Source organism: Cryptomeria japonica, chromosome 3, assembly GCF_030272615.1.
Source record: "Cryptomeria japonica chromosome 3, Sugi_1.0, whole genome shotgun sequence".
Lineage (NCBI taxonomy): Eukaryota > Viridiplantae > Streptophyta > Pinopsida > Cupressales > Cupressaceae > Cryptomeria > Cryptomeria japonica.
Window position 1 is genome coordinate 114460384 of NC_081407.1, and position 72089 is coordinate 114532472.

Below are 72089 nucleotides of genomic sequence, written 5' to 3' on the forward strand. Positions count from 1 at the left end.
ACAATCAATCAATTTTTGACATAGAAATTTGTCATAATTTGTCATAAATTATCAATCAATCAATTTTGCATAGAAAGTGCATAATTTGTCATAATTGACATAATTGATTTGCAATTTCCATTTGAATCTCTTCATGCTAATTTGATCATTTCTCCAATTTGTCTATAAATTGGATGAATTTCTTCAATCTTGGCTAATAATAATCACTTTGTCGAATCACTGTGTCGAATCACATTATCAATCTAATAATCACATTATTGAATAATCACTTGTTTGAATTACTTTGTTGAATCAATCATGCTTTGAGTATTCTTGTGCCAATGTCAATCTTGCTTTCACATTAGGTTTATGCACTTGAAGGTGAGATCCACAAACAAAAGGCTATTTGGAGAAGAAAGAAGGACAATGGAGCTGCATGAAGGAGACATTCGAATCTGCATCTGGTTTGCTTAGTTTTTAGTTTTGAATTTTTTATTTTCATGTCTTTATTGAGTGTGTTAGGATTGATCATTGCATTTGTGCTTTCGTGATTGAGCTATTATTAATACTACTTTCTTTGATGATTTCCGATTTCCTAGCTACAGGATGTGATGATGAATTTTTTAGCCACTAGAAGATGGAGGGTGAATCTTGCCCACAAGATCGATTCCTCATTGACAAAAGGGCCATGGAGTTGTGATCAACTAAAGTTCTTGTGTTGGTGCATGAATGAGGTCTCCATGAATCTGACACTGCTTGCACTTCTTGACAAATTGATATGAGTTTTTTTTCATTGCAGGCCAGTAATAACTAGTCCTCATAAGTTTCTTAGTAAAGGTTGGACCACTAGATTGCACACCACATATACCTTTGTGGACTTCACGTAACATAATTTGAGCCTTTTCACTCTCTAAATATCTAAGAAGAGTACCATATAGACCCCAAAAAGGTATTGACTTGTTGGTATTTTGATGATGTTTAGTTGTGATTGTCATTGATGGACACACACTTATTTAATGTATGAGTTATTCTCAACCGATAGTTGTTCAAACTGGTATTGTATGTCATTATATGTATAGTTTTTGTTTGTAGAAGACTATTGGTGTTTTGCAAAAGAAGCTTACCCGTCAAAGCATGACTGAAGACTTCAAAGTGGTATGAAGACTTCAAGTGGAACGAGGACCCCTAGTGGTAGTTAATCTTTTTGATTGGAACACTATGTTCCGGTTTTCCAATCTTTATTCATTAACTAGTAATCGGTATACTATGTTAAACCGGTATAATTGTAAAGTGTGATGAGTTATCATCCATCGACACTTTGGTGGTGTTTATGTGTCATGTTACCAAATGTGTCTAGATGCACTGTACCTAGTAAATTGTAGTCTAATCTCATTGGACGAACATGAAATCAGATTCCTATTTAAGGAAATCATGTCTAGGGTTTTGAGGTTGTTGATGTATGTGAGGTGTTAGAGAGAAGATTAGGTCTGTGTGAGAAAAGGTATATCACAACAGAGATTGAGAGTGAAAAAGGACAGAAGACTGAAGTAATACTGCAATGCATTAATAGAGAACTGTCAAGGATCTAATGAAGCATTTTGTGCTACCATCTAGATTATTCTCTTGTTGATTACTAATCTCTTCAATGAGTTTGAAACCCTTAACTGGGTAGGCCTAGCCAAGCCTATTGTAAATCCTCTAACAAGGTGGTTCACAGTTGTGGATCTAAAATCCTCTAATAGGGCATCTTTAACAAGACTTATCTCCTAATAGAGATCTAGATTCCTAACAGGATCTGTTGTGGTGAAGAACATTGTAAGGCCTTAACCAGTCTGACCTTAACTAGTTTGGTTACTATTCTGCAAATAGTTGACTTGTGAGTTTTACTCACCATGGTTTTTCCCATTTGGGTTTCCACATCAAAATATCTTGTGTTATGGTTATTGTGCTTATGTGGGTGAATTCTATGTTTGCCATTTCGCTTGTTTATGTTTTAACCAGTTTTTTGTTTAAACTACTACACTAGTCTGCAGTAAATTTGTTAAAGATTTTGGTTAAGTTTTTAGGCATACTAATTCACCCCCCCTCTTAGTAACATAATTTGAGCTTTTTCACTCTCTAAACATCTAAGAAGAGTACCATCTAGACCCCAAAAAGGTATTGGCTATGATGACATAATGAAAGGTTTGGAAAATGAAGGTATGAAGTTTATTGTTGGAAAGGTCAGGTGGAAGGGTATTGTCACAGAGGTAATTGAAAATATCATTGTAACAAGGGGGGTTAGGACCAAAATTAAATATCATTTTATATGGGGAGATCTCGTAGAAAAGGATCAAAAGATTATCCACTAAGAACTCATAGCGGGTCTCATTCACCATGGCATCTCGATCAAGGAAGCAATGGTAGCCATAGCATCCGTAACTCGATTATTATCTCTTGAAATTTGTTCAAAGACTATCTCAGTGAAGTAGTTCTTAAAATCATCCACCATTTTGTTATAGTGCATAAATTTCTTACCTTTAGTTTGATAATCATCATTTTCTTGATAGATTACGAGTTGAGAGTCACCAAAAATGAGAAGTTCTTGGATCTTCCATTGAACTGCAATCCAAAGTCCTGTTATTAATGCCTCACTCTTCAAATTGTTATTTGTAAAAGGGAATGATAACCAATAGGATTTAGGAATGGAATCCCCTTGTGGTGTGATACAAATTATTCTTTCTCTTTCTCCATGTTGTGTGTATGAACCATCAAAATATAGCTGTCATAGTCTTCATTTTTTTACTACTAGGATGGATTCATCCAGAAACTCTAAGACAATAGGAGTGTCATCTATCATTGGTGCATCTGCAAGTTTGTTTATAATGAATTTTACTTTAATATCTTTCTTTTCTACATATTCAATGTCAAACTCACTTGGCATGATGACCTATTTTGCCAATATTGCTATAAGAGTTGCTTTGCTAAGTAGGTATTTCAATGGATCAATTCCTACAATGAGATTTCATTTGAGTTAACATGTAATGACACAGCTTTTGGGAAGAAAAAATCATGACAAGACATTCCCACTCTATTGGATTTTAATTATCTCATATCCAACCAAAGTCTAACTGATGTAATATATGGCTCGCTCTTTACCTTCATGACCTTGTTGTGCCAAAAGTGCCCCTAGTGTCGTTGGTGTAGCTCATATGTAGGGCAACAATGGCTTACCCTAAATTGGTGGTATTAATACTTTTGGATTTAAGAGATAGTCCTTGAGCAACTAAAACCCTTGTTAACACTTATCATCCCACTTGAATTTGGTATTTTTGTGAAGCAGGTGTTGGAATGGATGACATTTATCTGTAAGTTGCAAAATAAACCTGTGGATTGATTGGAGCTTTCATTTAAGTGATATAAATTGAGTAATGTTCATAGAATGAGGTATCTCTAATATTGTTTGAACTTTATTTGGATCTACTTCAATACCTTATTGTGAGATAATGTATCCTAGAAGTTTCCCAGAGGTCACTACAAATACACACTTCTCAGGGTTTAGTCTGACTTTGTATTTCTCTAAGCAATCAAAGACTTCTAAAAGGACATCCAAAATTTTCTCTCTTGTTATTGACTTTTCCAACATATCATCTACATAATCTTCCATGGTAACATGCATGAGGTCATGAAATATAGTTGTTATTACTCTATGATAAGTAGAACCTGCATCCTTTAGACCAAAGGGCATAACATTCCAACAAATTTTACCCCAAGGACATGTAAGTGTTATTTTATGTTGATCTTCAGCTATTATTTTTATTTGATTATAAAAAAAGAATCCATCTATAAGTGATAACATTATAGATCTTGTTGTGAGATCAACTATCAAATCAATATTTGGAAATGGAAAGTCATCTTTGGGACAAGCCTTATTAATATCTCTGAAGTTGGTACATATTCTTATAGTTCCATAGGATTTTCCAAATGGTACAAGATTATAGATCCATTCAGAGCAATCAATTGGTCTTATGAAGCCAACATACAATAGCTTTTCTAGTTTAACTTGCACAAGTAATGCCACCTGTGGATGCTTCATTCTCAATTTTTGTTTTATTGTCTTGGAACCTAGAGTGACTATCAAGTGATGCATAACTAATTAAGTATCAAATCCAGGCATATTAGTATATGGCCATGCAAAATTTATATGTCTCTCTTTGAAGAACTTTGTGAATTTTGATCTCTCAATATTTGTTAATGATTATGCAAGAAACATGTTATGTGGCACTTCTTCTATCCCAATATTTGTCTTGAGTGTTTCTTTGACCAACATAGATGACTTTTCTTCATATGATTTCATGGAAAGAGTGTCAAACCTTCCATCCTCAGGTGCCTCATGGAGGTTTTTAGCATTGGATGTGTCCTTTCTTTTTACTTTGTTGGGGTCAGAAAGTACTACAGTGCAATTTCACCAAAAGACCCATTTTTTATTTTTATTTTTAGGTTTTTGTGACTAGAAGGTTGGCACCCTCTCAAAAATATGCCACACTTTTTATTTCAATAGTGAATCTTGTTTTATGGTCCCTAAGAGGGAGATAATCTCTTATGCCCAAGTAATCAATAGAAGCCTCATCATTTTATAATGTTAAGATTTGTCAAGGCCCTTATTGGTCCCAGTCATTGAGTTGTGGATGAACAAGGGGAAGGCTAGTGGTATGTTCAAAGTTATCAGGAGTAAGAGTGAAGATACATGTATCTTCAGGTATATTAATGAAGTCATTGAGGTCATTAATGGTACTATCCTTATCAGTCTCTATCATAAACAAATCTAAATTGATATTAGTAGATAAACACTTGACATTGGGAGTTATCACTTGTCATGGTTTTGACCAAGAGATTTGAGATGTAGAGGCTTTGGGATCCCAAAAGGTTTTTATACATGCTTCACCACTTTATTTTTCTCAGGTATGATTTTTGATGTCATCGTTTGACCAACCTTAAACAAGTCTCTGAATTTCTCTTCTTTTGTGGATTCACCAAGTTCTCTAAAAGTTTATATAAGTTCATAGTCACCAGATGACTTGTCTGAACCCCATTCCCTTTCATTTGTGTCTTTGGAATAGCATTTTTCTTGTTGTTGGTCATCAATTTAAGCAGGATGAGTGACTTTAAATTGTGAATCACAACCATGCAATCTCAATGGTGCAAAACCAAGTATTTTTGTGTGTTTTTTCTTAGGTATCAATTCAATTTGCAACTATTCCACAATACCTTTATTTTGTAGGCCAAGAGGGCCTTTTCCATCATATCCCATTTTTTGAAAAAATTGAAACCTTTACCATAATTCTCAGCTACTATTGTGATGTGGCCTTGATTGATTTCCTCTTCGAGTTCTCTATAAATCATCTTGTAGACATATTCCTCTTCCATCTCATCCCATTTCTTAAAGGTGGTGGGATCCCATTTTATAATGATCATTGATACTTGCCTCAAAGGATGTGGTCTACAATGTTCTTTTGGAGAATCCATTAGTTGTCTTAATTACATGGTTTGATTTAGATTGTATTCTCCCATGCCTTTGTCCTTGAATTTCCCTTTTGACTCCGCTTATTTGGAAGTGGAGGCTTCCAATGACTTTGGATCAATGTATGTTCAATATGGAATAACCTCTTGATTGATGGGAACTATTGTCACTGGTCTAGTTCAATGATTATTGCAATACATGTGGGTGAACTCATAATGTTGGTTCCAACTTTTTCGTACATCCTGATTTTTGCTGAAATCATACATTTTTTAGAAAATATAATGATTTAAGCTTTAAGAGGTCCCATTTGAAGTAATTAATTGAAGAGAGTTAGATCAAAGGCTCTTAGATCAAACTTTATTGGATAGAACCTCTCTACTTCTAGATCATACTTTCAATGGAGTCTCCTTTGCATCCATCAAATGTTGATAAAAAACCAACTTTAAATTATCTTTTAGGGGGTCAAATGAATTAATTTAGAAGTTTTGTTTTTGTTGTAAATCTACACTCTAATGAGAATAGTTGATGTTGTCATTGATGAAAACCAACTGGAAACCAACCGGCAACATGTTTCTACACATACACCGGCAGTCACCGGCACCGGCAAGAACTTTCACCGGCATCTAGATTACACCAGAAATGAAGTATACCGACACTCAGGATGACATGGGATAAAGTTTTGTTTATGTGAATTGTTTTGTAAATGTAATTAATTATTTGTAAGATGACTTGGTATATTGTAAAGACTCATATATGTATGAGATCTTATAGATCATTTTGATAGGAAATGAATAGGAGATTATTGTATAAGGTGATATAGTGTACATCAAAGGTTTTAGTTAAGGTATCAGACTGAGCTTAAACCAGTACTGAACCAGGCATTAGAGATTCTATTTTGAGCAGTACATTATATTGGATTTAATTATCCATATTGTAGTCAGTAAGACTCTTTTGAGCAGTGCACTCTAGGAAATTGGCCTTCCTGCATGTGCAGGCCCCTACTGTAAGTATTATTTATTCATATTGGCCAGTGAGTAAATATTGTGGGTCACAAATCCCACCAAGGTTTTTCCCACACCGGATTTCCTTGTTAAATATCTTATGTTATGGTGTGCACTTATGTTGTCTCTGTTATTTTTATTTACTGCACTATTTCTAGTTTATCGGTACATTATTTTGGGTTCCAAAGTTATAAATAAGTTCAAATATTTAACTAACTAGTTATACATTGATTCACCCCCCCCCCTCTCAGTGTCTTTGGGACTATCATTGAATAGAATAATTGGTATCAGAACCTGGTCCTCTATTTGCAAAAGTCTAATAGCTTGAGGAAGATTCTGAAACCGGTACAGATGGAGAATTTAAGAAAATGGTTGGAAGGAGCTCTTGAAGATTTTGATGTAGAAAATTTGAAGAATATCAAACTTGAAGATGATCTGAGGACTGCTAAGGAATTCATTAAAGGACTTTAGGAGAACCTGGTTAGAGCACAAAATAAGAGAAAATAACTTTATGAGCAAATGCAGAAACCTGATGATGAAAAGGAAACTCTTAGTGATATTGCAGACAAGTTGAGGCAATAGAACACTAACATGAGGAATGAAATGCATGAATTAACCATGAGACTATGTAAGGATCTTGAAGATAGAAAGAAGAATGAAGAATACTTGACTAGGAGACTTAATGATCGAGGTAATGAAAATCTAAGACTTTGTCATGAAATTGATATGCTAAAGACAAATCTGATTCACATGCACCATGATAAAGGGGAGCTTGTGAGACAAGTTGGAATTCTTGAAAATGAGTTGATCACTGCAAATGAACACAAAGATAAATTCAAGAAAAGTTCAGAAAGACTTGATGACATGCTGAACAGACAAAAACCTGATGGAGATACAATTGGACTTGGATTTGAACATGGAGAAAGTTCCAGCATTGCAAACAATCAAGATCACAGTAAACTGGTAAGACAACCTAATGCTTATAAATTTAATGGGAAATATTTCAATTGCAACAAATTTGGTCATAGAACAAATTAGTGCAGATTTAGAAATAATCAGAATACAAACTTACCCACTAGTCAATGTTCCAAATGCAACAAAGTTGGTCACAATTTAGAAAATTATAGAATGAATGTGAAATGCTATGCTTGTGGTAGATTTGAGCATTTATCTAATCAATGCAGAACACAAAATGGTCAAGGATATGGAAAAGATATTCAGAGGAATAATTTAACTTGTTATGCATGTAACAAGATTCAACATATTGCAAAATTTTGTAGAAGCAAGACTATACTGGCGAACAATAAAGGATCTAGTGTGAAGGGAAAAGAAAAGGTAATTGAAATAAAGAAAGAATTTTCAAAACAATGGATTAAGAAAGGAGATCACATAATTGATGAGTCTACCTCTGCACCAGTAGAATAGAGTAACCCTCCACTGGTAGGAGATTCTTCATCTAACTAAGGAATAATCCTTAGGGGGTATTGCGAAAAATTGAAAATCATTCATTCTACCCTCGGTTGATGGGAAGAAGACACATTTCTTCTTTACCGACAAGTATGTTAAGTTTTCACTTAACCGACGAGCACTTAATGCAGTTTTTGAAGAACTTTTTGGTTATATAACATTGGAAAACCCTCATTTTGACTCACCAAGAATTCAAGCATTCAGAGAGCCCAAAATTGAGCAAGGGCAATCTAAAGGCGAAGTAGCGAAGTGATTTTCAGGCATCCAAGGATTTCAGGCTAAGAGGTATTTATCTTTCGAAATGACATCTTCATCTTCTACACCTGAGTTTATTGAAAACCCTACTATCATAGAAAACATTAAGTACCTTAGGCCCATGTTTAAAATCATCCCTAAAATTGCCAAGCAAGATTATTCTATCAGAGCTTTTTCAAAAATTCTAAAGGGTGTCGCTTTGTTTGAAGACCCTAGAATTTACATTCACTGCAACATAGAAAATATTGGAACTGATGATTTGGAGAACATGTATAGTGGTGTCATTATTGATGAACAAGGTTTAATCAAACTAGAGCATAAGATAGTTGAAGACTTAGGATTCATTGAGATACTAAACATACCTGAATTTCCTAAGGAGGTAGTCTATTTAGTTCTGAGTAGAGTTCATGGAGAGGTCATGTGGCTTGAATCTATTTTTAAAATCTCTAAGGAAGCAATCAAGGCAGTTATTGGTTTACCCTCAATTGGTAGTAGGCCCGACAAAACTAAGAAGATACCTAACAAGGGAGTTATGGAATTAACTAGAGCTACATCCTGACAATAGATCTCTTAGGGTTAATGACATTACTAATCCTAATGTGACTTGGATACAAAGTAACTCATGCAAACAAATTGAATTCAATTTCCAACTTATGTATTCATAATTCATATGAGATGGTAAAGAACAATACTAAAATTGATGTTTGTGAATGGCTTAAAGATGAATTATTAGACAACTTGAAAAAGATTAAGGGTGACAAGAAAGGGACATTTCATTTTGGCAACCTACTTGTGTGTCTTATGCTTTACTTCACCAAAGAGATGCCCAGTATTGGTCATAAGGACTTTGGATATGACATCACGGTAGGCAAACGAATCAAGGAAGCTATCACCAGTATGGAATCTAACAATGACAACATTATAATAGATTACTTCAAAAACTTTTAGACTAAGATGAGAGCTAGAGAAAGGCTACCCCAGAGCATAGTAGACAAGTATGACAAGCAAATCTGCTTTGTAATTAAACATGATGAGACATGGATAGAAGCAGTTACCCCTAGAAATATTTGGGTTATTGAAATGGGTTATGAAGTTGATATAAACATTCTTGAAACATATGCTAAAAAATTACTTGAGGTACCTAGAGAACCCACTGAAGAAACCTTTGGAAATGTTGAGACCATTGAGAGTGATGTTTCAATGCAAAAATAGAGAAAAAGAAGAGAGAAGTTTATCAGAGATGCATCCAAGATGGCCAAGGAGGTCAAAGAAAATGTAATGAACATAAGTGGTATATCTACCAGTGATCTGGAAGGATTGAAATTGGAAGCTCATGTTTCATCGGTTGTTACTTCTTTAGATACAGACAGTGGGAAAGAATTCGAGTTTAAAAGAGTTGAAAGGAGGAAGAGAAAACCCTCACCGGTACCCTCTCCTTCTCCCAAAAGGACTAGAACACTAAGGAAGAAGCAGGAGGTAGTTAGGGAACCTAAAAAGAAACTAACACCAAAGAAGAAATAGACTAAGACACCAAATACCCTGACACCAGAGGAGCTAGTAAATGAGATAACATAGGATGGAAATATTTGCAATGTAAATAAATACTATCATTCTTACAAAGATTCAGACAAGGACACTATAGAGGCTAGTATAATTTTGCATTTAATTATCTATAAAAAGGTTTTGATTGAAGTTGTAGAGGATCTACCAAATGACTTATATTTAAGGCTAGAAGCTAAAAGAATGTCAGTGATGGAACTAGATAAAAGCTAAAAGTTGAAGCATTATTGGCAGTACACCCTGTATACTCTAGAGAGTAAATTGATGAGCTAATCTCTAAGGCAAACCAGTCAGTTTTTGTTAGTGGACATCAACAGGTGAGCCTAATGGATGGAAGAGCTAAGGATATTGCTGATGAGAGTGTGGAAAAATGGGATATCTTTTTTGTTGAAAAGAAAAATAAAGAGGAAAAGGAAAGACAGAAAATAGACAAATCTTTTGCTAAGGTGCACTGAAAGGACAAAGGAAAAGGCAAGATTGGAGGTGTACTTGCTATAAAGGTAACATATAACATCCCTCCATCAGCTCAGGACACCCCTCCATTAACTTCAACATCACTGGTACATACAAAAAATTGACTGGATAAGGTAACTGATGAAATAACTCATGATGATACTAACCCAGAGTCTGAAATACTTTTCACCATGAATGTGGATACACGGGATATAAAAATTGTTGTAGATAAAGAGACTGCAATGGTTAAGGTAGATGATATTAAGGACAGTAAGGTCTCTGAGGTACCAACACACACTATTGACTCTCAGAAGACTGAGATACCGGCACAAGCAAAGCAACCAGAGACTAAGAAACCAACAAAGGATAAGGTGACAAACACAAAGCAACCAGAATCTAAGAAACCTACAGTTGAAGAGGTACTTGTACAGACCAAAAAATCAAAAGCAGAGGTACAAACACAGACAGAGGAGCCAGTATAAAATGTAAGTAAAGTGGAAGCAACTAATGGAAACAAGGAGGAAATAGTGAAGGTAATTGGGCAAGCATTTGTTGAGAGGAAACCCATAGTAGAACCAAGCACATCTACAGGTGAATTTAGACCCACTAACATAATAGAGGTTCTATTTGATTCTATCAAGAGGATAACAAATTGCAATGCCTTAGCATTTAAGGCTATTGATAACACAATACCTATCTTGAAAATGATTGCACCTACCTGTAAGATAGACCACATTAATAATTTTTTAGGTAAACTAGATACATTGTCCAAATTCATTACTGAAAATGTCATAACTATAGATAAGGTGAATGAGGATACTATAAAAGAAAGAGTAGATAAAGAGAAATGAGAATTCTTTGAGAAAACCATCGAAAACTATAATGAGCATATGGATTCATTATTACTGGTACTCAACTCAACAATTTTGGAATATAAGGAGTTGTATAGAGAAGCATGTAAACCTCACCATCTGATAGGGGATATAGATGAGGAAATCTAGAAGACACAGAAAGAAATCTTTGATATTGCAGATAATTTGATAGGTTCCTCGAGACTTATCTTAATTTTTGTGCAGGAAATGGCAGTTTTGGAGGAGAAGTTAGAGAAACTTGAGAAAGAGAAAGCAAGGATAAGGTCAAAAGCCTGGGAACTCAAAAGTAAACTTGGTCCAAAATTGGACTGCCTCATTACTCAGCGGGTTGATCTATCAAAGGCAATAGTTCAAGGGGAACGATCATCGGAGCAGAAAATGCACTATCTAACCAACATTCTCTCTAACAACCACAAATTCATGCAGAGCCTAAATCTAGTTTTGGCAAATATTTTTCAAATTGTAACCAACCGGTTATAGGCAATGAGGTAGCATTTTGATTCTTTTTGACATCCTTTTCCATTGATGTCAAAGGGGGAGTAGTATTATGGAGAAAAATAAGGAATAGTATGGAGAAAATAAATGCACAGAGGAGATCAATTGCTCAAGGGGAGCACACTTCTTTTTGGATTTCTTTTTTTGGATAGTAGTTTTGGATTTTTTTCATGAGTGTTTCCATCAATGCCAAAGGGGGAGATTGTTGGCATTCTACACTCTATTGAGAATAGTTGATGTTGTCATTGATGGAAACCAACTAGAAACCAACCGGCAATAGGTTTCTACACATACATTGAAAGGAACTTTCACCAACATCATGATTACACCAAAAATGAAGTATACCGGCACTCAAGACGACATGGGATAAACTTTTGTTTATGTGAATTGTTTTGTAAATGTAATTAATTATTTGTAAGTCGACTTGGTATATTGTAAAGACTCATATATGTATGGGATCTTATAGATCATTTTGATAGGAAATGAAGAGGAGATTATTGTATGAGGTGATATAGTGGACATCAAATATTTTGGTTAAGGTATCTGACTAAGCTTAACCTAGCACTAAACCAGGCATTAGAGATGCTATTTTGAGTAGTACATTGTATTGGTTTTAATTATTCATATTGTAGTCAATGAGACTCTTTTGAGCAGTGCACTCTAGGTAGTTGGCCTTCCTACATGTACAAGCCCCTATTGTAAGTAGTATTTATTCATATTGGTCAGTGAGTAAATATTGTGGGTCACAAATCCCACCAAGGTTTTTCCCACACTGGGTTTCCTCATTAAATTATCTTGTGCTATAGTTTGCATTTATGTTGTCTTTATTACTTTTGTTTACTGCACTCTTTCTTGTTTACTGGTACATTGTTTTGGGTTGCAAAGTTATAAATAAGTTCAAATATTTAACTAATTGGTTAGACACTGATTGACCCCCCCCTCTTAGTGTCTTTGGTACTATCATTGAATCTAACAGTTTTATTAAGTATTTAGCCCTTATTATAAGCTTTCCAAATAGTATAATTTTTAATATATGTAGTTTCATTAAAATATTTTTATTTTATTTCTTATGAATGTAGGGTTTTCACCGAACATGAACTTCTTTGCTCAATGCTTATTGAAAAATAGTAAACATCACCCAAAAAATTCTGAAAAATATTTATACACTAGGTATTGAAGTCCTTTTTCCAACAACAACAAAAAAAAATTCGTTGTCATATACAACAAGTTATGTAATATCAAATCGACATATGTCAAAATTACAATTAACTTGACTTCAAATATTAATAAAATATGAAAATTTGAAGATAATGTTACAAAACCAATTGCAAACACTATATATGGATGGTACAAAACTATATTTGAAATAATCACGTTCATATCTATTATAGAAAAAAAATTATACCATACAGAGTGAGTATCACTCTTTAAAAATGTTATTTTTTGAAAAAACTATTTTTCAAGGGAGATAAAAAAATGGAAGAAAATTGATTCCAAAAATTATCAAAAAAATATTTTTAGAATCTACATATAAAATTACACAAATCACTAGTTAACATCATCTACAAATTCCTTATGGTTTAGAAGTAATAGGTGTTTGAATCTGAAGTTTATTCTGAAAATGAATATTGCAATGTCAAAGTTGGCAAAAAAGTGTAACCCACTATTGTGGGTTCACCCATATATGGATTTAGATCACCTTTGATTTTTACTTTGAATCCATAGTGTCGAAACTAGATAATTTGATAGTTAAGCAGAAGGTATTCCTCTCATTTCATGTATCCATGGTCATCCCAAAAGTATGTTGTATGTGAGATCAAAGGTAGAGTGACTTCTCCTTTAGATGAGAATTCTTGGTCATTATAGACCTTTATGGCGATCCTTTTTCTACAATCCACAACTTGTTTAGAATATCCCAAATGTAGAATAATTTTCAATGTGCAAATGTTGAGACTTGATCCTCTGACTATCAAGACTCATTTAATAAAACATTTATGGAGAAAGAATTCAATTTGAAGTGGTGCATTATGTGGTTGTTGTGGAGAGGCATCATCTACTTTTGTGAATGTAAGGCAATGTGGGGTAGAAAGATGTCCTACCATGGCTTGAAACTGGTCCATGTTTAGATCGGTAGGGATGGCTATAGATCTCAAAGTCTTGTCTAGAATAGACTTAAATGTGAAGGTGATATGCGCAAAAGCTCAAGAATAGAGATAATTAAGGGTGTCTTCCCTAACTGATCTACAAGGTCATACTCATGTTTAGCAGATGAAGAAGTTGTTGTTTTGGAAGGAACACCTTGTAAAGTGATCTTTTCCCTTTGGGTAGTAGCATTGCATTCAGATTCGGGGGTATTGTCTTTGATTTTAATGGAAGATACATGATTGTCCATTTTTGAAATATGGTTAACAGTATACTCATAGGACATTTTAGGATGATTAGCTTGGTTGTCTAATTAGGAGGCTTTCCCCTTATCATGTTTTGGGAATGGTTCCTTAAACATCACCTTTTCCTCATTGGAAGTGTGACCATCAACCTCTATCACACCATTGTCAATGAGATTTTGTATGTTCTTCAATATATGGCAATTACTAGTCTTATGCTCCTTACTCTTGTGATATTTGCAAAACTCGTCATCATTCCACCATGCAGGTTTTACCTTTGGTTGATATGGTAAATTATCTAGTATTGTTATGAGGTTATTAGAATCTAATTTCATCAATGATGTCTCAATTGGCTCTCCCAATGGAGTGTATTTTATTGGAGGTATTGATTGTCTTTGAGAATTCCCTTGATTGTTAGAATTAGAAGAACTTACAATAGGGAAAGTTAACTTTTATTTTACTATGTTGGCATCTACTATCCCATCATTGATGGTATTTTTTATTTTGTTCAAAAATTAGGGTTTGTCTTTCTAATTTGGATCATCTTTATTTTTTTTTAATAGTTTATTGGTGCCTTGATCAAGTAAGAATTTCTCAAGTGTCAAACCTTGTTTAATGAGCTCTTTGAAATTAGACAAGAAAGCCTTGTGAAGTTCATAATCAATGTCATTGATGCAGAGCCCTTCACACACCTAAGCATAGGTCCAAAAGTTTCAATTTTATCCTTTCCAAATGGCAACAAGGATCCTACAAGAAGGACTCCACACCTTAAGGGTTGAACTACTCACACTCCTCTAGAATGGCACCTACTCAAGATGAGTAAATAGCTTCCACATTTCCAACATGCCTCACCATGATTCTTGCTCTTAGGGTCCTTGGATTTGGTCCACTCATCAATACCCTATACCTCCTTTGGAAACCTACCCCCTAGGCTAGTAGCCCTATTGAGCAGGTATTTTGCCCTTATCTCCAAAATATTGCACACAAGCTAGAAAAATACTTACCATTCAAGACACCCTTTAAGAATTTACAATCATCCCCAAAATTGTTTGGCAAGATCTACACTCTAAAGGTTTGAACCCCTTAGGAGCCTAGAGACCTAATTAGGACGATTAGGCCTAATTTACAAAGCAACACCCATTTCTAGATTCCCAAATGCAAAACCAACTTCATGAGAATTTGGGTGATCATAAATAATCTCTATTTCTAGGGTTGTATGTCTAGAATCCACCACTACAACATTTTAGGGTGACTATCCTAATTTTGCTTAAGGTAGTCACATGGAGATGCCTACCTAGGTTTATCTGATTCTCCTCACAATCAAGCCTTCCCTACAAAAACCCATGAAAATCCTAGAATACATTGACCAATCCTGCACTCCACCAAAGGAAAAAACTTCTAGATGGAAGGAATGCAAGATATGGCCGTTTTTGGTCAAAACCCTAGCCAAACCCTTGCTTTCTGGGTTACAGTTAGCAAATTGAAGGGTTCTCCCTACTCAAAAAAGATCAAATCCTCAGAGCACTACCAAAGCAAATATTATTCAACCCTCCATCTTCTCCATGAGTGATTTTGTCAAATTCAATCCATACAAGGACATACAACCTCTGCAAACTCAGAATTTCTGGGAAAAACTCAATTTTCTATGTTTTATTGCCTTCAAATTTCAATCCACAGTCACTTTAACCTTGTGAATCATGTCCAAAAGTATTATATCCTTCCCCAATGGTTTCCAACCAAATTTTGAAGAGGTTAGCCATTGAGAGGCTTACAACAACCAAAAGTGGAAAAGTTGCACTTTTTGACAAAGTTGTCAATTCACACCAATTTGGGATCCGCACAACTTGGATCAACCAAAAATAACCTACACAACCTAAAATCCTATCAATCATCAAAACAAACATCAATCTACTCCTTATACACCAAATTTTCCAAATTGGCTTATCAAGTTGCCTAATTTGTGACAATGGTTTACATGGTGGGGTCCTTGTTGAATACATGAAAAGTTCACAAACAAAAGACATTCACAATGATCCTAAGATCCTAATATTCATCATTAGATCCATGATTGGCTTGTTGAGGAGGTGCTCCTGCACCATACTCCCCGGGAGAAGAGATCTCAAGCCCACTTGAGATTAGAGTTTGGAGGTCTGCACCATAGTTAGAAATTTGTTTGTTTGTCATCCAAACTAATTCAGAGTCTAGTTTGCCCTACCAAGCCACCAAATAATCTATGTACTCCTTGTTCTTTGTACTCCTTGTGCCTCTAGTGTCTAGAACCTTGCTCAAGTTTGGTGGATCATGCTTTGGATTATCATCATTTGCTACAACTTGCATTGGTTCTTCTTCTTCATTTCCATTGCCTTTGTAAGGTGTAAGATCACACACATTGAAAATGGGTGACAATCCAAGATCAGGAGGAAGTTGGATTTCATAAGTATTCTACACTCACTTCTTCAAAATCTGACATGGTTCAATCTTCCTCTGCATTAGCTTTGTGTTCTTTCCTTTTGGGAGTATCTCCTTCTTCAAATGTACCCATACTAAATGCTCAACACTAAATTGCACATCCCTCTTTTTCTTGTTAGCATGAGCCTTGTACTTCTCTGTAGATTGTTGGAGATGAGACTTTACTTGATCATGTACCTCCTTGATGGCTAATGCAAAAGCTTCACCATCTACACTAATGGATTCTTCTTTGGGAAACTTCCTCAAATATAACACACCTCTTGGGTGAATGTCATACACAATTTGAAAAGGATACTCCCCAATGCTTCTATTTATGGTGTCATTGTATGAAAACTTTGCTTGTGATAGTATGTTGTCCCATTTTTCTCCATGTTGTCTTGTCAAGCATCTTAATAGGTTCTGCAAGGACCTATTGATAACTTTAGTTTGTCCATCCATTTTGGGATGGTAGGTGGATGAGAAAGCTAGGTTGGTTCCCAACTTCTTCCATAGGGTCCTCCAAAAGTGTCCTATGAACTTCACATCCCTATTTGAAACTATTTTTAGAGGCAACCCATATATCATGACTATCTCTTTGAAAAACAAGTCTACAACATATGAGGCATCACAAGAGGTTTTGCATGGCAAGAAATGAGCCATTTTTCTAAATCTATCCACCACTACAAAGACATTGTCAAACCCTCTCCTTGTCCTAGGTAGACCCAACACAAAATCCATGCTTATGCTTTCCCAAGGCCTAGAAGGAATGGGTAAAGGTTGGTACAAACCTACATTGGTGGATTTCCCCTTGGATTTTTGATAGGTCACACATGTCTCTACAAACCTCCTAACATCTACTTGTAACTTAGGCTAGTAGTAGTGTCTTTTCACAAGGTCAGGGGTCTTGTCAAGACCAAAATGACCTGCCATTGCTCCATAATATTTCTCCCTAATAATATTCAGTATCATTGAACACTTAGGAATGCATAATTGTCCACCCTTGAATAACAATCCCTCTTGGATCAAAAAATAAGAAAATTCAACATGATACCTCTCACCAAAAGACTCACATACCTTGTAGATCTCTCCAAAATCTTCATCAGCATCATACATGTTCTTCAAGGAGTCAATGCCAACACTTTCCATCCTGATTTGGTTGATGGTTACGACCCTCTTGCTCAAGGTATCTGCAACTTTTTTCTTGACCCCCTTTTTGTGCTTGAGGTTGAAGGTGAAAGCTTGTAGGGTCTCTACCCACTTCATGTGCCTGTGGTTTAAGTTCTCTTGACTATTTATGAAACTGGGTACCTGATTATCAGTGAAAACTATAAAATCTTTAGGCAATAAATAGTGCCTCCACTTCTTCAATGACTGAACCAAATCATACATCTCCAAATGATAGGATGAGTATCTCATCTTGGCACCAGTTAGTTTTTCACTAAAAAAGGCAATTGGCCTTCCTTCCTAATTGACTACTATCCCAATAGCCATGTGGATTGCATCACATTCTACCTGAAATATCTTGTTGAAGTCTAGTAGGGAAAGGACTAGTTGTTCTACAACTTTCTTCTTCAAAGTTTCAAATGAGTCATCTACCTCCTTGGTCCAACTAAACCTACACTTTTTTCCTCCCTTTATGGTATCAATCATTGGTGCACAAACATGACTAAATCCCCTTATGAACTTCCTATTAAAAGTTGCTAAGCCATGGAAACTCTAAACATCATTCATAGTTTTAGGTGTTGGCCAGGAAAGTATAGCACTTACCTTCTCCTGGTCCATTTTCAACTCAACTTGTGACATTACAAAGCCCAAGTAGATGATCTCCTCCTGCATGAACAAACACTTATCTAAATTTATCATTAGCTTCTCTTCATGTAACCTTTTGAGGAGCATATCTATATTTTGAGGTTCTCTTCCTTTGAGTGGCTAAAGATCAAGATATCATCAAGGTATACTATCACAAACTTGCTTATGAACTCCACCAAGATCTCATTCATCAACCTCATAAAGGTACTAGGGGAATTGGACAACCCAAATGGCGTGACTTTCCACTCATATAACCCTTCAATGGTTTTAAAAGTTGTTTTCCATTCATCCCTTAGCCTTATTCTAATCTGATGGTATCCACTTTTTAGATCCATTTTGGTGAAATATTTTGCACTCTCCAAGAAATCAAGTAAATCCTCTATCCTAGGGATTGGGAACCTATACCTTATAGTTATCTTGTTGATGGCCCTTGAGTCTGTGCATATCCTCCAAGTGCCTTATTTCTTGGGTGCAAGGACATCAGGTACTGCACATGGGCTTAGACTTTTGCCAATTAGCCCCAATTCTAGAAACTCCTCAATTTGTCTTTCCATCTCTATGTTCTGATCTGGGGTAAGCTTGTATGCTACCTTATTTGGTAGGGTAGATCCAGGGATCAGATCTATGCAATGACTTATGTCTCTCACTAGTGGCAAGGATCTTGGCATTCCATTTGAGATGATGCCTTTGTACTTGTCAAGTAACTATCTGGCTATCGGGTCTATGTGCCTCTATCCTTCCTCTTTCCTCTCTACAAAATGCTCCTTCTTTGTCACCTTGGACTTGGGAATTAGGGCATAGCAAATTGCATTCTTCTTTGCAATCTCCTTCATGAACTTCTTTCCCTCTACCAACAACACTTTGGCATCCTTTCCCTTTTGTTCTATCTCATTCTCCATCAAGGGTAAAAGTTCTATCACCTTACCATCTTTGGTGATTGAGTAGGTGTTTCTAACCCCATCATGATAAGCCTTCAAATCAAACTGCCAGGGTCTCCTAAACAAGAGATGACATGCATCCATCTTGGCTATATATTAAATAGTAATCTATCCTTGTATGATCCAATCTGAAACTCTACCCAATACTTTTCTTCTACCACTGCTTGGTCACCTTGGGTGAGCCATAAGACCTTATAGGGGTAAGGATGTGGCAACCTTCTCAACTTAAGCTTGTCTACCATTTCAAGTGACACAAAATTTTCAGTAGACCTGGAGTCTATCAAGACCTTGCATACCTTTCCTCCTGCCTTGTAGGTAGTTTTGAAAAGAGACTTTCTTTGTGGGGGCTCCTTGTTAGGTACCTTCATGGTGGTTACTGCTCTTCTCATCATCAGAGCCTCTCCTCTTTCAGGGTAGCCATAGCTATCAGGAACATTGACACTTTGATAGGTGTTTGCACTTGCCACATTTTGGCAATCAGATTCTTGCACCAAATTTCTCCTCCTTTCTCCCATGTAGCTTGTAGCCTTCTCTGGACACCTATTGGCCATGTTCCCTTCTTGGTTGCAGTTGTAGCATCTAGGAGGTCCTCTGCCTTGGGATCTTCCTCCAGAGGATGGTCTTCTACCCCTAAAGTTCCCTTTGACTGTAGCCTCCTCCTTGGTTATAATTGCTCTCTCCTCTGGTGCCTTCTTGGCTAGACTCACCTTGGTATCCAAAACTATTTCCTCTACCTCTAAAAGGGACTCTTCCCCCTATTTGATGTCTCCCTTTGCCTCTACTATTTTTTTCTTGTCTCATCTTTAGCTTCTCCCCACCTTAAGTACCAACTAAACACATTTTGGACTATCTTCGGGGTGTGGAGGTTCAAATATTCTTGGATAGCAAATCTCAATCCATTGAGATATCTCACCACCTTCTCATCTTCACTCTCTTTTACCTTGGTCTTCACACACAACTTCATGAACTCCTCTATGTAGGTACTCACACCCATCTTCTTCTGCTTCAAGTTATGTCTTATGGAATTAGACATTATAGTCCACTAGTACATAGGCTTCCTTCACCAAAGCCATCATCTTCTTCCAAGTAGCCACTTTTCTCTTTCCCTCTTTCACCCTCTCATCTTGGATGAAATTCCACCAAGTCAGTGCATCCCCTTTCATTTTGGATTGGGCCATCTTCACCCTTTGGTGCTCTGATATGTCTTCACTCTCAAAGAAATTGTCCAAGGAGTCTATCCACTCCATCATTGTATCAGGCTCCATCTTGCTTGCAAACACTGGCAGATCCACTTCACATCCATTGTTCTTCTTTCCATGGACTTGAGGACACTCATCATGTTGGCACGGGGATTCATGACATGATTTAATAGCCTCTTGTTGATTCAATAAGTCTAGTGGTTGTATCAGGAATTGATAGGTCGATCTTTTGGTGCAACAAAAACCCTAGCTTGTAACAAGTGGTATTAGAGCTTGGTCACAGGTTTGAATCATGCAGGCCATGATGAGTGACGTTGGGAGAGGGATTGTTGGTAGTGGGCCAGTGTCCCTTGAGGGGATTCATGACATGGTTTAACAGCCTCCTGTGGATTTTATAAGTCTAGTGGTTGTATCGGGCATTGATAGGTTGATCTTTTGGTGCAATGACAACCCTAGCTTGTAACACATCAGGGGTCTCTAGTCTGCAGGAACCTCTAGTTCTTCCTGCCTAGGGATCTCCTCTTCATCCTCTTCCTCATCTCCTCCAGAGTCTCTCTCTCCCCTCTCCACTTTTCCCTTCAACTAGTCCATTTCATTTCTCAAGGCCTGATTCTCATCCTTGACTACTCTTCTCTCTTCCATCTACTTCTTCACCAAGATGACCAACTCAACATTGGTCGTCCTTGTTGGGATATCTTGGGATCCCTCTTCCTCTAACATCTTGTCTTCTTCTTTGGTCCAAAGTACACTCCTAAGCTCTGATACCACTTGATGAAAATCCCTTCACACACCTAAGGATAGGTCCAAAAGTTTCAATTTGATACCTTCCAAATGGTAACAAGGATCCTACAAGAAGGACTCCACACCTTAAGGGTTGAACTACTCACACTCCTCTATATTGGCACCTACTCAAGATGAGTAAATACCTTCCACATTTCCAACATTCCTGACCATGATTCTTTCTCTTATGGGACTTGGATTTGGTCCTGTAAAGCGGAAAATCGAACCCTAGTTGCTCTCCCCTCTCCAACTCCAAAGAGAGAGAAGGGAGGTCACTAGGATTGATGGTTTTCACTTAGGGGAGACTTTACATTCAAAAGAGGGGTTGAAACCCACAAGGTCCAATCCCACACAATGCAAGATTGGATTCTGAATGAGTTTCAAGGGTTAAGACAACAAGGCTACCCTCTTTTGTAAAGAATGTAGATAGAAGGATTAAGCTAGGAATGCATGAAAAGTGAGAAAGATTCACTTCTAAATAGAGATAGGAATATAGGATGAAGTTGCGGACCTGGAATTAGTAGTAAAATGTCAAGATGGCACAGTCCTACAAATTTGAGCGAAAGTTGACAGGACCATGGTGCTCGGAGTGCACACGGTCCTCCGAAAAATCCGCGAAACGAAGGGGGATCTGTTCGTCTCTGCACAAGGATTCCAGATCTTCAATTTCAGCCGCGTACTTGCAACCTACACACAGAAAAGTGAAGATGATTGGGGGGTTAGGGATTAGGGGTTTGCCCTTAGGTCAAACCCCAGTTTTGGAATTAACCAAGAAATGAGAAATGCTGTAAATGTAAATGTTTGTAATGTAAACAAGTACTTGATACCTTCTTGTAAGAATGTTTGTATTCTTACATGCGAAGGTGTAAATGTTGTATGTTGTATGTTGTATGTGGTATGTGATCTCCTATTCAATGGTTGAATCCTTGTCTTGAATGCAACACTTAGCCTTGAATGGAGACTTAGAATACTCAATTGCTTGAAGGAATGCTTGAATGCTTGAATGTTTGAATCTTTGAATGCTTGAGTATCGCTTCCGCGTCTTGTACACATATGTCCTTCCCTCCCAAAATGGGAGAGGAAATGTAGTTTATATACTTGTCAATTAGGGCTGATATACTGATTTTTATGACCTTAGGCCGACCAGGAAAGATTATTTTCCAATTTGCAAACATAAAGACCTGAGACCCAAAAGAGACCGGGCCCAAAAATAGGGCCAGGGACCAGGGCATTGGGTGCCATGGTCCTGGGGGACCAGGGTGCTGGGCGCCCTAGTCCTGAAGGACCAAGGCACTGAGTGCCATGGTCCCACCTCCAGGGACAGCAGGGTGCAAGGAGGATCAGGCCAGGGTGCTGAAAAATGCAGTTTTTGATGTTGTGGACAAGTTTCGGGGTCTCCATTCAGGTTCAGTGTTGCGTCGCCATCGTGAAGACCCAAATGCAGTTGAAATTGCAAGTGTCACAGTTTTAGGATGCTACATTTAGCCCCCACTTTAGCGGGAGTATAAGCATACGCCAATACTTCCGGTTAAGTACAAGGAAACAACATTGAAAGACTTTCACCACGTCAAGGAGGCAAGACACACCAAGCCCCTAGTGGACTAAGGATCTTACGAGTTTGATTGACAAAGTAAAAGGGAAGATCATGAGGGAGAACCATGACTGTCAGTATTAAGGTTCCCTCACTATGAGTCATGCAAGAGAAATACCAAAAATTTTCAAGGCAAAGCTAAGTTCGCCAAGAAATTTTCAAGTATCCTGAAGGAATAGACGGGGTGTATGCCCCCCTACATTAAAGAGATCGCACACACCTCAACGGGGGTGATTGCTTTAAGGTAGGGATACACATAAGAAATGAGAAGGGAAAGGAGCATGTTATCACAAAGATTTAGCCCCCAAGTGTGAGATAAACTCAAGGATAATAGACACAAAACACAAAGCACGAGGTGACTTCACTTTCGTCGGGGTCAGTATGTTGTATGATAATTCATGTATATCATATGTATGTATGCATAATTGTTCTTCATTCCCCAATCAAGGAAGGTCACCTAGAAGAAGGGAACACATGTGTCTTTTGAGTCAACATGAGAGAGACCAAAAGAGATCTCAATGCTTTGCATCATCCTCAAGTAGACAACACTAAGGACAACAAAATAGAAGGATGGGAATAACACATAGAAGAAGTAACAAAAGAGAGGAGGAGAGAGTCTGCTATGCTAATGAAACTAGTCTAGCACGTCATCTACCCCCCGATCTTGCTGATCAATGTTTCAGGAAGGCAGGGAACACGCTAGAGGAGGAACATCCAACACAGCAGATGGAGCTATCACAAGATCCAAACAAGGGCTATGTTCATGTTCCAAGCCACATTGTTCTTGTCTAGGAGCTAGGATAAGTGCTTTAGAAAATTTGTTAGATAGATGGTTATCAATATCAACAAATTCATATTCACTATCAGAAGCAAGAGAAGTAACATTTTCAGCGTGAATAACATTTTCATCTATATCATCATCAAGATTTATAAAAATAGGATCTTTAACTCACACAGGATCAAGACCATCATGCATCTTATGTTTAGGAGTTTTTGGAGAAAATGGAATAATGCTTGTTGAAGGTGTTTTTGGGGATTGCAAAGTTTGAGAAGTAGCTGCTTGAGCTCTAAGACGACGCTTTCGTCAGCGTTCACGCGCAGAACGATTTCGTCTAGTCTTAGTAGGAAGTGGAGGAGATTGAGTAGGAGGAATGTTCTCATCCTTATCACTTGGGTGTTTAGGTTGTGGTCTCTTAGGCTGGATAATAGGAGAAGAGGAAGGTCTCTTCTCTCCATAAGAGGAAGGAGGAGGAACTGCTCCATATAAAGGAGGAATATTTGGTTTAGGAAGGAGACCAAGTCCATCATGACAAGGAGGTATAGGTTTGCTTTTAGAAAGTTTATTAGACATAGACATAGTCACATCCATAGGAATGGGTTGGGAATCTTCTTGAGGAAAGACATTAGTTTTATCTTTCAAAGGAAGAACTTCCTTCTCAAGAATGATAGGAATATCAAGTTTGGGTGTTCTAGGTTCACTTAGAGATAGGATCATATCTGTTTTCCACTTTTGATAAGATTTGAAAATATGATCACTTCACGGAGGAAGAGATTGGAATTGTTTAGGCCAAAAATAATCAATAGGAACGCTAGAAGTTCTTTCAGCTAGTTTAAAGAGACTATGATTGACAGTAACAACTTCACCATTATGAGGAAATTTCAAACACTTATGAATAGGAGAAGCAATAGCTTTCATGGAAGATAGCCAAGGATAGCCTTGCTTCACACGAAATTGTTTGGATGAAGGAATAATAGTAAAGTTCACATCAAGGGATTTGTTATGGACCTCAATAGGTAATGTAATAGAACCAACTGCAGGAGAAGAAAATGCATCAAATAATTTCACAACCACATCTGTTTTGTCATAGATCACTTGATTCAATTGCAAAGTAAAAAGAAATTCTTCAGTAATAACATTAACCATGCACGAAGGATCAATAAGCACTCCACGGCAAGGTGTATTCTTGATTTTTGCAACTATGTATAAAGGACCATCAGGTGCCCTGATAGTTTCACTGGAATCAAATGTGATGGAAGGTTCTTTAGGGTTTTCTTGCTGCTCTACAAAGTTAATCACATTCGGAGTCATAGACACAAGACCATCAGATGAGAGAGAGGAATCATTAGTCTCAATCGCATTAGAAGTATGAGAAGGTAATGGATCAGTAAAAATTTGAAGATTTCGGTTAGGAGGAGCTACAGATGTGTTGCCTTTATCATTCACTCCTGAAACAGAGATAGTATTATTATCAATCAAATCTTGAATATTACCCTTTAAAGCAAAACATTTTTCAGTATCATGCCCAGGTTGACGATGAAATTGACAAAAAGATTTGTTATCAAAATAGGGTGAATTAATCTTTGCAGGATCTATTTGCTTTATAGGAGGGAGAGTAAGCACATTTTGTTCCAATAACTTATTCATAATACTATGCAATGATTCATTCAAAGGAGTAAATTTTCTTTCTTTCTTGAAAAACTTAGAAATAGGAGGCACACCTGATGCTGCATTCACATTGTTGTTGATGATGTTTTCATTGAATTTAATGAACTCTCTGTTCGGTTTAAACTTCCCAAATGGTTGTTGACTACTATCACCCTTATCACTCGGAGCCATAGGATTTGCTTGTTCCATTTGACTCACAGTCAGTTGATAATTGTGAAGAGTTGCGCACAACTATTGGAAAGAAGTAAACTCAGAAAACAGAAGTTTATCTTGAATATCTTTTTGTAAATTAGAAATAAAGATTCTTTGAATATCATTGTCAGGCACTGGAAAAGAGATTTGAGCATACAAATGCTTATATCTACCAATGAAATCAGTCACTTTTTCTTTAACACCTTGTTTACAATGCATTAAATCAATCAAAGTAACTTTAGGACTTATATTGTTTTGAAATTGTTGAATGAAAGCATTTGCAAGTTGTTCGAAAGAAGTAATAGAATAAGAAGGCAACAAGCAATACCATTGTAGGGCTTTATCTCTTAATGTCCTAGTAAACAGTTTTGCAAGCAACCTTTGGTCATAAGCAAAATCGGTACATATTGTTTGAAAAGTCTTAACATGTGTTAGAGGATCACCTTTACCATTATAAAGCTCCAAATGCGGGATTTCAACATGTTTAGGGGGAATAGCTCGAACAATGTCAAGAAAAAAGTGGGCACACTAAACTTAGATTGATTCATAGAGGCAATTTGTTGCTGTAAAGAAGAGACAGTTTGTGCAAGATTGTTAATGGTCGCTTCAGTCGAGGAGTTCATATTAGATGTGTTAGATTGTGATGGAGGTATTATGTTATTGAAAGAAGGTATTGATTGAGAGTAAGGTGGCAGGACACTATGATAATTAGTCATAGGAGATGATTGGAAAGGAGGAACACTACAAGGAGGAATGGAATGATTAAATGAATTGCCCCCTTGCGTCATGTTCATTTGTGGAGATATAATAGGAACACTCATTGAAGGAATGAATGAAGAATTTGGATTGAATGAAGGAAGAGGGTTAATTGAAGAGGAAGGATTGCCCCCATGACTAGTGATCATAGGAGGAATATCTTGTATAGAAGTAGTCATTATGTTTGATGTAAAGGTAGGTATGCTAGCAATAGAAGTTGTTAAAGGAATAGAATGATTGACTTGAGTGGGAGGTTGTGTATAACCTAAAGTTTCGGCACAACTCTTCATAGGCATCACATTCGAATCTACAATGTGTGCAATACCACACAAAATATCAATTCCATTCTTATCACTTTGAACCATACGTTTTAGACCCTCAATTAATGAAAGAGCTTGACTATCGGGATACTCTTGAGACATACATTGCTGAAAATCATCAAATTGGTTATCCAATTTCGAAAGTTGTTCTATGGAAACCTCATGGAGAGCTTCTTCATCATTAGGAGGATTAGAGGAATTACCCGTGTCCTCATTAAAAAGGCCATTCAAATTAGGTTCCATCTCCTCGGTAAGTAAACCTCGGAAAGACTTAATTCTACGGCTTCGTCTAACGGGAATAGTGTAAGTAGGGCTTATTGTTGTAAAACTCATGCACTAGAGAGGGAGAGAAGATTTTGAATTTAGAGGTAGCAAATTTCAATAAAATCAGCCAATCTCCTAGATTTAGGCTGTTAAATGCAATCATGACAATCTCCCAAAATTTCAGAAAAAATGTCAAGGACCGTGGCGCTCGGGGTGCACACGGTCCTCACAACTTTTTTTGAAATTTTCAGGGATGAAAGTTATGATGATTTTAAAGCTAATCTGAAAAAAATTGAGTGATTTTACGATCTGTAGATAGGCCAAATTAAAGTTGCAATCTCAAAATTGAACCCTACCAAGATTGTTGAAAAATGCAAAATTTGAATTTTGAAAAAGAGAAGGAAACTGAAATTTTGAATTTTATGATTTTAGAGGGAATACCAAAAGCAATGCAAGTTTTGAATTTTAAAAGTTGACTCAATTTCACGCAAAATTCAATTTTGAAAGCGGAAATCAAAGTTGGTGTAATTAAACATTTAATTTCAAAAGTCACAAATTGCAAAAATTTGAATAAAGCACTGAATTTTTGAATGAATGCCAACACACTTTTCAGATTTAGGACAGTAAGAACACAATTTTGACACAAAATTTCAATTTCAACAATTTTTGAATGATTAGGAGCCTTAATCCAAGCAATCACTAGACCAACTTTGACTTTAATTTTGAAAGTGTTGTAATTGATAAAATCAGCCAAAATTCTGGATTTTAGCAGAAAAATATAGTAAGATCTAACTCCTGAAATTTCGGAAAAAATGTTGGGGATGATGGCGCTCGGGGTGCACACGGTCCTCGCAACTTTTTTCCAAATTTTCAGGGATGAAAGATATTATGATTTTGTTGCGGAATCCAAAGTTACAGCCGATTTGGAAATGTTTTGATCAGTGAAATTGTTAGTCAAAGGTTGAATCAAGAGGGTTTTAAAATTTAGGGTTTTGACACTTAACCACTTAATTTTTAGAATTAAAGCACAAATATGAATTGATAATTTGCAATAGAAGGGTAGATTTGAAACAAGCATTAACAATTAAACATTTCACAAGCTCAATTACTAAAAAGAAAATTTAGGGTTTTTATGCAATTAACCTCTAAAATTTGCAAAAGATCAAACATGGAAATGTAATCAAGGCATCCAATTTTTCAGATCTAACCATGAATAATCAGAAAGGATGTTCATGTCGGGTTCACCAAAATGTAAAGCGGAAAATCGAACCCTAGTTGCTCTCCCCTCTCCAACTCCAAAGAGAGAGAAGGGAGGTCACTAGGATTGACGGTTTTCACTTAGGGGAGACTTTACATTCAAAAGAGGGGTTGAAACCCACAAGATCCAATCCCATGCAATGTAAGATTGGATTCTGAATGAGTTTCAAGGGTTAAGATAGCAAGGCTACCCTCTTTTGTAAAGAATGTAGATAGAAGGATTAAGCTAGGAATGCATGAAAAGTGAGAAAGATTCACTTATAAACAGAGATAGGAATATAGGATGAAGCTGTAGACCTGGAATTAGTAGTAAAATGTCGAGACGGCGCTGTCCTGCAAATTTGAGCGAAAGTTGACTGGACGATGGCGCCCGGAGTGCACACGGTCCTCTGAAAAATCCGTGAAATGAAGGGGGATCTATTCGTCTCTGCACAAGGATTCCAGATCTTCAATTTTAGCTGCGTACCTGCAACCTACACACAGAAAAGCGAAGATGATTGGGGGGTTAGGGATTAGGGGTTTGCCCTTAGGTCAAACCCCGGTTTTGGAATTAACCAAGAAATGAGAAATGCTGTAAATGTAAATGTTTGTAATGTAAACAAGTACTTGATACCTTGTTGTAAGAATGTTTGTATTCTTACATGCGAAGATGTAAATGTTGTATGTTGTATGTTGTATGTGGTATGTGATCTCCTCTTCAATGGTTGAATCCTTGTCTTGAATGCAACACTTAGCCTTGAATGGAGACTTAGAATGCTCAATTGCTTGAAGGAATGCTTGAAGGAATGCTTGAATGATTGAATGTTTGAATCTTTGAATGCTTGAGTATCACTTCCGCGTCTTGTACACATATGTCCTTCCCTCCCAAAATGGGAGAGGAAATGTAGTTTATATACTTGTCAATTAGGGCTGATAGACTGATTTTTCTGACCTTAGGCCGACCAGGAAAGATTATTTTCCAATTTGCAAACATAAAGACCCGAGACCCAAAAGAGACCGGGCCCAAAAATAGGGCCAGGGACTAGGGCGTTGGGCGCCATGGTCCTGGGGGACCAGGGCACTGGGCGCCATGGTCCTGGGGGACCAAGGTGCTGGACACCCTAGTCCTGAAGGACTAGGGCACTGGGCGCCATGGTCCCACCTCCAGGGACAACAGGGTGCAAGGAGGATCAGGCCAGGGTGCTGAAAAATGCAGTTTTTGATGTCGTGGACAAGTTTCGGGTTCTCCATTTAGGTTCAGTGTTGCGTCGCCATCGTGAAGACCCAAATGCATTCGAAATTGCAAGTGTCACAATTTTAGGACGCTACAGGTCCATTCATGAAATCTAAGTATTCTTCCAAGCATTGGCTTTAGACTTAGGCATCAATGCCCTATACCTCCTTTGGAAACCTACCCCCTAGGCTAGTAGCCCTATTGAGCAGTTATTTTTCCCTTATCTCCAAAATATTGCACACAACCTATAAAACTACTTACCATTCTAGATACCCTTTAAGGAGTTACACTCATCCCCAAAATGGTTTGGCAAGATCTGGACTCTAAGGGTCTGAACCCCTTAGGAGCCTAGAGACCTAATTAGGGCGATTAGGCCTAATTTACAAAGCAAGACCCATTTATAGATTCCAAAATACAAAAATAACTTCATGAGAATTTGGGGGATGGTAAATAATCTCTAGTTCCAGGGTTGTACACCTAGAATCCACCGCTACTAGAGTTTAGGGTGACTATCCTAATTTTGCTTAAGGTAGTCACATGGAGATGCCTACCTAGGTTTATCTGATTCTCCTCATAGTCAAGCCTTCCCTACAAAAACCCATGAAAATCCTAGAATAAATTGACCAATCCTGCACTCCACCAAAGGAAAAAACTTCTAGATGGAAGGAATGCAAGATATGGCCGTTTTTGGTCAAAACCCTAGCCAAACCCTTGCTTTCTGGGTTACAGTTAGCAAATTGAAGGGTTCTCCCTACTCAAAAAAGATCAAATCCTCAGAGCACTACCAAAGCAAATATTATTCAACCCTCCATCTTCTCCATGAGTGATTTTGTCAAATTCAATCCATACAAGGACGTACAACCTCTGCAAACTCAAAATTTTTGGGAAAAACTCAATTTCTAGTGTTTTATTGCCTCCAAATTTCAATCAACAGTAATTATAACCTTGGGAATCATGTCCATAAGTCTTATATCCTTCCCCAATGGTTTCCAATCTAATTTTGAAGAGGTTGGAGCCATTGAGAGGCTTAGAACAACCAAAAGTGGAAAAGTTGCACTTTTGCTTGCAAAAGTTGCATTTTTAAAAGTACTTTTTGACAAAGTTGTCAATTCACACCAATTTGGGATCCACACAACTTGGATCAAACAAAAATCACCTGCACACCCTAAAATCCTATCAATCATCAAAACAAACATCAATCTACCCCTTATACACCAAATTGTCCAAATGGGCTTATCAAGTTGCCCAATTTGTGACAATGGTTTACACGGTGGGGTCCTTATTGAATACATGAAAAGTTCACAAACAAAAGACATTCACAATGATCCTAAGATCTTAATCTTCATCATCAGATCCATGATTGGCTTGTTGAGGAGGTGCTCCTACACTAGTCATTGTTCATGTTAGGGGTAAACAATTCAACCATTTTATTTGTCAGATATCACAAGAGCACCAACAAGCCAAACTTCTCCAACATTGTAAGAATGATGCAAAGGTCTCCTCATTTTTCTACTTGGTATTACATAAAGTAGTCTCTGATACATCCATCTCAATGTTGTATGAGAAGTGTTGTATGAGATCTTCTGCCAATTCACCCCATGATCTAATCCAATGTGGAAGTTGTGTAAACCATTCCATGGCTTGTCCACCTTAACTTTGTGTAAACGGCCTCGTCAAGTATGATTCCTCTCTTTCTACCTCTATGCAAGCCATGAAAAATTATCTTATATGTGTCTTGGGACCTCCCTTGCCTCTATATTTATCAAAATTTGGTGTTACAAAATATGGAGGAAAAGGAGGCATTGGTATGCTTCCATCAAATGGATAAGGACATATGTCATTGATTGTGTAGTCCTTTGTAGGCATTTTCATACTTGCTATCTAGTTTTTACAATTCCTTGATCTACTGTTGTAAGCCATTACTAGGTGGTCCCTTTTCTCTTTGAGGTACTCCCGTGCCTGAGCCACCTAGTGGAGGAGGAGGGATATAATGCATCTAAGGGTGATATTGGTCATAAATATTCTCAGGTGAGGGAGGAATGTAAGTATTATTGTTTGGACCACTTGGTATGGTATTGTATTGAGGAGCACTAGGCTTAGGATGATGGTATGCATCATGACAATGACCATAATTTGTATTATTGGTGTACTCTTTATTCACTAGTAGTAATATGGAAAATAAATGACTAGGTGACTAAAAATTTTAGTCACGACAAGTAAGAATGACCAAATTCTAGTCATTTTTTGACACAACTATAAATGACTAAATGAATAACCAATTTGGTCATGAGATAAAATCAAAACTAAATAATTAGTCACACAAACAAAAATGACTACTCCCCTATACAATATGATATTAACATGACCATAACTAAAGTGGGTAATTAAAAAAATATTTGGAATTGGCACGTGGCTGATTGTATTGTGCATATAGGGTCAATAGGAAATTTGGGTGAACATATCTTTGTATATATGTGTGTATATATGTCATACATACATGCATATACATATGTACATATGTATGCATGTATATATGCATGTGTATATATATACATATATATATACACACACAATATATATATATATACACATGAATGTATGTATATATACATGTATATACATGTATATACATATACATGTATATATACATGTATATGTATATACATGTATATACATGTACATATATAAATATATACATGTATATATATCTATATATATACATGTATATATATATATATGTACATGTATATATATATATGTACATGTATATACATATATACATGTACATGTACATATATATATATATATATATACATACATGTATACATGTATATATATACATGTATACATGTAGATATATACATGTATGTATACATGTATATATATATATATATATATATATATATATGTATATGTACATGTATACATGTAGATATATACATGTATACATGTACATATATATATATATATATATATATATATATATATATATATATATATATATATATATATATATATATATATATATATATATATATATATATATATAATGGAAGTCTAGACTTGGGAGAATGACAACCCAACAAGGGCATGAAGCCTGCAAGCTGCCATCCCAGCTAGGGCCTTCACAAAGTATTTTTTGTCATCTGATACGGGGCACGAGCCAATGGGATGAACCTCTTCTGCCAAGCACTGAGAGGTATCCATTCCGCCAAATTTACTTGGGGCACGATCCTAGCCTCATCCCTTATGGTGTCGGAGCCTTGCACTCAACAAGACTTGATCCCTAGTGGGCTCATTCGGAGCCATGCAACTTCACCAGTAAACCAAGGGCCCATTGACACAACGAATAATGTAAAAATAAGTTAAAGACTAAAAACTAAATTAAAAAAACAACTTTTATTATTATTTATTATATATATATATATAAATTTAAAAGAAACAAATTTAAACTAAAAAGCAACTTTCTATTATTATTATTTCTTAAATATAAAAAATATATATATTTTTAAATCTAAATTTTAATAAACTTCTAATTTAAAAAAATATAGGTTTTTAAATCTAAATTCTAAGGAAACTTTTTTAAAAAATTTTTTGCATGCAAATCATTTCATATTCTAAGATAAGACTCCAAAAATTAAATTTAGATTTAAAAGAAACTTCTATTATTTTTGCATGCAAATCCTTTCATATTCTAAAATAAGACTAAATTCTAATTCTAAATTCTAGTATATATTAACCATATGAAATTAATTAATCTATGCTAAAGGTAAAGATTTTTTAAAATTGATATATTTTGGCATCTACATAAATTTTATTTATAAAATATAGGTGTGTGAGCTTGAATTTCATCCTTAGAATGTTACCTGCAATAAGTTAGTTTCACAAAATACAATGGAAATGCATACAGGAAATCCAAAATCCACCAATGAAACTACATGAAATACATACTAAAATAAAACATTATTTTACCTTCATGACTTATGTCTCATTGTGTCCTAACTCCACTGTTCCTGGTTGCAGATGGTGTGCTCTCAGACAATGCACTGTTGGCTTCCAAGATGGCATATGAAGAATGGACTGATAACTTGTAGTTAACTGATAGTATGATATGAAAATGCTACATGATTATACTAAATGATTATGCTAAAATGCTATATGGTAATTGCTATTGCTATTTGCTTCAAAAACTCATGGATGCATATGATTATCCTGAAGACTATTTTTTGAAGACTAACTCTCTCTCAACTGAAACTCTTGATTTTATAGACTTTGAGAGGATTAGATGATGTGGCTCAGATCAAGGGTCATGATCAGATCTATAGATTTGACTGGCTATGAACAAAGGTGAAGGTTGAGAGAAAGGGGGAAGGAGAAGACAAGTGTCACTCATCTCATCTTGACTAGGTTGCTAATTGAGAGAATCTAGGGATGGTTGGAGAAAATTTAGGCATGGTAGGACAAGTGGACTCAAGTCCTTCCTAAGATGTAGGGGGTGTTGGAGAGAATATAGGAAATGGTTATGAAATATGTGTACGTACACAATTTTCATTAAGTTTGGAAGTTGGAGATAAATCATGAATTAATATTTAAGAAATATTAATTTCCTTAGCCACATGTTTGATGAGTTGGCAAAGGGAAGATGAAGTGGAGATGGAGGGTGAGTTGGATAAGAGATTAAATAATTTAAGAATTATTTAATATTTGAGACTATAGGATACGAGAATAACTATTAAATATTGGATATTTAATTGCTTGGAGGAGATAATTAAATATTAGATATTTAATTAACTTCGTTAGAAGGAATAATTAAATATTAGATATTTAATTAATTAGAAGAATAGGATAAATGAATTAATCAATAAAATATTAATTAATAGAAAGACATGAAAATGAATTAAATAAATTAATCTTTTCAAATTAACTATTTAATAGACGAATAATTATTAAATAAATATAAAATATTTATTTAATTGCTCATAGCCAATTCTAGGTGTATACATTTTGCCTCTCTTTGAAATGATGTTGAGACAACATTGTTTCAAAGATTAAATCAAGTCTCGATAATGCCTGATAGAGATTGAAAATCTTGATTGTGTGCCCCCTCAAGAGATTGATCATGAAATTGTTGAAGATTTTAGTTTGAATGATTAATCTCGTGATAATGTGATAAAATTTCAGTCAATTAAATTCATTTGTAAAAAACAAATTAAATTGCCCCATTGTTGAAATTAATTACTCTTCAAATAGTAAATATAAAATTAACCAAGGCTAATTTTAACTGCATTGTTATCCTTGTCAGCTTTTGCAGAGAATATTCTTGCTGAGGTGGCAAAATGGTGATTCCAATAGAGTGTCATCGATTTGAGTGAGTTCGGCAATATCAGCAGCCAGCCGAGTATGGTTATCCTATATGTATCTTATCTCGAGCTTTGTTTTTAAGTTTTCATTCAAAATTTCATGTTTTAGGTACTTTTTTTTAAAATTTTTTTGAAATTTTCAATTTTTTCGATTTTAGATTAGCGCTTTTGCTATTTGGTTTAGCACATATGCAATTTTGTTTAGCACAAATGAATTGTTTAGTACATATGCTCTATATGTTAGCACATTTGCATAGAATGTTAGCACAAACGCTTAGAATAACGCTTATGTTTTGTTTATTAGCACTTATGTTCAATAGGATAGCGCAAATGCATAAAGCAGCGCATATGCATGGTCAATTAGTGCATATGCTAAAAAAGATAGCGCTTTTGCTTAAAGTAGCACATATGCATCATTGATTAGCTCATATGATAAAAAAGATAGCGCTTTTGCATAAATTTGAGATTGTTGATTGATACAAAAGCTAAAAATCACTTTGATGTTTAGATTTAACATGTTTGATACGCATGTATGATGAAATAGAGTCATGATTGAGTGATTGTATGATTGATAGATCGATAGATAGATTTGATTATTGGATTAAGTAGCTTTGATTAGCTTGATTGATAGATTTCATGATTGAGTAGCTCTGATTAGCTTGATTGATAGATTTGATGATTGAGTAGCTCTAAATAGCTTGATTGATAGATTTGATGATTTAGTAGCTCTGAATAGCTTCATTGATAGATTTGATGATTGAGTAGCTCTGAATAGCTCGATTGATAGATTTGATGATTGAGTAGCTCTGAATAGCTCGATTGATAGATTTGATGATTGAGTAGCTCTAAGAAACCAATTTAGTTTCTGAAGCAAGAGCTTAGCAGAGTTTTTGATTAAACTTAGTGATTGATAGAAAACCATGATTGATAGGTTTTTAAAAATGATTTGATAGCTTAAGTTGCTTCAATTTGATTTGATTGATTGATAGATAATGATTGATTCAGTTTGATTTGATTGATTGATAAATAATGATTGCTTTAGTTTGATTTGATTGACTGATAAATAATGATTGCTTCAGTTTGATTTGATTGATTGATTTCTCTTGAAAAACAGGAGAAACTTGATGTTCTCCAGTGTTGGGAGAAATTACTGGCCATACGCCATTTAGTTCTAGAGTTGTCCCAGGCTGAGATTAGACATATAGATGTCTGTGGTTTGCACCATTTATTATTTATGCCTGAGATTACACATAATAGAGGATTGTTGACTGCATTAGCTGAGAGATGGCATAGTGAGCATAACACTTTCCACCTACCGATGGGTGAGATTAGTGTGACTCTTGAGGATGTCTACAAGATTCTACACATCTCGGTGACTGGTGAGCTAGTGCAGTATGATTATCAAGATCGAGTTGGGATGGAGGCTTGCAAAGTCATGTTTGCTGATGAGAGCATTGGTAGAGGAGAGATCTGATGGGTAGATATGGTGATGTACTACGAGACTCTTACTATTATTCTGGCTGGTTTGATTGGAGGATTCATATGTCCTGATAGGCGATCATGAGGTTTTTTTGTTGGATGGGGTGAGGTTCTTCTGAGCATGATGAAGCATCAGACACGATATGCTTGGGGTGTTTGCATGTTGGTACATTTATATCATGATCTTCACTAGGTTGTGTATGATGAGAGTGCTAGTTTATCTAGAGGATGCACTTTATTACAGATCTGGTGTTGGGAGCACATTGCTATTACATGACCTATCCATCATAGAGTTCATGGAGAGAGGTAGCCATATGTTTATTTTTATGCAAGTATCCTTACTTAGCATAAGCTGGGTAAGATGGAGTATTGGCATTGGGTGCTTGATTCTTTAGATAGCATTACTTAGAGACCATATGTTGATTGTGAGCCATGGATGGATGATGCATAGACATTACCGCTTATTATGCAGAGTAGATATCTTATTGGTCAGACACCTTTCATTGCTGAGTGATAGTTGATTGGTCAGATTTTGAGACAGTTTGGTATCATTCAGCCTATGCCTACTGGTGTGATGATATATGTGTGGTGATATAGAGATAGGCAAGATTGGGGACCATCTTTGTCATTTGAGATCGCTCGTGCAAAGTTTATTACTACTCCCAGAGTGGCATATGATATGAGATTACACATTCTGGATCCTGGGGTTACTGCAGAGTATGCTCAGTATATATTAGCTCATCCATTTCCTCGGATTACGGATCCAGCGGATCCTCCTCCTAGCTCAGGAGATGATGATGATTCAGATGATCCTGTTATGAGGAGATGGAGATGTAGACGAGAGCTTAGAGCTGCTCATGAGGCTAGGAGAGGTGGAGATGATGGTGGGGATGGAGGTGGTGGTGGTGGAATTGGACAGAGAGGATGTCGATTAAGAGTCCATGGAGGACCATTTGGACCAGTTGGCAGGATTGATAGACCTCATCCTATGGGTGGGAGAGATGTTGGATGGATTGGGAGGGATACTGGTAGGGTAGGGATGAGATCACCTAGAGGATTGCCATTGACAGGAGCTAGGGGGACTTGATTGGATGGGGGTTGCGGGAGAGGCCTTGATTTTGGATAGATTCAGCCAGATCCTAGAGTTATTGCACCTCATGGTGGTGATGATGAGGATCCTAAGGATCATGTTCCCCTAATTAGATGATGGGTTCAGAGAGTTACTCAGACTGAGATTCTAGTAGTTGGATAGGTTGGTGGTGAGGGGATTGGGGTTCATGCACCACAACAGGATCTACCAGAGCATGTTGCACTAGTGCAGGATATGCTAGATGTGGTTATACTAGAGCATGATGTGCCAAGGCATGATACTATTGATAGTTTGAGAGCATAGATTGATCAGCTTCGAGCACAGATATAGACTCTTATGACTGAGAGAGACACAACTGTTAGGAGACAACAAGATACTCAAGGTCTTATTGATCATATTCAGCAGGTTGGATCAGGTACTCTCTCAGCAGACACTGTTAGAGAATTATTTTGGGTCGGGAAGGAGACTTCCTACTGGCAACGACGATATCGGGAGACAGTTGTAGAGAGCCAGAGAGTAGGTAGTTATCAGACTGTTGTGTTGATGGATACTAGCAGTGGTGGGGTCATGGGACCTCCTCAAAGGAGTGGTGAGCATGGTAGACAAACATCTAGAGGATCTTCTCGCCCACAGCCACAGAGATGGACAGAGTCAGGTGGTAGTGGTACAGGCCAGCCATGACTTGATTTGGAGCATTTGTATTGTTTATCTGATATCATTATATACTTGGACTTTTATTGTTTTATGATGATATATATGCAGACATGGATTCTATATGATGATTATTTTTATTATGCATGTTACTCTATTTGATGATGTTCTATATGATGATTCTTTTTATTATGCATGTTACTCTATTTGATGATGTTCTATATGCTTATATGCTTTGATTTTATGGATGCAATGATTACATGTATAATGATATGATGATAATGACTTACATGATGCAAATGATAAATGTTTTTGATTTTTGATTTTACTTATCCTGGATGTAAATGAAAATGATTACTTAACTTAAATGATGCAAATGCAAATGATCTATATGAAAATGCAAATGAATGATTGCTTAATGCTTACAATGATGTACATACAAATGATCTATATGAACTGTTTTTTGAATATTTATGCATGCAACTAAATGATAAATGGAATGATAATGCAAATAATAATGATACACTACATGATAAATGATATGTACCTATGATGAATGAAATGCACTTAATTGAACAAAAATTAATGCAATGATAAAATGCAGCTAAAATGAAATGGATAATGTTTAAAAAAATGAATGCACCTATAATGATTAAATGCCAATTGTTTTTGTTTGTCCAAGTATACTCAATATTTATTTATGACCATTGACCTGCTAATGAAATGATATGCTTATAATGCAACTGATCATGAATGCTTATAATGCAAATGAATACTGAGCTAATGAAATGATCTAACTAAAACTTGTACTACCATTCTTCATATGCTATCTTGTAATAGTGCTTGATTTCATCATTGAGCTTTAAAATGTTGTAAGAAAATACAAGCAACTTGACATAATGATTCAAGATGACCTGAGTATTTTTTACATGGATTTTGATATAGAAAGGTAATACAAGCAACTTGATATAATGGATCAAGTTGACCTGAGTATTGCTTGCAGAATAGACAAGGAGTATCTCCTTTCATGTATGACTTGGAACGTCCTCCTTGATCTTTTTCTGATCATATCCTGAGACAAGTTCATACCGTAGTAAGAGATAAACCACAAACAACAATCAAAGAAAAATAATCATGCCCCATCATAGCTCCTCTAGTCATGGACATCCTTGAGTTGCATAGAGTAAAAAATCAAGATATAAACACTGAATCTTGCATGTCATTCACATGTTCTAATGGTCATTAACTGATATAATCATCTTAATGAATGATTTTTGATAATCCTTTATAGCTCGCTGATTGATTCTTCGGTTTCTGAGTTTCATGATTCAGTTGTTTGAAATGCCTTGATTTTCATTGCTTCGTTTGCTCGTTATCTGTTTCAAAACCCTAGGTGTTTTGGTTTCTTCTAAGTTTTTTGAATGTTTTTGGTTTTTTTAAAGATTAAAAAGATCACCTTAGCAAAAGGAATTAGGATTTTTCCCTCAGCGGAAACAAAAATTAATTATGGATATATGAAATGATCAAGATCCAAACCATGGCGGAATACAAATACAGATTGTTAGATGCTGATAAAATCTAAGAAAGTGACTATGACAAGTATGTCAAAGATTGATAATTGCTGGTAAGCTACATATTTCTTGCTAAATGGTTCAGAGAAATGGATGCGAATGATGGAAATGATAAGCTAGGATATATGGAAGTGATAGATGGGATAAGATGGAGCGGATAGGTACATAAAGCGATCTCATAGATGGAGGAACTCAATTTTTAGATAGTGCCTATTTACCAGGTTTTCACCATCTAAATTTATTATATTTTTGTTGGATTTTATATTCTTTTTATTGATTTTTTTTTCAGGGCTTTATATGCTTTTTATTGATTTTTTTAGGACTTTATATCTCAAGCATAGAATTTCTTGAGATGGATAGAATTGATAGGTTAATCAAATCAATCACCTTCTGGGGTAGATAATTTGTATGCTCCTGATCCATATGTTGCTACTATGACAAAAGGTCCTAGCCAATTTGGTTCAAATTTGCCCTTCTTTTCCTAATCTTGCTGATTTCTTGGATTTTCCCTTAGAACTATGTCTCCAATCTGGAAAATGTGTGGCTTGACTTTGTAGTTATAGCTTCTTGCCATTCTTTGTTTATATACTTTTAAATAATCTGTTGCATTTTGGCAACGTTCCTGAATCAGTTCTAGTTCCTGGAGTCAAGAGACTCTTTGTTCTTCTTTTGGTATAAGACCATGCAAGGATACTCGTAGAGAAGGTATCTCTACTTCTATAGGTAATATAGCTTCTAATCCATAGACCAAAAAATATGGAGTTGCCTCTGTTGGAGTGTGGACACTAGTTCGATATGCCCAAAGAGCAGGATTTAGCTAAATGTGCCAGTCTTTTCCAGCTTCATTAACTATTTTCTTCAAGATTTTTAAAATAGTTTCATTTCATGCCTCAGCTTGACCATTACCTTGTGGATAATATGGAGTAGAGAACCTATGTTGGATATGAAACTTTTCACATAGCTCTTTTACATCTTGATTTTTGAATGGTCTTCCATTATCAGTGATAATGGTCATAGGAATGCCATAGCGACAGATTAGGTAATTCAAGATGAATGATGATATTTGTTTTCCTGTCACTGTTGTTAAAGGCACTGCTTCAATCAACTTAGTAAAATATTTAGTAGCAACCAAAATAAACTTATGTCCATTAGAAAATGAGGGATTGATCTTTCCTACCAAATCCAGGCCCCACTGTAAAAATGGGCATGATCCTGTCATAGGATATAACTCTTGTGCTGGCACATGAATTAGATTTCCATGAATTTGACATTGTTTACACTTTCTAGCATAGGTGAATGAATCTCTTTCCATAGTAGGCCAAAAGTAACCCATACGAATAAGTTTCTTAGCCAATGTTAAACCACTTGAGTGTGTACCACAAATACCCACATGAATGTCATTAAGAACTCTCTCAGATTCATCTTTTTCAAGACATCTCAACAATGTACCATCTAGACCATGCCTATATAGGATATCAGCAATAATGGTATAGCGAGAGGACTGACGGATAAAGTTTCTTCGTTGATTATGAGATAATTCCAAAGGAAGGATATGATCTTTCAAATATTGGTAGGTTTGACCGTATAAAGATTGACTGGTTCTGATATATGGCAAATTCGATAGGTATGCTGGGATTGAATGGTAGGGGTTAAGATATCTTCCACAAGAAATTCATAGCGTTGTTGATTCTCTTTTTTTTGCAAGAGAGATGCTATTGTAGCCATTGCATTTTCTGCTTTATTCTCATTTCTGGGAATTTGGGTGAATGTGATTTCTTTAAAATGTCCTTTAAATTCCTCCACTAGCTATTTGTATGGCATAAGCTTATCATCCTTTATTTGATATTCATCATTTATTTGAGAAATGTCAAGTTGTGAATTACCATAGACATGTAGTTCTTTAACATTCCATTCAATGGCCATTTTGAGCCCTATAACCAATGCTTCATACTCTGTAGTATTATTGGTGCATGGAAATTGTAGTCTATATGATTTTAGAATTGTATGTCCTTGAGGTGTGATAAAAAAGATTCCTGCACTTGATCCATATTGAGTATAAGAACCATCAAAGTACAATTCCCAAAAGTTTGTACTTACTGTCAAGATATCTACATCAGGAAATTCGATGTGCAAAGGCATGTTATTTTATAAAGGTACATCAGCCAATTGATCAACAATGACTTGACCCTTGATGGCTTTTCGGTCAACATATTCTATGTCAAATTCACTTAGCATCTTAACCCATTTGGCTAGTCTCCCCATTAATGTTGACTTGCTCAACAAATATTTGAGAGGATCTATTTTTGCTATTAGTTTTACAAAATGAATCAACATATAATGTCGTAGCTTTTGGGTTGCAAATAAAATTGCTAGACATATCTTTTCAATTGATAAATAATTTAACTCATATCCAACAAGTGTTCTGCTAATATAATAAACTTCTCTTTCCTTTCCTTCATCATCATGCTAAGTTAGGAGAGCGCCTAATGATACACTTGTTGTTGAGACATAGAGTAACAAGGGTTTCCCTTTGGTTGGTGATATCAGTACTGGAGGACTCATAAGATATTCTTTTATTTGCAAGAAAGCTTCTTCACATGTTAGATCCCATTTGAATGGAATATTTTTATGTAGAAGATGAGTAAATGGAAGACATCTATCGGCCAATTGGGACACAAATCTCCTGATTGATTGCAACCTTCCTTGTAAAGATCGCAATTGACTTATGTTCTTAGGTGATTCCATCTCCATGATAGCTTTAACTTTCCCAGGATCAACTTCAATGCCACGAGCTGATATAATGTACCCAAGGAGCTTTCTAGAGGTTACCCCGAATGCACATTTCTTTGGATTTAATCTCAATTGATATCTTTCCAGCTTGTCAAAAATCTTGCTTAAAATGTTCAAATGTTCTTTTCTTGTGTGAGATTTTGCAAGTATATCATTGACATAACCTTCCATAAATGTATGCATCATATCATGGAAAATTGTCGTCATAGCCATTTGATAAGTCGCTCCTGCATTCTTAAGCCCAAATGGCATAACATTCTAGTAGTATGTTCCCCATGTATAGGTGAAAGTTGTCTTCTCTTGATCTTCAGGTGCGATTCTTATTTGATTATATCCTGAGAAGCCATCTGTAGTCACATAAATCTATCCAATTTAATTAAATGAATATTTCGTATTTATTTCATTAAAAATCCACTAGCCATCAGTTAATTAAATTAACAATTAATTAATTCATCTTCAAACATTCTCATATTAATTAAATAAATTATTCAATTTATTTTAATTAATTCATTATACCAAATTCACAAATCAATTAAATGAATAAATCCTATTTATTTCATTTAATCCTTTTCCTCTTTTAAATAAATTAAATAAAACATTTATCCCTCCCACTTGCATTTTCCTACAAATGCAACTTGCACACATTTATTGAAATAAATTAATTTATTTTAAATAAAAATCCTATTTTCCCTCACCCACCAAATCCACTTCCAATCCTAACCCCCATCTAGATTCTTCTAACCCCTTCCTAATTAGCCTAATCCATCCGCTAATTATTGTCACATTCCTAAGCAACTTGAAGTCACTTCTCAAAGACTTCAAAGTCTTTGAAAAGCATTTAATGCTTTGTGTGTTCAACAATTTAACCTCCAAAGTCTTCCAAAACCACTAATGGCTCTTACATGACAATTAATGGCTCTTACATAACCATTTATGGTTATTTCAACTTGCACTCATGTGTCTCCTCAAGCATTTATTGATTTGACCATGGTTATCCCTTTTGCATTTGCACAAGAGTTTATCCATTGGATAAAAGCTTTATTCTTTGAATAAAGAATTTATTCATTCAACTAACCTTGACCTTAACTCCCAAGTTAACTCTCAGATCATGTCAAGCATTTAATGTTTATTCCCTCTCCTCTCAACCTATCTCACATTGACATTTGTCAACCAAGGATTGGGTTGAAAGCCCTCACATGGATCTCAAATCATTCAATCTTGACCCTTGTTGAGATTACTCAATCTCAACCATCCATTGCTCCATTTTACCTATAAATAGAGCTCACATTCCTCATTTTCAAATCCTCAAGCCTCAAGCATTCTCAACTATGAATCATTTAGCATTCATAGTCATAATCCTAAAAAACTTGTATGCATTTAATTTATAGGCATTTTTAGAGAGCACTAATATCTTGTCATTTTGGTTAAAATAAATCATTTTAGTATCAATAGCATAGTATTATCTTTTTATTCACATTTAGAGAAAATACTTCAATCTCAAACCTCCATAAGCATCCATAGTGCAAAAAGCTGCTAAGAGCTACACTATTTTGGAACTTGGCGAGGAGAGGAACAAAGGAGAAGGAGCCAAGAGTATGGTAGAAGGCATTTGGAGATGTCTTCTTGCATTTACATTCCTAGTTAAATGTTTTACTTTGTTCTTGGTGTCTCTTTTGATATGCCTTCTTAGGTTGATCTTTGGTTGAATAACACTAACCTTAACGCTTGTTTCTTGTTGTTTGTGTGTTATTCCATCACAGGTTTTGATCCTAACACTTGCCCTTTTTTGCAGAGCATCATTTGGTGAACCCGACATGAATCCAAACACCTAAAAACACAATTTTTTTGACAACTAACATGTTTGAATGTTGAACTTGACATACAGGTTGTGCTTTAGAGCTTTTGATCATGTTGTAGCGCTATTTTAACTTGTTGTTCTAGCACTATTATTCTTACAATAGCGCTATTGTACTAAGTTTAGCGCTATTGGCCTTGTTTTAGCGCTTTTGAAATTGTTTTGGTGCTTTTGAGCATGTTTTAGCGCTATTGCTTTCTCTGTCAAAATTTTACTTTTAGCATTGTTGTGTCTTTATTAGCGTGTGTGTTAAATAGTGCTTCTGTTTAAACACAGAGTGATGCTATTGTAACAGAATGTTGTAAAAAAGACCTTGTAACCGAAAAAGTGAAAATTATTAGGCTTGTAGAAGCCCACCATAGGTTCAATTTTTACTAATTGTTCATTTCTTGTGTAGGTTTGAAGCCAACTTCCTTAAAAATAAAATAAAAAAAGAAAAAATAAAAAAAAACTTATTTCTGGTGTTTTAAAATTGAACAAAACAAAATTTTGTATTTGGTGCTCTAAAATTGAACAAAACAACTTTGTTTATTGCAAGTTTAAGCTCAATTTTTCATTTGGTGTTTAAAATCAACAAGACAAATTTATTTCTAGCATCAAACTTAAGCAAAAATTTACAATCCACACTTCAATTTTGGTGCAAATAAAACTCACAATCAACTTGTTTCAATTTTTGCGAAGCGATTTTTCCTTCATGCATACCTGCTTCAAATTAAGTTGACCAGGATTTTCAAAGTTCTAGTTTACTCAACACTTTACATTTGAAGTTAAAAAGAACACCATGATTGTTGGAGAAACATCTCCAAATAGTTAAAACACATTGCGATGGCAAGTTAAAAAGAACAAGTGCATTTCGTGTTTGGCACATTTGTGCAAAAGAGTTGGTCGAGTGGTCCTACTTCTAACACACACAATCCTCTCCCTTGGCTTTCGTGGTACTAGGTGCAAGAGAAAAGTGTTAGTAACACTCAAAAATTTTATCTTTTTGAGAGAGGCCTGCCAAGAGACACATTACTCTTGGGAACGACCTCGCGCGGTAAATCCTTCGAGCCGCTTTAGAAATTAGGTGAGAGCGAAAGCTATAGCCTTGGGTATAGTTGTTCCTACAGTGTAACTTGCCGAAAAGACAAATGGGCCCCACCACAAGTTACAAGGCTCTTAAGTGAGTCATTGCAGAATGAACTTATGTCCAGAGACACCGAAAATGACTAAAAACCTTTAAGTAGTAGCCCATCCATTCTATTGATTGAGAATATTTGAGATACAATTCAGTGCAAGAGCATAGATGGTTTTGCTACCAAGATACTCACCATACATATTTCCTTGAGTAGAAACATAGCTTTTTGAAAAGTCACTTGTGGCTTGATAAAAGTGGTGAATCCCCCATCATAGGGATCATCTATTTGTTATACCCGCGTAAGACTTAGTATATCACATCCTTACCTACCACGACAAGATTCATAAGGTATCTAGTACCAAAGTTGAAGAAATATCAAGATGTGGGTTGAATTTATCACAACTAGCCATTTGGCCTTAGGGATACAAAATGTTTGAAGTGTTTTCATTTTAGTCAAAGACCAAGTACAAATTGAGCTGACTTCAGGCTTTGGAAAGAGAAACACCTAAAATACACTTAAAGGAAAGGGTCATAAAAGTCCAAGGATTGGGTTGATCTAGACCCATACTTATTTGTGCCTTTTGAGGCAACATTCTTGTGTTTGTGTGCTTGCTTTGTTTTCTTGTCAAAGAAAAATCCAAAAATCAAAACAAGTATTCATCGAACCAAACATCTTTCAAAAACAACCAAAAGATTAAAAACAAAGAGAAAAGTATCAAACTATATGACCATTCTTCACATCTTGAGAAAGAAGAATCTTCATCAAAACATCAACTTGAAAAGAAGACCATTGAGATCAAAGGCTTTGATCAAAAGGAGGAAATTCTTCTATCTAAATAGACAAATCTTTGTCTCTCATAGAGTTTTTCTACATCACATGCATCTCTACCTTCAAGGCAAAACTAACGAATTTGATTCAGAATCATTAAACCGTAGAGCTTTTATGCAATATAGAGCTTTGAGTTATCACAAAAACCAAGGAGGCAAGATTAATCCCAACTTCTTCCCAAACGTTTGTATCACATACAACATAGCTCGAGAAATTCCACCAATGCCCGAAAGAGAAGAGGTAGAGTTTGTTCCATTTGTGACACAAAGCTTTTATTGAAGTTAAAACATTTCATGCATTATCTCATTCATACATCATCCCTTCATCATCAATCTATTCCAACTCTCAAAACATTAAGAGGTTCTTGTCCTAAGTTCTCTTTTTGGATATTTCTTGAATCAAACACATCCCATCACTTTTTAGATTGTTTCTACATCTAGGATAAGCTCATCCTAAGAGACATATCTACGTAGGTTAAAAATAGTTCATGAGTGAATCCTCTCATTACTAGGTAGTTAAGTCTATAACACATCTTAGATTTCTCTAAACCTTATCACAACAAACCTTATCAAACAAAAAAGCAATTGAAAGAAATAATTTTGGTCACTTCTACCTTTAAGTGTTAGAGATCCACATGCAAAACAATTCACCAACCATCAATCTTTCATTTCATCAACAACTCATCATCATTTTCACCCAACTTCAACAAAAACTCATAAAAAATGGCTCATACACGATCACAGTCAGGGCAACAAGAAATAGAAATTGAAGAAGAAGAGGAGGAAAATATCAATGAATTCAAGAAACACTTGGAGGAAATGTGAACAACGAAAACCCAAGTACTCCTACTTCTACAACAATAGAAAGGGCCCAGCATAACCCTCTCTTTAACAGACTTTTTGATGAAATACTCAGGAGCAATGCGGATGCTCACTTTTTAAAGCTCGCTCAAGAAGGAGCCAAACTCCCCTCTGACTTTGATCTTGCCCAATTAAGACAAGCATTAGAATGAAAAAGTCACCATGAAGAAGAAAGAGGTAGAGATCCCATTAGATATAACATTCCTCAAGGTAACCCACCACCTCCTCCTCCAAATGAAATAGAGATGTTGCGGCAACAAGTTGAAAATCTTGCCCAACAACTTCATAGTGGTGTGAAGACTAACCAATTCTCACTCAATGACATATGTCCCTATCCCTTTGATAGGAATCTTTATATGCCACCTTTTCCATGAGGATTCAAAACACCAAAATTCGAAAAATATAGAGGAAAGGGAGATCCTCGCGATCATGTCAGAGAATTCCATTTAGCTTGCCTCGAAGTGGCATATGAGGACACATACCTAATGAGACTTTTTTCACAAAGCTTGGGAGGAACAACCACATCATGGTTTTCCCAACTACCAGGTGGTATTAGGACCTTTGAAGAGCTAGTTCAGAAGTTCTTGGTACATTACTCTCATAACATTGAATGCAATATCACCATGGCTGATCTATGTAACACTAAACAAAAACCAGGTGAACTATTCTCAGTATTCCTACAATGATGGCATCAAATGTCTAGCAGATGTTCTCTTCAGTTACCTGAACAAGAACTAGTGGAAATATTTATTTCCAACTTAAACAAAGAAATAGAGTTTCACCTAGATGTCAAAGACACAGACTCTTTTAATGACATGATCACCAAGGGCTTGAAATGTGAGCGGGCCCTCATCAAGAAAGGACTTATCAAAATCTACAATGAACCAAAGGATGGTCCTCATCTATGCTTCAATAGTGACAAACCAAAATTTTGGAACAAAAACAAAAATATCATCAACGATGGGGTTGTGGATGCCAGAACTATCAAAAGTGCACAACCTGTAGTTCAATTTGCAGGACAGAATCCCCCACCTCAAACTAACATAGTTCTTCCTTCAAATCAAGGTCACATCACGTCTCACGATGAACCCAGACCTCGTCAACAAAAACAAAAATGAACATACACTCCCTTAGGGGAACCCATCGAAACAGTGTTGTGACAACTGGTTTCTCAAAATTTTGTAACTCTACCTAAAACATCAAACTATGAACCTCAGGTCAAACCTGCATGGTGGAGGGATACTGAACATTGTGATTTCCATCAAGGGAGAGGACACAAGACAATTAATTGTCATAGATTGAAAGATCTTATTCAGGATCTTATTGACTGAGGTGAAATCAAAATCGAAGGGCATGACCCAAAAACAACAAACAATGATCATCTGATGTTCAAAAATCCACTTCCATCACAAGCTCAGGATTTAGTAGAATGGATCTATAAAGATCCCATCACGACTAATATGCCACAAGCTACACTTCCCACGGATCAGTATGGTAAAGGTCTCCTCATTATGCAAAGAATGGGTTATGATGGTCAGAGTGCTTTGGGACCTTGCAAACAAGAAAGACATGAACCACTGCTACCGGAATTAAAGCCCAAGGATAATGCAGGCCTAGGATTTAAAAAGGAGATCTTTCCTAAGCTCAGATTTAAAGGAAAACCCAACAAACCACTATATCAGCCTATTGCAAAGAGGACACATTTTATTATCAAAGCAGCATCAAACACCATCGCACTGCCCCACCGAGGCTCAAAATCCCAACACAACCATCTACAAATCCAATCATCCCACCAATCAAACTAGTATTCCCATCAGCAGCAGCAATAACATCAATAACACCATTAGCAGTAGCAACTATGTTAGAACCCATAGTAGTATCTACAACACCCGTAGTTCCAATAGAAGCAGCTGAGTCAACATTACCGATACTCCCCGTATCGGATTCATTGATCCCCATCATCCTTCCTATAGCATCAATAATTTCATCTACAAGGGTACATCAACCGATCACACCTGCAGTGTTTAACACAAAGGATATCCCAGTGTGGTATAGTAATCAGATACTAGAAAGTGATTAAAAGACCAACTCACATGAATTGGAATTTGATTCCATCTAGCTTAATACTTCAGATGAGGAAGACGCATCACTACCTCCACCCTGCAAAGACATCCCTATTTATGGAGAAGCACAGATAAAGACCTCTTGGGTTCCTGAGCTGGAAACTTCTTCCATAGACCCTACGTCACATCCTACACCTGATTCTGATAGGGAGAGTACCATCAACTACCTTCACCACACTGCCTTAACCCTCACTGACACATCTAATGAACTTAACCTAATCGATGAAGTAATGCCCATTATCCATCCTGAACTCATCAAATGGAACCAACCAAATCCCCCATGTCTTGACCTTTTCCAAAATGATGAGGCGATCATTGACTTTTTAGAATTCTGGGATAACATACCAAGTGGGGATCACAAAGCTAGATTTTCCATTGAACTTAATAGCGCAAAATACTTTGGGGTGGATGCCAAACCTTTCAGCTGCAAAAATATAACAATAAAACATGGATCTTCTAGTGAAAACCACACCGTGGCACTGTTTGATCCAATAAAAGTAAAAAGAAAGAGCGTATCCAATGGTGAAAACCTCTCCAAGGTGCTTGAGGATGAAAGGTTTGACATCCTTCCATGTAGCACACAACGGGAATGATCAACGATTCTCATCGAGGAAACAAAAGAATACAATGTGGGGACTCCTGAAATTTCTCACCACATACACTTGGCATCTCTTCTAACTCCAAAGGAACAACCTAGGTTTGTAGAGTTCTTCCAAAAATGTCAGATCAACTTTGCATGGTCATATGCAGACATGCCTGGGCTTGATCCTGATTTAGTCATGCATCACCTCACCATAGTAGAAGGAGCCAAACCTATCAAGCAAAAGCTTCGTAAGATGCATCCTCAGATTGTAGTACTAGTCAAAGAAAAACTCAAGAAACTGCTAGATGTTGGTTTCATTAGACCAATTGATTATGCAGATTGGATATCCAATATTGTGCCCATCGGCAAGCCAAATGGGGGCATCCATATTTACACTAACTTCAAAGATCTGAATAAGGCATTCCCTAAGGATGACTTTGCCCTACCAAACATAGACATCATAGTAGATCTGACAGTAGGACATGCCATGCTTTCACTCATGGATGGCTTTTCCGGATATAATCAAATAAAGATCGCACCAGAGGATCAACATAAGATAGCCTTCACATGTCCATGGGGCACATATTGTTGGAATGTAATGCCTTTCAGTCTAAAGAATGTAGGAGCGACCTATCAATGAGTAATGACCAACATCTTCCATGACATGATGCATACTATGATGGAAGATTATGTTGATGACTTACTAGCAAAATCACTCACCAGAGAAGGTCATCTCGACATATTAGGTAAAATCTTTGATAGAGTAGAACAATACCATGTTCGACTCAACCCAAAGAAATGTGTCTTTGGAGTAACCTCAAGGAAGTTTCTAGGATACATTATCTCAAACAAAGGTATTGAGGTCGATCCACAATCATGGACATGCCACCTCCAAAGAACATCAGTCAACTAAGGACATTACAAGGACGACTACAATCCATTTGCAGATTCATCACACAACTGGCAGATAAGTGTCACCCCTTTACACATCTACTACACAAAAACATCCGCTTTCAATGGGATGCCAGATGTCAGCAAGCATTCCATATGCTTAAAGACTATCTCATGAATACACTATTGCTGATCCCACCAGATCCATATAGACCTCTGTTACTCTATATATCAGCAACAAGTATAGCATTGGGTGTACTACTAGCACAACATAATGCAGAAGGGAAAGAGTGCACTATTTACTACATCTCTCGCACACTGGTTGGCTATGAACTCAATTACACACCTATTGAGCGATCTTGCCTAGCAGTAATCTTGGCATCAACTAAACTGAGGCACTATCTATTAACACACAAGGTACAACTCATTGAAAAGATTGATCCACTCAAGTATTTACTTAGCAAAGCAGCATTGACAGGCTGCTTGGCCAAATGGGTGATGATTCTAAGTGAATTTGACATCGAGTATGTGGACCGTAAGGCTATCAAAGGACAAGTCATTGCAGATCAATTGGTCGATGCACCCCTAATAGGTGATCATCCCCTCATTTCCAATTTTCCAAACGAAGAGATATTCATGATCACAACAGCACAACTATGGAAACTATACTTTGATGGTTCGTACACTAGGCATGGCTCGAGGGCAGGCATTCTGTTTATCATACCTCAAGGTGACAACATCCCAAAGTCTTACAGTCTCACATTTCCATGCACCAACAACATAGCAGAGTATGAGGCCTTGATCACAAGACTCAAGATAGCCGTACAATGGGAATTACAAGAAATACAAGTATATGGTGACTCCCAACTAGTCATTCAGCAAGCAACTAATGAATATCAGACCAAGGATGACAAACTCGTGCCATACAAAAACATGGTGGAAAAATTAAAGCCATCATTTACTACTATCACCTTTGAGCAGATACCAAGAGATCATAATCGAGTTGTTCATGCTATGGCTACTATTGTATCTCTCCTAGATCTTCCACAGAATTCAACATGCTATGAGTTCTTGGTAGAACAGCTTTAGATCCCTGCTTATGATATCCCCAAACTTGAGATGATATGCCACCTTGTCGGTTTTGAATCCCCATGGTATGGTGAGTTCTACACCTATCTCCGGGATCACACCCTTTCTCCTAACCAATCAAATAACCAACATAAAACCTTCATTCGCCAAACTACTTGATATACCATTATTGACAAAACCCTATACCGACACAGTCTTGATGGTACTCTCCTTCGATGTCTAGAACAAGATGAGATAACAAAGGCCTTGGAAGAGGTACATGAAGGAATTTGTGGAACTCATGCAAGTGGTCCGTCACTAGCCAAGAAACTCTTGCGCAATGGATACTATTGGCCATCCATGGAAAAAGACTCCTACTACTTTGTCAGGAAGTGCAAAAAATGCCAAATTCATGGAGACCTAATACATGCACTGGCACAAGAATTGCAACCAATCATGACACCATGGCCTTTTTGTCAATGGGGCCTTGACCTTGTGGGTAAAATCCATCCATCTTCATCCAACGGCCACAAATTCATTATTACCGCTACCGAATATTTCACAAAGTGTATCGAAGTTGTTCCACTTACCCAAGTTACCGGCAAGAAGATCGCCTCATTTATCCTTAATTACATCATCTGCCGGTATGGTGTACCCATGTCCATCATCACAGATAATGGTCTTCCTTTCAAGAATCAGGATGTAAGTGAACTTTGTGAGAAATTTCACATCCAACACCGCTTTTCCACTCCCTATTACCCACAAGGCAATGGTTAGGCTGAAGCATCGAATAAAAACGTATTGAGGATCCTCAAGAATACCATCAATGATTTTGGTCAGGATTGGCATGTTTAGTTGAATCCAGCACTATGGGCCTATCGAACTAGCATTCGAACCCCTACAAGTGCAACTCCCTACTCATTGGTCTATGGTGCAAAAGCTATTTTACCTATTGAAGTCGAAATACCATCACTACGGGTTTCCTTGCACAATCTCATCGATGATGAAGCATACAGAGTATCCCATCTTCAGGACTTAGAGCTACTTGATGAGAAGCGACAAGCTACATACAATCACCTCAAAGCCTATCAGCAGCACATGAGCAGAAGCTATAATCATCGGGTTAGACCTCGTACATTCGAGGTAGGTGATCTTGTTCTTTGAGAAAATCCTCATAACCAACCCAACCGTGAACATCAAGGAAAGTTTGAATCAAATTGGCTAGGTCCATATGTTGTCACTGCTGTATTTGGGTCTGGGGCATATCAGTTGGCTATGTTAGAAGGAGAACCACTAGCAGACCCAATCAACAGCATGCACCTCAAATGGTTTTATACCTAAAGGCTATACAAAGAATCAGGCTCCCATATATATTGGCAAAAATACCAAAAACACCAAAAAGAGTAAAAGAAAAATCATGCATCCAAATAGTGAACAACCACTCTGGTGGCACCTTGGGTAAGTGCGATGGTGAGAACCTAGCAAACAAGCGCCACTCATAAAAGCTATGGCTCCATTGTCTTTCAAACTTGTTGTGATCACATTCATTTCATCTACACATCCATCCACCCAAACCATGGCTTATTATTGATCTGCAATCACGAAATAGTGCTTCATGCATCTTGCATCCCGTCTTTTCATAGTCATGTCTAAACTGGGGACAATGCCCTTAACCTATTTGATGGAAGTGGATTATGCATTACTTATGATTCATTGGGTTCTTCATTCCAAACTATCTCACAAAATACCAAAAACATTCAAAACAATCATCAAAATACCAAAAACATTCGAAACAATCCAAAATCCAAAAACAATAGAAAACATCAAAATCAAACAAAAACAGGGCACCACATTGAACATACTCATCCAAGCAGATACCAAACAAGCATTGAAAAAAACTCGCACGGTGATCCCTTCTCAAAATTGACCAAACAATCAACATCAACACTCAAAACTGTCTTCAACAAGGATGCATCCTTCCTTACCAAAACAAAGACAAAATGATGTTTTCTTTGACAAGAAAATTATGTGTTAAGCTATCAAATACTTGGTTGATCTATGAGTAATTCATTCATTTATGTGTATTAGGTTCCTACAACGTTGTTTGTGTATGTTCTGCAAATTATTCTAATGAAGTTATGGGGCATGTACTAATGGTGTCTACGTGGGAAGTTCACTAAGCTACATGATCTTATGCAAAATGCAGTCATAGATCACTACGGCTTGCTAACTATAGCATATACCTCGACCATATGAGCATGAACCATTACCAAGGATCCATATTCTTTATTCTTTATATACTGTTTGCTTACCAAACAAATTCTCCTTCTTTGGTTCCTCCACATCCAAATTGGATAAAGGTTTTTATCTCTTATTACGGTATGCACTTGTCTCAGGATATGATCAGTCCAAGATCAAGGAGGACAATCCAAGTCATGCACAAATGAAGATGATCCTTGTCTATTCTGCAAGCAATACTCCAGTCAACTTGACCCATTATATCAAGTTGTTTGTATTAACTTGCTATATCAAATCCATGTAAGAAATAATATGGTCATCTTGAATCATTATGTCAAGATGCTTGTATTCTCTTTCAACATTTTAAAGCTCAATGATGAAAATAGAGCACTATGGATCGTCATTTCATCTCATCTATTTATATATTGCATTTTGTTGCATATCACCCATCCATTCACTCATTCATATGTATGATTTGTATGCAAAATGTAAACAAGGTTAATATGAACAGTTATGTGCAAATTGAGCTGGTCTTGGATACAATCGCGACCGAGTACTCTAATACATCATCAATGCATCATGTAAAGTCTCAAAAACCTTGCATTCATCATGGTCATATCATCATTACATTTAGTTGCATTTTGCATCAAGTACATTCATGTCATTTCTAATTAAATTGCATATATTTCATTTAATTTATTGACATTAGTCTTCTTATATCATTTTGCATCATTACATAATCATGATGATTAGATTCATTTATATGATCAAATTGTCCTTGATTGTATTAACTATTTACTATGCATTCATTTAGTGTCAGTTATCAATTATCATTTTATCATCATTAATTATCCTTTATCATGTATCATTGCATACATTCATTTATCTATTCACTATTTAAAAGGTGCATTCATTCATCCATTATTAAGTATATTATTAGGCTCATTTTTCATTTACATTGCATTCATTATCCTTTTTAATTGCATTAAGGTGTAGTTATTAAACCATAAGTTGCATTATCATCACATTATCATTTTTTTACTTAATCATATTTAGGCATTTAAAAATCATCAAACCATTTATCTCCACACATTGGTTCATACCATTTTATATATCCATTATACATATGCATTCATTTAGACATCATCATATAAACATTTGTACTTTACATTTGTTTATCCATATTACATTCATCTAAAAACATCTAGATGCATATCCATACATAAATCATTCATTCTTTGCATTAACATCATTGCATATCATTATCTCATTATTATATCAAAAATGAAAGTACCAAAATCCTGTTCATCAACCATCATGGCATTACATATATAAATCATCATGAGCATACATCATCATCATGGCATTACATACATAAAGCATTACATCAAATAAAACATGCACACATGTATAAACTTGCATTCATATGTCAGTACCCAACATCATAAATCATCATAAAACATGCATATAGGAATCATCTCATAAATGCATACATATACACATATCCATTTAAGCAATAAACTCATAAAAACACCATTTTACATAGCATCCATACATATAAAATGCATATAATCAAAATATGGGATCTCCTCATATATATCATCTCATGTATCAGAGTACAATGAAATCTACAAAATTGACTACCAAGAGCCATCTAAGACATAGTCCAAAATAACAATGATAAAATACATGTATGCAAAAATGCTCTCTCAGATGCCACTCTGACTAGATGTTGCACCACCATCACCACCCAATCCAGGACTAGTCCCTGCACCACTTGATCTGTCTCCCCACGGAGGACCTATCAAACCCCCACTACCTCCTATACCCCCTAACCTATCTCTCCGTAGAGGACCCATCACACCCCCACTACTCTTCATCCTCTGGGATTGCTCTGATCTGGCCTGTCGCATTTGCGAATAGCTCAGTGCTCGCTGACTAGATGATACCACCTGCTCATATAGGCCCCACCAATAATCAACCTCTCCACCTTCTTTCCATACCTCCCTCACCAATGCCTCTATAGATGGCCCCTGTCCCTATACTCCCTCCAAAACCCTCACTCTCTCCTGCAACTGGACCACCTTGTCAATAGCCTGATCTCTCTCCTACAGCACTACAGTCAGCTCTGACTCTTGTGCAAATAGTTGCACATCTCTCGCTGCAACCTCTGCCTCTAGATCCTCCACCCATGTCTCAGTTGCTGTCAGTCAAGTATGTAATGAGCTAGCATATTCTCCCAAGGATCACCACCCCTGTCGCTCCCTCCCCTATCTCCATAGGTGCCTCTCCAGTAGTTCCCTCCCCTCGGTCCATCGGGATCTCCCTCTCCATACTGCAGCCACCTAATCTGACTCCTCCTGGCACCAACGGCCCCTATGATATCCGCAGTGGCAATCTTCCTCTCCCTCTCTGTTGGACCTAACCATCCAAGCCACCTAAACCGCCACCTCCACCACCTCCACCATCTCCTCCACTGTCTCCTCCTCCACCTCTACCATCTCCTCCTCCACCCCCTCCACCTCCACTATCTCCTCCTCCACCCCCACCATCTCCTCCTCCTCCTCCACCACCTGCTATTGGTCCTTGACCTCCTCTTCTCCATCTTTGTCCCCTCTCATCCTCAAAAGAAATAACCAGCTTTGCTGGATCAGATATCCATAGAATCAGATGAGCTACCCTATACTGTGTATACTCATCTGACACCCTAGCATCCACCACCCTCGACCGTATATCCCATGGCCTCACCTGAAGCATTTGAAACTTTGCCAATACTTGATCATATGGAAGTACTGGCCCCCATGCATACCTCTCTTGGACCACTCTCGCATACTCCCGTGATCCCCTAGGCAGTCGCTGCTGCTATCCAAATTGCCTCAGAACCTTGCTTGACACCTGTCTCTCTACATCATAGGAGGTCCTCCCAATCAGGAAATAGATCATGAAAACATACGGCAGTGTCTCTGCATCATCCTCCCAGGGCTCACACTCCAGATAAGGTCTCCAAATCATGGCATTTAGCTCATCCAATGTCCGCCGCCACCACTCTAACTTCCCCAGGTGGGCCTGGCTCATCATGTCGCTGTACATGAACATATAAGGCTCATCAATAGCTTGAAATCTCAAACTCACTGGTCCAGTCACTGGTAAGTGCTCCTACATCCAAATGTGCAACAACATCACTCCCACTACTAATCAGCCCCTCCCGCAATATGCCACCTCATGCAGCTCCTGATATAAGTGCGCCATCATGCATGGTCCCAGGCAAATTGGGTCCCCTCTGTCATCATCATCTCGATCACCTACCCCCAACCAATGGCAAGACCATGTGATTGCCTATTTGGGCACAATAGTCCTCCCACAATGCTTGACAAAACTATTGGTAGAGGCTCGTATAATGCAGCGATGTCCTCCCACGCTATGGAGCCATCATCAATAAACACGTCCTCATCAAAGACTCATTGAACTGCTACAGTCCCCCATGATCTGTCGTAAGTGACTAACTCACCCTGAATGGGAATATGAAGGATACGCCACACATCCTCCAAAGTCACTGTCATCTCCCCCTGCGCAAGGTGAAACGTGCACGTCTCACTGTGCCAGCACTCTGCTAAAGCTATAATCAACCCATGATTCATTTGAATCACGAGCATGTGCATCACATCGTACAGCCCAGTTGCTACAATGCAATCAATATCGGCCTCTGTCAGCTGATCCCGCAACCCCTATGTCGCTGGATGTCTCTCACGTAACTGCAACATGCATAGATCCTCCTACATACGGGCATCAATCAATAATCATCAATTGTTTTGTTTTCAAACTTTCTTAAGTTTAAACCTAGACTATCAATAGATACTTTGATCAAGTATCTTTGGGTATCAATAGGTAAGCAATCATGGCACACCTAGACTTCAACAAGCATTTATCCTAATGACCCAAGTCTCATCAAGGCTACTATGGTTCAAAACAACTCCCCCTTCACATTGTCGTCCATCCATCATTGGCATCGAGAGATTTTTTTCACACAAACTGGGGCATCTCTTATCTTACAAACAAAAGCACTATTTTGCAAACAAAAGTGCTCCTTCTAGACAATAGTGCTAAACCCCTAACAAAAGCGCTCAATCAGCTATGCAAAAGCGCTAAAACTACAAAAGCACTACAACAACTATGCAATAGCATTGCTTAATAACAAAAGCACTCAATTGACCCTTCAATAGCACTCAAAAAAACAAAAGCACCTAAACATGCCTACAAAAGCGCTAGTATTTGCAAAAGCACCCAAACAACAAAACAATAGCACCATTTTGGCACAAAAGCGCTAGTTAATTGGACAAAAGTGCCAAAACATAGTTTCAGCACTATTATCCAGACTCAACTTGGACTCAGCAAAAAACATATAAAAAATGCATAAAATCCAAAATTTTAAATTTGCATACTGCTGGTTCGTAGTCGTCTGGCTGCTGGAATCAACGGACTCACTCGAAACGGTGCTCTGCAATAGGTACCGGCATCCTGACTATTGCTCGCTCCTCTCAAACATCACTATCAGAGCTCTGGTTTCACACTAGTCGCGGTAACAAATGATCCCGTTTTCACATCTTTCTCCCCATTTAAACCCTTCGCTGTCACTGTAACTTTCCTCCGCTCACCGTCGTGGTCCACGTGAACTTCTCAAGCCGCCCATTTCTCCATTTTACCTCCAATTTCTTCTATTTTTCACCCATGTTGCTAACTTCTTCTCTTCTACCACCCTGCCAATTTTCATTCGTTTCCGAGAGATCGCCCGATTTTTCAAAAAAATTCGGCCCATCTCTCAAGGAAGCATATCACCCACTAAATTAACATTTATGGGGCATATTTCTTCACACCTATTTTTCTTTCTTTGAAATGATGTGATAAACCGCACCATCTCAAAGAGGGGCAAATGTAGTCACATAAATCTGTCCAATTTAATTAAATGAATATTTCGTATTTATTTCATTAAAAATCCACTAGCCATCAGTTAATTAAATTAACATTTAATTAATTCATCTTCAAACATTCTCCTATTAATTAAATAAATTATTCAATTTATTTTAATTAATTCATTATACCAAATTCACAAATCAATTAAATGAATAAATTCTATTTATTTCATTTAACCCTTTTCCTCTTTTAAATAAATTAAATAAAACATTTATTTAAAACATTTATCCCCCCCACTTGTGTTTTCCTACAAATGCAACTTGCACACATTTATTGAAATAAATTAATTTATTTTAAATAAAAATCTTGTTTTCCCTCACCCACCAAATCCACTTGCAATCCTAACCCCCTTCTAGATTCTTCTAACCCCTTCCTAATTAACCTAATCCATCCCCTAATTATTGTCACATTGCTAAGCAACTTGAAGTCACTTCTCAAAGACTTAAAGTCTTTAAAAAGCATTTAATGCTTTGTGTGTTCAACAATTTAACCTCCAAAGTCTTCCAAAACCACTAATGGGTCTTACATGACCATTAATGGCTCTTACATAACTATTTATGGTTATTTCAACTTGCACTCATGTGTCTCCTCAAGCATTTATTGATTTGACCATGGTTATCCCTTTTGCCTTTGCACAAGAGTTTATCCATTGGATAAAAGCTTTATTCTTTGAATAAAGAATTTATTCATTCAACTAACCTTGACCTTAAATCCCAAGTTAACTCTCAGGTCATGTCAAGCATTTAATGCTTATTCCCTCTCCTCTCAACCTATCTCACATTGACATTTGTCAACAAGGAATTGGGTTGAAAGCCTTCACATGGATCTCAAATCATTCAATCTTGACCCTTGTTGAGATTACTCAATCTCAACCATCCATTGCTCCATTTTACCTATAAATAGAGTTCACAATCCTCATTTTCAAATCCTCAAGCCTCAAGCATTCTCAACACTCAAGCATTTAGCATTCATAGTCATTGTAGACGTATAAAAATGACCATATTCCTAAATGAATATTTTATGTTCATTTCCCTATTTAATTAAATCCAATTTAATTAAACTATCCACATTCTTCTATTTTATTAAGTAAATTACTCAATTTATTTAAATAAAATTCACTATACCATTTAATGAATAAATCATTTTATTCAATTAAATCCCCCTAGCCACTTTTAATTAAATTCAAATTTAATTAAATAGTTATCCTAAATTGAATAAATCTAATTTATTTAATTTCTCCAAATTACAACCAAATTGAATTAAATTACTTTATTTCAATTAAATCCTATTATCCCTCCATCCACTTGCAAAATCCCAAACCCCTTTCTAATCCCTTCTAGAATCTTCTAATCGCTTCTAATTAACCTAACCCCTCCTCTAAACTTTGTCACATCCCTAAGCAAAGAGAAGTCACTTCTCAAAGCCTCAAAGTCTTTGATAACCATTAAAGGCTTTCAACCTTCAACCACTAAATGTTTCAAAGTCTTTGATAACCTTTGAAAGCTTCCAACCTTCAACCACTTAATCCACAAAGTCTCCAATAACCATTAATGGTTAACCCAAACCCTCCTACATGGTTAAAACATTTGTTTTGACTCAACCTCTACCCAACCCAAGGGTCTCATCAAGCCTTTAATGCTTTGACCATGATTAGCTCTTAATCATTTGCACAAAGGTTTATCCTTGGATTAACTCCTAATCCAGTGGGTAATCCTAACTTAGACTTGACCCTTAGCCTCTAGATAACCATGAGGTCTTCTCAGGCATTCAATGTCTCCAACCCCTTCTTTCAACCCAACCCTATGATGACACTTGTCATCATTTCATTGGTGCAAATCGTGCACATGAATCCCCAACTTTCAAACTTGGCCCTTGATTAAACCTTTCAATTCTGACCATCCATTGCCCTGTTTGTGCTATAAATAGAGCTCTCAATCCTCCATTTTTAACAATCATCTTTCAAATTTGAAGCATCACACTTATGCTCAAATTCTTTTTAAGCTTTCATATCATCTTTATGCTCATCATTTAGCCTCTTTTAGATCAATAATATAGACTAAATATGCATGCTTAGATTACTTTATTTATCATTTTAGTTCAATCATAGACTAAATATAGTATGTTAGGATAGTATTCATACTAACCCTGTCATCTTATCATTTAGTTTATTGCATTTTAGCATCATACATAGCTAAGCATTCATCTCATACTAAAAATTATCAAAGCATCTCTCATTCTCATATTTGCCATCCCTAAACCATTTTGCTCAGTAATCTGAGAGCAAAAACGTTGGTTTGAGGGACATTGTGAGATAGAGAACCATGGGACCCTCCTTGGGAAGCTGAGTAACACTACATTACTCCATAGCTTGCATCAAGAAGTCCTGTGTGTGTGTGTGGACTAGTTATTTACCAAATTTTCACATTTTAAGTTTTATTTGCCCATTTTTCCTGCATACATTTCTGGCGCCCACCGTGGGGCACGAACCCCAATAATACATCATTTTTTGAATTTGATGACTTTTGCAGGTCTGCGGGAAACGAGAATCAGCGCATCGAAAAGATATTTTAGCGCATCTGCCTAACAGTTTAGCGCTTCTAGCCTACTGTTTAGCGCGTGTCCCTTCTGTCTTAGCGCATGAACACTGATCCTTAGCACATGATACTATCTAACAAAATTTCCTATAGGTGTCAACGCCGGCAAAACACACATTAGCGCATATACCTAACAGATTAGCGCATCCGCCCAAAGTTTTAGCGCTTATAATACATATTCCAGCGCGTTGCAACTAACAGTTAGCGCATCAAATTCAAATTTTTCCTGCATAACAGACCACGCAAAACACAGATTCGCGCGTGCGACTCATAGAGTAGCGCATCCGAGTAACAGAATAGCGCAGGGAGAAAAAGTTGTAGTGCATCCGCAGAATATTGTAGCGCGTACAGTTTGTTCTGTAGCGCATCACAGACAAAACAAATAACAAATTTTTATTGTAACTAAATTAAAATTTTAGACTTGTGGAAGTCCCCCGAAACAAACTAACAATCTTATCATTTTGTTTATTTGCAGGGTTTTAACGGTTTCTTGCAGGTAAAGCGAGGAAATTTGCCTTTACAGCCAAAAACGATTTTCTTTTGTTAACCTTCAAAAAAAAAATCGAATTTGCTTTGTTGATGATTTCTTTTCCATAGATTAGACAATCATTGCTTTGAACAAATAAAAAGAACATCATGTTTTTGTGGAGCAATATCTCTGCATAGGTTTTTAAAAAAAATTAAAAAATCACTGCTTTGAAAGGAATAAAATAAACCTCATTGTTTGCTTTGCCTTGAAAGTGGAAGGTATATGCTCTCCCCTTAACTGGGTGATCAAAAGGCCAAACCACTCTTACGCTTTCAGTACTTCAAGCAGTTAAAACCTTTAGCAGGCTTGCCTTCCCGAGGAGTTGCAATCAACTCTTAAAGCCATTTATGGCCGGTGTGAAGGGAACGACCTAAGTGGGGAACGACTTTGACGCCAAGAATTCCAACTCACTATAATCAAATGTGGAAAGTGACGAAAGTCCTTTTCAACGGTTGCGCGCAGTGATTAGCCTTCCCCCAATATCCTCGAAATACGTAAAGCCTTTGTTCTAAAGGTTGGGAAGCCTCCTGAGGGAGTTTATCACTGACGGCCGAACGGGAAGCCTGATTAAGAACCTTAGCATTAGAAACTTTGAGCCGAGTCAGTATCCAAATATTTGTAACATCATAGTGCAAGGGTGGGGAAGAATCCGCCCCCAAGATTACTCACCATATATCTCCCAAGATAACTACTCAATTGTGAAGCAATTCACTTTGGGTTAACTTCTGGCAAAAGGCAAAAAAACGGGCGCCCTCTAGGGGGTGACACGGCTATTTGAGCTGACGGAGTATCGAGACTAGTGGGCTATGATGTTACTTATGACCCTTGAATAAAGAGTCTTTCTGAAGTGTTTTATTTTGTATCCAACCTGTTAAAACATTGGGGATTTGAACACATCCTCGGCAGAACATACACTTTCTGTTAGATTAGGCGAAATGATTGTACTTTGTGTGCCGTGCTTGTATTTTATATTTCAGAAAATCATCCATCATACTTAAAATTTCTTTCAACAAAATTCAAAATCCTCACAAAAACACCAAAAAGGAAAAATAGGGCAGTCTAGCGCGTAAAAGCAACATCTTAGCGCGTGTAACAGTTCTTTTAGCGCATCCAAAACACAAAATAGTACGTACAACAAAAACAGTAGTGTTTCAAATCCAAAGCAAAACAGTCAACAATCCTTTAGCGCGTGCAAAATACATTCTAGCGCGTAGGTATCCAAAGTTAGCGCATTAACAAAAACAGATAGCGCGTAGGAGGCACAGTGTAGCACGTTGTTTTCCCAAACAAATTTAACAGCAAAATTCAACTACCTGTCTTAGCGCGTGAAACAAATAGCTTAGCGCGTGGAAATCCTATTTTAGCGCATTAGCCGAAACAGTTAGCGCATATAAAGCCCAGTCTAGTGCATAGATCTTTCACCTGTTAGAGCAAAATTTTTTCAGAATCAATATTTTAGCGCGTAACCGGGGGCAGATTAGCGCGTGTGGGAAACATTTTAGTGCATCAAGAAAATTTTGTAGTGCATTAAACTTTTGTTTTAGCGCGTGAGCCCAGGTAGAAAAACAGAGAGTTGAAAAAACGGAAATTTTGAAAATTTCAAAAATATTTTAAAAACAGTTTTTCATCAAAACACATCTTTTATCAAACCAGAGTGACAAAAACAAATCATTAAAACTATTTCTCAAGTCAAATTTGTGTCAAACAAAGTTGTCAGAATCCGAAAATGAATCGAGCAATAGAGGACGTCTTTCCTATCATAATCCGGAACATTTTCATCATTAGTATCAATCAAATCCTTTAAACATCTTACGGATTTTATCTCCAAAAAAATGCTTGTCTAAAAATTTCCAAATTGTCAAATCCAGTTTCCAGATCGGGAAGCTTTTATCCATATCATTTGACACGCTTTATCATGAAGGGATATCTAAACCTTCATTCTGATAAAGTAAGATTTGAAATTTTTAAAACAAGAATCAACTAAATCCAAACAAATCAAAGGAAATCATTGATCACTCATGCATGACTAATCCCCTCATTCTGAGAAGAAAGAACCTCTATCCTAACATCACATTGAAGAAACAACAACCTAGCTTTTCCAAATTCATCAAGAGAAATAAATTTTTATACATCAATCGTCAACTCTTCAAATCCCATCGGGTATTTCTTCATCACGTCAAATGTTATATCCAAAACAAATCCAGCGAATTTGACAAAGAACCCCTGAAAACAAGAGCATACTGTCAAAAGTCTGCTTTTAATCAAAAGATAAACCGCAGAGGAAAGATCAATCCAGCATTCCTGCCCGACGAGTGCATCACATATACCACATCTCGACCAGAACCACCAACGCTAGAGCAAAACATCAACGAGGACTTTGTTCCTTTCATCACTGAAAGTTTCTATTGAAATGCCTATCACTCGCTCTCAACGAAACAAACAAAGCGAAACACCAGCAGAATCAAGTATGAATCGCAGATTATCAAATCCTTTTGAAGTTCCATCCTCCAAAGAGCCTGAAATTACTGACGCAATGCTTCAGGAATGTCAAGAAAATCCTTCATTCCAAAAACTCATCGAAAAACTCATGGAAAATGACAAAGAAAAATATCTACTCATGCTTACAAGCAAAGGCGTCAAACTTCCTGAAGATTTTGACGCAAACGTCTTTCAAACCGGGTCTCAACTTTATACATATCAAGAACGACAAAGGGAAGAAGAAACTCGCATACCTAAACAACATATTCCAGAGCAACATATACCAGAAATGCGAGTACCTGCATTTGAAACCCCAGAACAACACATACCATTTACTACACCTTTTCAGTTGAGAACAAATACGAGGGAAGAACTCTTCCCTCGGCAAGATAATGCGCCCTTGGTTGCTCTTACTCAACAAATGCAAATGTTGCAAAGACAAATGCACGATATGCAACAGGGGACAACAGTGCGGTACTCTATAAACGAAATCTGTCCTTATCCATTTGACAGAAGCTTAAACATGGTACCTTTTCCTCCAAACTCAGACATTCCCAAATTTGATAAATATGATGGGAAAGGTGATCCTCGAGATCATGTTCGAGAATTTTGTACTATGAGTCTTGAATTTGCTCATAATGACACTTGCCTGATGAGGTTATTCCCAAGAAGCCTGGGAGGACAAACAATGGAATGGTTATCCAAGATTACACCACCTGTTAGATCATTTGACGAATTGGTTAACAAATTCATCACCCATTATTCTTACAACATCCAACATGCCATAACTATGCTAGATATTTGCAACACCAAACAAAAGAACAACGAAACATTCATGTTATTCCTTCAACGTTGGCGATGCATGGTATCAAGATATCCTCGAGATATTCCTGAAAAAGAGAAAATGGAAATCTTCATTGATAACTTGAATGGTGAAATGAGTTACTGACTCAAACTTCAATGCATACCATCTTTTGACAAATTAATCGAAAATGGCATTCAAGTAGAGGAAGCTTGTGTCAAAAAGGGAACACTCAAGTTCTACAAGGAAGGCACAAACTCATCAAATTACAATAACCAAAACAACACCAATCTAGACAAAACTCAATTTTGGACTCGAAACAAAAACGAAGGCAACAATGAATCATATGATCCCAAATCTAAACAGCCAGTGCTTGCCTTATCAGGAAATACTCAAAATACGAAAAATCCTAAAAATGCTACTCCCAGTGCTAACACATATGCACCAAACAATACTCAAGGACAACTCAATACCAACAACACCAATGATAATCAAAACAAAAACCTGAACCCAGGGCTTAACAACAATTCACGCAACAACACCAACAATTTCCAGAAACGTATCTTCACACCATTGGGCCAATCATTAGAGTCCGCATTCAGAGAACTGCTGGCAAACAAGATTCTTTCTTTGCCTCCAATCAATAATTATGAACCCCCAATCAAACCACCTTGGTGGAATGATTCACACTATTGTGATTTTCATCGCAACAAAGGTCATAGAACAAACGAGTGCATGAGATTGAAACACATAATCCAAGACATGATTGATCGAGGTGACTTAACAGTGGATGGTCTCAAAACAAATAAGGATCACGAAGCCTTCAAAGATCCTCTCCCAAATTATAACAAAGATGGAGTATCAACTTCAAATGATACACGTGGAGCTCGTATTAATCACATCTACAACAACACAATCAACCACATATTAGCCGAAGACCATCAAGTAAATGTTATAACCATTCGAGATAAAAGTGATCATGAATCTGTCAATGTAACAACCCGGACTCAGAAATATGTCTTGAAGGGACATACTGCACTTCCAACTGCCACACCAAAGATCCAATACGACTTAGTTAACCAACTACGCAAGACTCCGGCTCATATATCTATCCTGGAATTGTTGAAACTATCTCCAAAACACAAAGACATATTGGAGCAAGCGCTATTAGAAACAAATGTACCTCAAAATCTGGATACAGACAGATTCCAAGCTATGGTTGCCCATATGACAGAATCTCATAACCTCACCTTCTCAGAGCATGATAATACTTCATTGAGTCATCTGCATAATACTCCCCTACATATTGAAGTCATTGTTTGCAAACATCGTGTCAAAAGAGTCTTAATAGATGGAGGAGCTGGACTTAATATATGTACTTTAAAGCTTATCCGTGCACTAGGTTTCTTAGAAGAATCTATTGATCCTTGTAAAAAGATTACCATAAAAGCATATGATGATGAGGAAAGGTCCTCTAAAGGAACAGTGATATTACCTATTCAAGTGGGACCAGTGCAAAAGGATACTATATGTCAAGTCTTAGATATTGATCTCACCTACAATATCTTATTAGGTCGACCCTAGATACATGAAATGCAAGCAGTACCTTCTACATATCACCAGTGTGTCAAGTTTCCTTATGATGGATAGGAAATCTCCATATCAGCTGATCACAATCCATTTCAACATTGCAATGCAATGGGGGCAACCCAAGATAGTTTGGTTCCTTATAACAGAGAAAAGCAGTTGTCTTCGACATCCGATCCACCAACAACAAAATCCAACTCCTTATGGAGAGATTTCAAACAGAAAATGCAAATCAAAGACCAAGGCATGGGCGAATATTCTATGGAGCCTTTATGTTTAACCAGATTGCCAACATCACCTAGATTGCATGGTTTATCTACTATATCAACACATCTGGCAACTCAGCCCATAACTAAATTTGATGGTACATTCATCCAATTGGGGACTCTAGCACATGAATCAGAAGATAAGGATGTTCTTAACTGGCTATACAAAGATGAAGAAGAAGCTAACAGAGCGGCCACTCTAGACATTGTTCTACCAACGCACCTATATGGAAAAGGCTACTTGATCATGAAACAAATGGGATATGGCGGTAAAGGACCTATTGGAAAACGCCAAGAAGGAGTCACTGAACCTATAGATCTTCCTTCGCAACCTAGTAGAAATAAAGCAGGATTAGGTTCTAAATTCACTTTCCTATTAAAAAGGCCGCCACACACAAATGCAAAACCTCAATGGAAGGAAAAGAAGAAATACAAGGAAGAATCCTGGCAGGAAGCTCTCTTTGAATCAGCAGAAACAATTCGCAAGGCACGAGAACGTCAAGATCAAAAGATATATCAGGGAAAGCTTTTGAATCATAAGAAGGCCATATCTGTAGCAATGGCTCATATTCACACACCAATGGCTCAAGAACAAATCATGTCATCACAAGCAACCATCATTCCTCCCTGGGGAAGCACAATCTATGAACAAATCTAGACTGTAGAAGATGGATCGGATACAGAATCAACATAGAATATCAAAATAGTATCTATCATCAAGGATTTGTTTTCACCATACAACATTCCTGTTTACAGCATAGATAGAATTTGGGATGATACCTATGAGACAGATTCAAATGAATATGAATGGGGTGCTTGCTTTGATACTACTACAAATATACCAGATGATACTGATTTCATATCCATTTCTCAAGAAGAACATGACGCAGAGGATAGACCTCTTGAGTTTGGACCACAACATATCTATGACGTTCAGGAAAGCGAACAGAAATATTACGAACAAGTCTATTTAGAAGATGATACCATCGAAGACCTCGATGAAACCCTAGACTTCTTTAAAAACAAGACCCATCACGATGATAACTCTATCCTAACACTTACAGTAGCTGAACTGGACCCGCCCAATGATTCCTTACCACTTGTTTTCCCTGATCTCATCGACTGGACTGAACCTGAGACTCATGATATCCCAATTTTTCTAGATGATGAATCTATTATCCACTACCTATGTACCGTAAATCCCGAAACAAGCTCTACCAATGAACCAAATAACGATGTCTATTTTTCAGGGAGTGCCAAGTCTCTCAGTCACAAAAATGAATCAAATAATGAATCTAATGCTAAAAACCAGTCAATGGCAGCAATAGATCCCAAAAAAGTAAAAATAAAGGACGCATCTGAGGGTGAAAACCTTTTTTAAGGCACCTAACGATGGGAGACTTGACACTCTTCCTGAACATTTTCATGAACGATCACCCATATTGATTGAGCCCACTCAATCAATCAACATTGGTACCACTGAAGCAGCCAGAAACATTCATCTTGCAGAATCTCTGACAAAGGAAGAAAGATCGGCATTCCTCATCTTCTTTAAAGGACAGCAAATGAACTTTGTCTGGTCATATGCTGATATGCCTGAAGTTGATCCACACTTAATCATGCATCACTTATCCATCTCTACAGGAGTCAAGCCAGTCAAGCAAAAGCTACGCAAAATGAATCCACAAGTAGCACTCATGGTCAAAACGGAATTAAAGAAATTATTAGATGTCAGATTCATCCAACCTATTGACTATGCAGAATGGATTTCTAACATTGTTCCAGTATCAAAACCAGATGGTAGTATCAGAATATGCACCGACTTCAGAGATGTCAATAATGCTTGCCCAAAGGATGACTTTCCTCTACCAAGTATTGATATAATTGTAGATCTCACAGCAGGCCATGCAATGCTCTCCTTAATGGACGGTTTCTCAAGCTATAATCAAATCAAAATAGCTCCTGAAGATCAAGACAAAGTAGCATTCACCTATCCTTGGGGAACATACTGTTGGAATGTTATGCCTTTTGGCTTAAAGAATGCCGGAGCCACTTATCAAAGAGCAATGACAACCATATTCCATGATATGATGCACACATTTATGGAAGACTATGTGGATGATTTACTAGCAAAATCTTTTACCAGAGCTGAACATCTTGGCATCCTAACAAAGATCTTTGATCGGTTGCAGAAATTCAAAGTCCGACTCAACCCTAAGAAGTGTGTCTTCGGGGTTACATCAGGCAAGTTACTAGGTTACATCGTCTCAGCTAAAGGTATTGAAGTTGATCTAGCAAAGGTACAAGCCATCATGGATATGCCACCACCAAAGAATATCAGTCAACTACGATCTCTCCAAGGACGACTTCAATCAATCAGGCGATTCATCGCTCAACTAGCAGATAAAAGTCTGCCATTTAACCACTTGCTACATAAAAATGTGCCATTCAGATGGGAGACTAAATGTGCAGAATCTTTTTACCAAATTAAACAGTACCTGATGAATCCACCAGTTCTAGTACCACCAATTGCAGGAAAGCCTCTTATATTGTATATCTCAACAACAGATGTTTCACTGGGGGCACTATTGGCACAAGAAGATCAACAAGGAAAGGAACGCGCCATATATTACATCAGTAGAACATTGAATGGCTATGAACTCAATTATACATTCATTGAAAAGGCTTGCCTAACAGTTGTTTTTGCGTCTCAAAAGTTCCGACATTATATACTAGCACACACTATCAAGCTAGTAGCCAAAATTGATCCTCTCAAGTATCTACTCAGCAAGGCAACTCTCACAGGCCGATTAGCTAAATGGGTCATGATTCTCAGTGAATTCGACATTCACTACATAGAAAGATGAGCCATCAAAGGACAAGCAATTGTAGATCAGCTAGTTGAAGCACCGCTACCAGGAAAACAAACCATGGACATTGAATTTCCAGACAGGGACGTTTTTGCTCTTTCCTCCAAACAATGGACCTTATACTTTGATGGATCCTATACACAACATGGTTCAGGGGCCGGCATTCTATTCATCACCCCTGAAGGACACACTATGCTGAGATCATACAGACTTATGTTTCCATGTACAAATAATATGGCTGAATATGAAGCATTGGTCATAGGCATCAAAATGGCTGTCGAATGGAAAATCACAGAATTAAAAGTCTACGGAGACTCACAATTGGTCATCAATCAAATCAACAACAACTATCAGACAAAGCATGACAAGTTACTACCCTAAAAACGGATGGTGGATGACTTCAAACAGTATTTTGTGCACATCACCTTTGAACAAATACCAAGGTTGAGTAACAAAGCAGCTGATGCAATGGCTACGATCGCTTCATTACTACAAATTCCAGAACAACAGAGTCGTTATGAGTTCCTGGTAGAGCAACTGTTCTCCCCCGCCTATGACCACTCTGAATCCCAGGTTATATATGCCTTAACCGGTTCAGATTCTCCGTTATATGGACCAATATATGACTACCTTAAGCATAATATCTTACCCATTCACCAATCCCGTAACCAAAAATGTAACTTTATCCGACAAGCTACCCGTTACACCCTTACCGCTGATACCTTATATCGTCGAGGTCTAGATGGTACTCTTCTTCCTTGTCTTGATCGTAATGATTCTGATTCAGCTCTACACGAGCTTCATGAAGGTATTTGTGGTACACATTCAAGTGGCACTACTCTTGCTAAAAAGCTTCTACGAATGGGATACTACTGGCCCACAATGGAGAAAGATTCATATCATTTCGCCAAGAAATGTCCTAAATGCCAGATCCATGGCAATCTGATACATGCACCAGCATAGGAACTGCAGCCATTTACAACATCCTGGCCCTTTTGTTAGTGGGGATTGGACCTGGTAGGCAAAATACATCCTTCATCTTCCAATGGACACAAGTTCATTATAACTACAATAGAATACTTTACTAAATGGATCGAAGCAGTTCCCATCACCACAGTGACTGGGAAACAAATTGCCTCTTTTATCCTAAATTATCTGATTTGCAAATATGGTATTCCAAGTTCAATCGTCATAGATAATGGACGACCTTTCAAAAACCAAGATGTACAGGAACTATGTGCAAAATTCAAAATCCAACATCGGTTTTCTACACCATACTATCCACAGGGAAATGGTCAAGCGGAAGCATCTAACAAAACAATCCTAAAAATCCTCAAGAAAATAGTGAATGATGCAGGCAAAGATTGGCACATACAACTCAATCCAGCACTTTGGGCCTACAGGACCAGCATCCGCACACCTACAGGGGCAGCACCATATTCATTGGTATATGGATCCGAGGCTATTTTACCCTTAGAGGTAGAAATTCCATCTCTTAGAGTCTCTTTGAAAGGTTTGATCCCAGATGAAGAGTATTGAGTTAACCGACTGCAAGAACTGGAACTATTAGATGAAAGACGCCAACATGCTTATACTCATCTCAAAGCATATCAGCAACGCATGTGCAAGAGCTACAATCATAAGGTCATTCCTCGTAACTTCAAGGTTGGTGATCTAGTCTTAAAAGAAAATCCAAGAAATCAGCAAGATAGAGAAAAGAAAGGGAAATTTGAACCTAACTGGTTGGGTCCCTATGTCATCATTTCAGTCTATGGATCAGGTGCCTATCAGCTAACAAATTCTGAAGGAGATGTGCTTGATGATCCAACTAACATCATCCATCTGAAGAAGTACTATACTTAAGGTAACCTAGTGCACGGAAAAAGCCAAAAGAAAAAAAAATTTAAAAAATCCAGAAAAAGCAAAAATACAAAACAAATGGTGAAAACCTAGTAAACAGGCGCCCTTGTGAACGAACGGCTCCTCTATCTATATCCATGCCATTTTATCCATCAAAATACTATCGGCCATCGCCCGACACTTAGCATATATCCATCCAGGACATACTTAGCGTAGTCACTATCCTGAGTTATTCATCTACCACATTCCACCATAGCTTGGAAATCATTGTACATGTTCACATCCAGATGTACACTCAGCTAGGGGCATTAAACTGTTCAAACACTTGCAAACATTCAAGACATTCCAACTATTACAAAACTCAGACACATAACATCCAACAAACACAACCACGCTTCATCACAAACAACCAAAACATAAACAATACACAAGAAACTCAAGAATGGATGAT